The 71,005-nt window shown below is 48.8% G+C and overlaps 4 protein-coding genes across 4 annotated transcripts; 2 read left to right on the forward strand and 2 right to left on the reverse strand.

Annotated features, from left to right (window-relative positions):
* Window positions 1-14,242: 14,242 nt before the first annotated feature.
* Window positions 14,243-27,405, reverse strand: LOC308504167 (uncharacterized protein; the record flags this gene model as incomplete). The annotated part of the gene is made up of 2 exons (XM_081064293.1): window positions 14,243-14,834; window positions 26,969-27,405. The coding sequence occupies 2 exons, from the start codon at window positions 27,403-27,405 to the stop codon at window positions 14,243-14,245; spliced, it is 1,029 nt and encodes a 342-aa protein (XP_080920419.1).
* A 1,979-nt stretch (window positions 27,406-29,384) lies between these two features.
* Window positions 29,385-37,121, reverse strand: LOC308503903 (uncharacterized protein; the record flags this gene model as incomplete). The annotated part of the gene is made up of 3 exons (XM_081063697.1): window positions 29,385-29,433; window positions 36,451-36,968; window positions 37,077-37,121. 3 exons carry the CDS (start codon window positions 37,119-37,121, stop codon window positions 29,385-29,387), a joined length of 612 nt encoding a protein of 203 aa, XP_080919823.1.
* A 760-nt stretch (window positions 37,122-37,881) lies between these two features.
* Window positions 37,882-40,128, forward strand: LOC308504168 (uncharacterized protein; the record flags this gene model as incomplete). Its single annotated transcript, XM_081064294.1, has 2 exons — window positions 37,882-37,949; window positions 39,552-40,128. The coding sequence occupies 2 exons, from the start codon at window positions 37,882-37,884 to the stop codon at window positions 40,126-40,128; spliced, it is 645 nt and encodes a 214-aa protein (XP_080920420.1).
* Window positions 40,129-50,536: 10,408 nt separating this feature from the next.
* Window positions 50,537-51,199, forward strand: LOC308504169 (uncharacterized protein; the record flags this gene model as incomplete). The annotated part of the gene is made up of 1 exon (XM_081064295.1): window positions 50,537-51,199. One exon carries the CDS (start codon window positions 50,537-50,539, stop codon window positions 51,197-51,199), a length of 663 nt encoding a protein of 220 aa, XP_080920421.1.
* Between the last annotated feature and the right edge of the window lie 19,806 nt (window positions 51,200-71,005).

Genomic DNA, 71,005 nt, shown 5'->3' on the forward strand with positions numbered 1-71,005 from the left:
CTTTCAATATTTCCTTTATCTTTGGTAAAGAAAGAAGTCATTGGGGGCCAGGTCAGGTGAGTAGGAGGGTGTTCCAATACAGTTATTTGTTTACTGGCTAAAAACTCCCTCACAGACAGTGCCGTGTGAGCTGGTGCATTGTCGTGATGCAAGAGCCATGAATTGTTGGCGAAAGTTCGGGTCGTCTAACTTTTTCATGCAGCCTTTTCAGCACTTCCAAATAATGAACTTGTTGGTACAAATTCATGATGAATAATCCCTTTGGGGGTGGCCGGATGGCTCAGTTGGTTAGAGCACGAGCTCTCAACAAGGTTGCCGGTTCAATTCCCACATGAGATGATGGGCTGCGCCCCCTGCAACTAAGATTGAAAAAGGTGACTGGACTTGGAGCTGAGCTGCGCCCTCCACAACTAGATTGAAGGACAATGACTTGGAGCTGATGGGCCCTGGAGAAACACACTGTTCCCCAATATTCCCCAATAAAATTTAAAAAAAATACACCAATATCTACCTATAAAAAAGTAATCCCTCTGATATCAATAAAGGTTAGCAACATCTTTGCAACAAATTCACGAACTTAATTGTCATATCTTATATGAGTGTCTTTCAATCTTACGTGTGTCTTGTAGGCAGCATATGTAAGGGTTTTGTTTTCTTATCCATTCAGCCACCCTATGTTTTTGAGTGGAGCATTTAATCCATGTACGTTGAAAGTAATTGTTGATACATATGTAGCTATTGCCATTTTATTATTCATATTTTTGATGTTTTTCTTTTTATGTCTTAAAGAAGTCCCTCTAACATTCTTTGTAATACTGGTTTGGTAGTGATGAACTCCTTTAGCTTTTTCTTGTCTGGGAAGCTCTTTATCTGTCCTTTGATTCTAAATGATAGCCTTGCTGGGTAGAGATCCTTGCTTTTCATCACTTTGAATATTTCCTGCAAATCCTTTCCTGCCTGCAGAGTTTCATGTGGAGAAATCAGCTGACAATCTTATGGGGGCTCCCTTATAAGGTACTAGTTGGCTTTCTCTTGCTGCTTTTAGGATTCTCTTTGTCTTTAATCTTTGCCATTTTAATTACGATGTGTCTTGGTGTGGGCCTTTTTGGGTTCATCTTGTTTGGGACTCTGTGTTTCCTGGGTTTGTATGTCTATTTCCTTGACCAGGTTAGGGACGTTTTCAGTCAGTATTTCTTCAAATAGGTTCTCAATCCCTTGCTCCCTCTCTTCTCCTTCTGGTGCCCCTATGATGCAAATGCCGTCAGGCGTGGTGCTGTCCCAGAGGTCGCTTAAACTCTCCGCATTTTGGGGGGAATCTTTTTCCTCCTTGCTGTTTCGATCAGGTGTTGTCTGTTACTTGTCTTCCAAATCGCTGATTCGATCCTCTGCTTCATCTAGTCTGCTGGTGATTCCTTCTAGTGCATTCTTCATTTCTCTTATTGTATTCTTCATGTCTGACTGGTTCTTTCTTATGGTTTCTATGTCATTTTTTCTGCTTGCTATGTCTTTGTTGGAGTTCTCACTGAGTTCCTTGAGCATTCTTATAACTATCGTCCTGAACTCTGTATCTGGCAGGTTGCAGGTTGCTTGCCTCCATTTAGTTTAGTTCTCTTTCTGGAGTTTTCTCCTGTTCTTCCATTTGGGATGTATTTTTGTTTCCTCATTTTGGCTGCCTCTTTGTGTTTGTTTCTATGTATTAGGTAGATCTGTTATGTCTCCCAGTCTTTGCTAGGTGGCTGTCATGCAGGGCGGCCTGCGGGGTCTCTGGTCCCACTCCCCACATAAGAAACACAGGACATGGTGAGGCCAAAAAAGAACACCTACGGAGCCATAGATAGGGGAATCACACCACTATACTCTCACTGGCGGCTGGGTTGGAGACACAGGAAGCAGGAGCCACATGATCCGCAACCTGCCGTCCACTTCTCTGCCAACCAACCCCACTTGCTAGCTGCAATCCACTGTGCCAACTGCAATCCGCGCTTGCTAGCTCAGCCACCATCTTCTTGCTAACCCCCATTCTTTCCTAGCTTAGCCACGCAGTTATATCAGTGGCCAATGGCTCACTGGTTAAAGCTGACGGCCAACCAGCCACAGCTGATGGCCATCCAATCACAGCTGATGGCCATTTACTATCTGAGCCAGCACCTTTCCACGTGAGGCCGAGAGCCTGGAAACTGCACTCTTGGCTCTGTCCCCACTGTGGCCTTATGTAGTAGGTGCCCTGTGGGGGCCAGTGGCACAGTCTCCACGGTCACCTTCTCCAGGTGCTCCAGGAGTGTCTCTTGTGTGGGTGGTGTGTACCCTCCTGTTATATCTGAGACTTGATTGCTATTGATACATCAGTGGGTGGGAATGACCCTCAGGATGACTGGCTGTGGGGTTTGGCCACATCCACAGCTTATGGGGTGCTGTGCGGGGGGCTTACCCCACTGAGTGGGTGTGGGGACAAAACCCCAAAAAACAGTTTCCAGGCTCTCGGCCTCACATAGAAAGGTGCTGGCTCGGGTAGTAAATGGCCATCAACTGTGATCAGATGCCAGCAGCTGTGGCTAGTTGGCCGTCAGCTGTAACCCGTAAGCCATTGGCCACTAATATAACGGCTGTGGCTATGCTAGAAGAAAGGAATGGGGGCTAGCAAGAAGATGGTGGCTGGCAAGCGCGGACTACTGTTAGGCAGATTATGTAGATCCTGCTTCCTGTGTCTCCAGCCTAACCGCCAGCGAGAATATATTGGTTTGACTCCCCTATCTATGGCTCCGTGGGTGTTCCTGTTTGGCCTTACCGTGTCCTGCGTTCTTGGGCGGGGAGTGGGAGCGGAGACCCTGCAGGACAAATGGCGCAGCGAGCAGGGTCCCCTGCGTGACACATGGCGCAGTCGGCAGGATACGGTGCTGGCCAAAGCTTTCCGAAGGGCAGTGGAGCAGTTGGTGCCTATGAAAGCTCAGTCTGAGGAAGACCAGGAGGAGCAGCTTCCGGAGAGCTCGATTCCCGCGGAGGGGTGGAAAGATGTGGACGGTTCCCCAACCAGCAGAGGCCGAAGAAAGCGGAGAAAGCCAAGGTTGTTGCTGCCCTGTGGGCTGGGAACTGCTTGCTGAGGCAGCCCGGATGTAGGACTTTTAGTCCCAGGAGGAAACGCTTGCTGAGTCCTCCGTGGGAGATGAGGGTGAGGTCAAGGTCATCCCTCACCCCCAGGACAGCCCTGGCGAATGACTATGGACTATGGGGAATTGCCTTCCATCCCTAATTTAATGGACGCTTGACTGTTTGGGAACATACCACCATGTAGTGGGACTGGCGAGAATGTTTGCTTTTGTGTCTTGACTGGCCGCCATTGATAATATGTAAGCACCTTGATGTGAGCCGCTGTTGTTCCAGCACAGTACCCCGAGAGGCCCAGAGAGAGAGTGGCAGTGCCCTGAGGCCCTGGCTGTGTCCAGGAAGTCTGGCTGTGTCCAGAGAGTGGCAGTGCCCTGAGAGGCCCTGGCTGTGTCCAGGAAGTCTGGCTGTGTCCAGAGAGAGAGTGGCAGTGCCCTGAGAGCCCTGGCTGTGTCCAGGAAGTCTGGCTGTGTCCAGAGAGTGGCAGTGCCCTGAGAGCCCTGGCTGTGTCCAGGAAGTCTGGCTGTGCCCAGAGAGAGTGGCAGTGCCCTGTGAGCCCTGGCTGTGTCCAGGAAGTCTGGCTGTGTCCAGAGAGAGTGGCAGTGCCCTAAGAAACTCTGGCTGTGCCCGGGGAGACAGGTGGTACCCTAAGAAGCCCAGGAAGTCTGGCTGTGCCCAGAAGTACTGTGGTGGTCCCCTGAGAAAACCTGGCTGTGCCCGGGGAGACAGGTGGTACCCTAAGAAGCCCAGGAAGTCTGGCTGTGCCCAGAAGTACTGTGGTGGTCCCCTGAGAAAACCTGGCTGTGCCCGGGGAGACAGGTGGTACCCTAAGAAGCCCAGGATGTCTGGCTGTGCCCAGAAGTACTGGTGGTGCCCTGAGAAACCCTGGCTGTACTCAGAGAGCCTGGCTGTGTCCAGGATATTGCATTCACCTCCAGGCTCCTTGCACAGGGCCCCTCGCAGAAGACGCTTGTCGCGTAGATTGTGAGGCGAGACCCTGTAGGGGTGGAGTGTGGGGACAAAACCCCAAAAAACAGTTTCCAGGCTCTCGGCCTCACATAGAAAGGTGCTGGCTCGGGTAGTAAATGGCCATCAACTGTGATCAGATGCCAGCAGCTGTGGCTAGTTGGCCGTCAGCTGTAACCCGTAAGCCATTGGCCACTAATATAACGGCTGTGGCTATGCTAGAAGAAAGGAATGGGGGCTAGCAAGAAGATGGTGGCTGGCAAGCGCGGACTACTGTTAGGCAGATTATGTAGATCCTGCTTCCTGTGTCTCCAGCCTAACCGCCAGCGAGAATATATTGGTTTGACTCCCCTATCTATGGCTCCGTGGGTGTTCCTGTTTGGCCTTACCGTGTCCTGCGTTCTTGGGCGGGGAGTGGGAGCGGAGACCCTGCAGGACAAATGGCGCAGCGAGCAGGGTCCCCTGCGTGACAGTGGGATTCGCCCCAGTGGGTTATGGTGCCTGTGGAGACCGCCCTTTGTGTGTGCCATTTGTGGGGCTAATTGGGCAGTACTAGCTGTGATCTGAAGCAATCTCCAAGTATGTTTGTTTTGGGGCCTCTTGGGAGGGGCTGTGGTGCAGGCCCAGGTCAGCCACTGCCTGTGACTGACTGAGGGCTACCTGGTAGAAGCTACAAAGCAATTCATGGTTATTCACTGCCTGTGCTGGAGCTGGAGGCACGTGGGAGGGGCCACACTGTGAACCAAGAACATCTGACACCAGTACCAGGTCTAGGGTAGCTCTGCAAAAAGCCAGGACACCCCTAGGCAGATTGCCACATGCTGGCTCCCTTAGGTTTCAGCCACCTGTAAAACCTCGTGTGGTAAGCAAGTTGGGTGAGACAGCATCTCAGGGAGTCACTAGAGTGGGAAGAATGTGGTCACCAGGTTAATGTAGACTCTTGTTTGGTGCCAGTGCTGAGCCTGGATCTACTCAACAAAAGCCTCAGAGCTTACCAGGGCTAGTCACCACCTGCCTCGGGCCGGTGGACTCTGATAGTTTTCTGAGAAAGAGGGCAATGTGGGCGGGCTGGCTGCTCAGGAGAAAGTGCCTCCAGCATTGGGGGAGTTGGATGGGGCGGGGCCCAGTTAGTCAGCAGGGCAGAGCCCCAGAGCTCATCAGACCAATCAGATTCAGATTTGGCCGTAAGCGTAGGGGGTGGGCTCAACACAAGAAAGAGGGCGCCCATCTGCTGGCTGCCTGGGCAGAGGGCTCCTAACAGGGAAAATGCCAACTGTCCTCTTGCCGTCTTGCCTTGAAGCCCCACACCTCAGTCTGCTCCCCGTATGCCTCCGACGCCCCCTGAGTCACTGTCCCTCCGCGGGAGCTCAAGGTGAGTGCCTGCGAGCGTGTGGGTCTGTGTGCGGTTTTTTTTAAGGGGACGGCTGTTTCCCACAGCCTGCTGTCCCACCCGATGGTTGTATGGTCAGAATCCCCACTGTTTTCATAGCCAGATGTTGTGGTGTCTCCTCTTCTTGGCACCAGTACTTTGGGCTGGGGAGTCTGGTGTGTGGGGCTGGGGTGCCCTCGCTGCTCCGGGGGAAGCTCTGCAGCTGAGATATCTCTCCTGGTTTTCATCCGCTACACACAATTGTGGGGCCCAGTCTGCGTCTCCACCCAGCCTACCAGTCTTGACATGGCTTCTTTATATCCTTAGTTATAGGACTTCTGTTCGGCTAGACTTCAGATGGTTCTCCAGGTTGACTGTTCTATAATTTAGTTGTAATTTTAATGTGTTCACGGGAGGAGGCAAGTGGAGTGGTTATCTACTCCGCCATCTTGGATCCCCTGAGCATCTTTTCATGTCTATTGGCCGTCTGCGTGTCCTCTTTGGAGAAATGTCTCTTCAGGTCCTCTGCCCATTTTTAAATTGGATTTTTCTTTTTTTGGTGTTGGATTGTATGAGTTTCTTTTTTAAATAAATTTTGGATATTAACCCCTTATCAGATATATGATTGGCAAGTATCTTTTCCCATTCAGTAGCATGTCTTTTCATTTTGTTGGTGGTTTCCTTTGCTATGAAAAAAAACTTTTTAATTTGATGTAGTCCCATTTGTTTATTTTTTCTTTTGCTTCCCTTACCCAAGAAGCTATATTAGTAAAAATATTACTAAGGATAATGGCTGAGAGGTTACTGCCTATGTTTTCTTCTAGGAGTTTTATGGTTTTGGGTCTTACTTTTAAGTCTTTAATTCATTTTGAGTTTATTTTTATATATGGCATAAAAAGGTGGTCCAGCTTCACTTTTTTGCATGTGTGTCCAGTATCTCCAGCACCATTTATTGAATAGACTGTCTTTACGCCAATGTAAATTCTTACCTCCTTTGTCATCGATTAAATGACCATATAGGCATGGATTTATTTTATTTCTAGGTTTCCTATTTTGTTCCATTGATCTGTGTGTCTTCTTTTAATGCTAATGCCATGCTGTTTTGATTACTATGGACTTGTAATATATTTTCATGTCAGGTAGCGTGATACCTCCAGTTTTGTTCTTCTTTCTTAGGATTACCGTAGCTATTCAGGGTCTTTTATGATTCTATATGAATTTTAGGATTATTTGTTCTAGTTCTTTGAAAATGCCACTGGTATTTTGATAGGGATTGCATTGCATCTATATATTGCTTTGGGTAGTATGGACATTTTAACTATATTAATTCTTCCTAACCATGAGCATAGTATATGTTTCCATTTATTTGTGTCTTCTTTAATTTTTCTCTTCAATGTCTTATAATTTTCTGAGTACAGGTCTTTACTTCTTTGGTTAAATTTATTCCTAAGTATTTTTTTGATGCATTTTTAAATGGGATTGTTTTCTAAATTTCTCTTTCTGTAATTTGTTATTGGTGTATATAAATGCAACTGATTTCTGAATATTAATTTTTTATCCTGCTACTTTACTGAATTCGTTTATCAGTTCTAATAATTTTTTGGTGGAATCTTTAGAGTTTTTTCTATATAGTATCATGTCATCTACAAATAATGATGGTTTTACTTTTTCCTTTCCAATTTGGATGCTTTTCCTTTCTTTCTCTTTTCTGATTGCTGTGGCTAGGACTTCCAGTACTATGTTGAATAAAGTGGTAAAAGTGGACATCCTTGTCATCTTGTTCATGACCTTAAGGAGAACACGTTTAGCTTTTACGTGTTGAGTATGATGTTAGCTGTGGGTTTGTTATGTATGGCTTTTATTATGTTAAGGTATGTTCCCTCTATTCCAACTTTGTTGAGAGTTTTCTTTTAATCATAAATGATATTGTATTTCGTCAAATGCTTTTTCTGCATCTATTGATATGATCCTATGATTTTTATCTTTAATTTTGTTTGTGTGTTGAATCATGTTAATTGATTTGAACTCTTGCGTCCCAGGAGTAAATCCCATGTGATCGTGGTGTATGATTGTTTTAATGTGTTGCTGAATTCAGTTTGCTAATAATTTGTTGAGGATTTTTGCATCTATGTTGATTAGGGGTATCAGCCTATAGTTTTGTTTTTTTGTAATATGTTTGTCTAGTTTTAGAATCAGGGTAATGGTGGTCTTGTACAATGAGCATAGGAGCCGTCCCTCCTCTTGGATATTTTTTGGAATAGTTTGAGGAGAATAGGTGTTAATTCTTTTTTTAATGTTTTATAAAATTCACCAGTGAAGTCGTTCAGTTCAGGACTTTTGTGTTTTGGGAGCTTGTGGATTACTGATTGAATTTCATTGGTAGTAATCGGTCTGTTCAGATTTTCTGTTTCTTCTTGATTCGGCCTTGGAAGATTGTATGCTTCTAGGAATCTATTGATTTCTTCTAGATTGTCCAATTTGTTGGTGTATGTTTGCTTGTTGTAGTTTCTTATTTTTTTTTTTTTTGTATTTCTGTGGTGTCCATTGTCATATCTCTTTCATTTCTGATTTAATTTGGGTCCTCTCGTTTTTTTCTTGATGAGTTTGGTTAAGAGATTGTCAATTTTGTTTATCTTTCAAAAAAAGAAAAACTCTTGGTTTCATTGATCTTTTGTATTATTTTTTTAATTTGCATTATTTATTTCATTTATCTCTGCCCTGATCTTTATTATTTCCTTCCTTGTACTCACTTTGGGTTTTGTTTGATGTTCTTTTTTCAGTTCCCTTAGGTATAAAGATAGACTGTTGATTTGAGATTTTTCTTGATTCTTTAAGTAGGCCTGCATTGCTATGAATTTCCCCCTTAGGACTGCTTTTGCTGTGTGCCATATAATTTGGGTCATTGTGTTTTCATTTTCATTTGTCTCAAGGTATCTTTTGATTTCTTCCTTGATCTTATTGTTGACCCACTCATTATTTAGTAGTCATGTTATTTATCCTTCACGTGTTTGTGTGTTTTTCAGTTTTTTTCTTGTAATTGATGTCTAGTTTCATACCACTGTGGTCAGAGACAACACTTGACATAATTTCAGTCTTAAATTTATTGAGGCTTGTTTGTGGCCTAACATATGGTCTACTTTGGAAAATGTTACATGTGCACTTGAAAAGAATATATTCTGCTGCTTTGGAGTGAGATGCTCTAAAAATATCAATTAAATCTATCTGGTCTAGTTTGTCATTTAAGGCTGCTGTTTCTATGTTTATTTTATGTCTGGAAGATCTGTCCATTGTTGTCAGTGTGGTGTTAAAGTCCCGTACTATGATTGTGTTACTGTTGATCTCTGCCTTTATATTGGTCAATATTTTTTAAGTATATTTGTATATAATAAAATATATTACATTTTATTATTTTATTTAAATAATTTATTTATATAAAATATATTTTATATATTTAGGTACTCCCATGTTGGGTGCATAAATGTTGACTAGAGTGATGTATTCTTGTTGGGTTGATCCCTTTATTATTATGTAATGTTCTTCTTTGTCTTTTATTATAGTCTTCATTTTAAAGTCTATTTTGCCAGATACAAGTATTGCTACTCCACATTTTTGTTCATTTCCATTTGTGTGAAATATCTTTTTCCATCCCTTTACTTTCAGTCTATGTGTGTCTTTCAATCTGAGGTGGGTCTCTTGTAGACAGCATATGTAAGGGTCTTGTTTTCTTATCCATTCAGCTACCCTTTGTTTTTTGATTGGAGGATTTAATCCATTTACATTTAAAGTGATTATTGATAGGTACATAGTTTTTGCCATTTCATTATTCATATTTTTGATCTTCATTTGTTTGTTTCCTCCTTTCTTTTGCTTAAAGAAGTCCTTCTGACACTTTTTTTTTTGTAATACTGGCTCAGTGCTAATGAATTCCTTTGCTTTTTCTTGTCTGGGAAGCTCTTTATCTCTCCTTCAATGTTAAATGACAGCCTTGTTGACTAGAGTAGTCTTGGTTGTTGGCCCTTGTTTTCCATCATTTTGAATATTTCCTGCTACTCCCTTCTGGCCTGCAAAGTCTCTGTTGAGAAATCACCTGACAGTCTTATGGGAGCTCCCTTATAAGTAACTAGTTGTCTTTGTTTGCTGATTTTGGGATTCTCTCTTTGTCTTTAACCTTTGCATTTTACCAATGAGGTGTCTTGGTGTGGGACTGTTGGGTTTATCTTGTTTGGGACTCTCTGCACTTCCTGGACTTGTATGTCTATTTCCTTCACCAGGTTAGGGAAGTTTTCAGACATTATTTATTTCTTCAAATATGTTCTTGATTCCTTGCTCCTTTTCTTCTTCTGGTACAACCTATAACCTGTTATGCTTGATGTTGCCCCACGTGTCCCTTAAACTATCTTCATTGTTTTTTATTCTTTTTTTCTTCTTGTTGTTCTGATTGCATGTTTTCTGCTACCTTGTTTTCTGAATCACCGATTTGATCCTCTATTCACCTAATCTACTGTTGGTTCCTTCTAGTGTATTCTTCATTTCAGTTATTGTGTTGTTTATTTCTGACTGGTTCTTTTTCATGGTTCCTATGTCCTTCTTTATGCTTACTATCTCTTTGTTGAAGTTCTCACTAAGTTCCTTGAGCATTCTTATAACCAGTGTTTTATAAACTCTGTCTCTGGTAGGTTGGTTGCCTCCATTTCATTTAGTTCCATTTCTGGAGGTTTCTCTTGTTCTTTTATTTGGGCCATGTTTCTTTGTTTCCTCATTCTGGCTGCCTCTGTGTGTGTGCTTCTATGCATTAGATGGATCTCCTATATCCCTCAGTCTTTGCCCTGTGGCTCTGTGTAGTATGTGTCCTGTGTGGTCCAATGGTGCATTCTCCCTGATCTCCTGTGCATGTGTTCCAGGAGTGTCCCTTGTGTGTTGTGCATGTTCTCCTGTGTGGTTGAGCCTTGATTGCTTTTGGTGCATCAGTAGGTGGGTCTGACTCCCAGGCTGACTATGAGGATTGGCTATACCCACAGTGTATGAGCTGCTGTGTGGGGCTGACCCCTCAGAGGAGGCTTTGCCTCCTCAGGCTCTTGTGCTTGTTGAGCCCCCCTCCCCCCCCCCCACTTTGGGTGTGTTGCTTGTGGGGCTAACCAGGTAGTGCTCTGGTGTAGTCTGAAGTAACCTCTGGGTGTGTTGTTTCTGGTATCTCTTGGGCAGGGCTCCCGTGCAGGCCAATTTCAGCTTTGCCTGTTACCAGCACATGGCTACCAGGTAGGAGCCACAAAGCTATATGTAGTTGGTTGCTGCCTGTGCTGGACCTAGAGACATGTGAGAGTGGCCTCGCTGTGAACTGAAGCTTGTTGCCACCAGTATTGGCCTTGGGGCAGCTTAGCAAAGGGCCCAGGACTCCCTAGGCTTATTGCCACCTGCTGGCTGCCCATAAGGCTCAGCTATTGGCTGAGTTGACCTGGTCTTGAAAGTGCCTTCGGCAATGAAGCACTATCTGGGTGGGGTGGGGTTTCAGGGAGTCTCGGGGTGTGGCTGGTGATTTTAGCAAGGTTAATGCAGATTCAGTTCTTGTGCCAGTGCCTGGCCTGATGACTTCGCAAAAACCCTGAGAACACCACAGCCAATGACTGTCTGCCTGAGGCTCATCGGTCCCTGAGAACTACCCAAGAACAGCTTTGGTGCAGGTTGTGGCTCACTGCCCACCACCAATAGTTCTTTGGACAGCCGTGGGCCATCCACTGCTGTTAAGGCTTCTGTAACCTGTGGGGCTGGGCTGGTGAGAGAGTCCCAGTGGTTAATGCAGTATGAGCTGTGTGGGACAGGGACCCAGCATATCATTGGGGTGGTGCTCATGCGTGGATTTCACCAGACAAATGCGATCTCAGATTTGGTTCTTTGGGGGAGGGGGTTCAACATAGAAAAGATGATGCCCTCCGGTAGGCTACATGTGAGGTGGGCTCCACATAAAGATAATGACTGCTGTCCTTCCAGCCCTTGGCCTGCAGCCACACAATTCAGTCTTTGCTCGTATGTCTCTGGTGCCTCTCGAGTTGCCTCCCCTCCACTGGAAACCAGATGAGTGTTTGCAAGTGGGTGAGTCTGTTTGTGGGCCCTTTAAGAGGGCGTCTGGATTTCCAGCCACCTTCATGGAGGACCTCCACCACCGAGGTGTCTCTCCTGGTGTTCAAGCACTGTCTAGGTTTGAGGTCACCCTGTTTTGCCACTCCGTCCCTCCTATCAGTCTCGATATAGCCTCTTCTTTATATCCTTAGTTGTAAGGGTTCTATTCAGCTAGTCTTCAGATAGTCCTTGAGGTTGACTGTTCTGTATTTTATTTGTAATTTTGGTGTGATTCTGGCAGGCAGCAGGCATAGCATTTACCTAATTCACCACCGTGGGCCCAAATCTCCAAGTTATCTATTTTTTCTTTTGTTGCTTGTGCTTTTGGTGCTTTTCTGTGAATATACATATGGTATTTGCCTATTTCAAAGTGGATTCACCACTAAATCAAGAAAGCCACTGCATTATCTGAGAGGTTTTTGCATTTGGGGGAGAGAGCTATCTTATGAGGCCCAAGGGAGTGATTTCCAGGGTTCTGAATTTCATGGAGGTAAAAATTAAAAAAAAAAAAAAAGGTAGTATGGATTGTCTTGTTGATAGATTTTGATTTTGCCAATAAGGACAAGAAAAAGCATCTCTCACTGACATCAGTGTAATTTAAGGAGATTTTAGCATCCACGATTAGCAAAGGTAGACTCTCAGTGTAAATGTTAGCCCTTTACAGTAAACATATTGAACTTCATGAACTCATACTTTCGTCCTCATTTTTCTGTGGGTGGGAGAATTTTGTCATGAACTGGAACCTGTGTGCTGGTGGCCTCGGGAAGCAGCCTTACTCTGGACTAGGGTGGAGCAGGAGCACCGTCCTACCTGCTGCCCCAGATGCCGAGGTGTCTTTTCTACCTGGCATATGGCATGGTGGGTGGCATGGGGACATGCCCAGGGCCATGCATCCACATCTGTCCAGCTGTCTGTCCCGGTTCCTCAGCTGCATCTCAGAGCTCTCCATCGCCCAGCAGTGGTCAGGTGTTTCCTTTCTCCTTTCCCTTCTGGAAGAGCAGGACCTCGAGAGCAGGTCCTTCATGCTGTTTGCTTCTGTGTCCTCAGGACTAGAGCAGGCCTGGTACCCAGCAGCTGCTCAATAACTGCTCTTGGAGTCCGTGGAAAATTGCAGCCATTTCGCAGGGGCCAGGAGTGCTGATGTCTAGGATGTCTTCCACTAGGAATTATTTAGAAGATCTGGTTCATTTTGTCACCAGAGGCTCATGGGATGTCCAAAGGAAGACTCCACCCCAAGCAGCAGTGACCAAGTTCTTGTCTCTGCACAAGAAAGAATTCCAGAGTGAGACAGATGCAGGAAAGTGAAAGTGATTTATTAAAAATGAAAGTACATACTTGAGAGGAAAGCGAGGGCGAACTCAGAGAGTGAGTCGTGATGAGGAAGTCCTGATCAGGGGTTTTTACTCCTCCGGGGGGCGAGAATTGGTGATGTCTCATTGATGGGGTTCATTCCTCTCCTCCCCTTGGGCAGGACCTCTGTGTCCCGCCTTTTCTTTTTTATTTGGTTCCGTGGGAACTGTCATGGCACCAGGTGCATGATGGGAGTCATAGTAACCACAATGCAAATGAGATTATAATGACATTAAAAGTAGCTAAAAGTCAGGTCCCAGTCATAGGGATCAGCGGGAAGAAACTGGCTTTTGCTTTTCTCCAGCGGCAGGTGCTGGACACAGTCACTTCTCACTGGTGTAACCAGTGAGGCACTGATCCTTGTGTCACAGTGGGATGGGCCCAGGGGGAGCCTCCAGCTGAGCACGTCGCAGAAATGCAGCTCAGGTCTGCAGCAGGAGAAGCCAAGTGCACACTGTGTCCCGACCCCACCCTTCCTAATGACAGACTCATCTTGTGACGATGACCACGGAGAGTCTGCTCCCTGCCTGGCTTCCAGGCTGTGGACAGAAAACCTTCGCACATCACCACATCACACCGGCTGTACCTCCAGGCAGCTCCTGAGATCTCGTCCCATAAGGATGATCTGACAAACAGCCTGACCCACGTGATTGTTGGAATAAGCAGGATCGCTCCCTAAGACACATTCTGAGGAAATACGTCTCGAAAAGACAATATAAGTTAAACATGGGTAAATACCGTGAACTTCCCTGGCTCTCACTCCCACCATGGTTTGGCACTTTCTTCATCCACAAAGTAGTTAAGACAAGATCACCCAGAGCCAAAGGCTTGTGGTTAGAGAACATGTTTATTTAGGGGCTGCTCAGGGTCTGCAGGAGACCTTGGAAGACAAGGCCAGTGAGCAGGTGTTGGGGGGAAGGGCAGGGAAGAGGGACAGCCCCAGGGCTCAGAGTGTCAGCGCCTCCTGGGGTCCTGTAATGGCCACAGTTCAGGTGTTCCAGGTGGAGGGGAAGGGAGGTGATAGGAGTGGGAGGCAGGAAGCCTCTGGCAGGAACAGCACTGACCTAGTCCTCGGAGATCAGTAGGGAACTGGAGGGTGTCTTTAGGCTCAGACCCTCCTGAGCCGGGATACAAGAAGAGAGCAGAAAAAGAGCTTCGGGAATATGAGTGGGGGGCTCCAAGATGTCTGAAAACACGGTCTGGTGAGCTGGGAGCCAGGGCCCCAAGTCTCAGGTGAGGTTTTTCCCGATGATGGATAAGGATCTGCCTTCAGGGGTATGGGTATGTCACTGGTTATGGCCAGGGAGCTCAGCTTAGAGCCATGCGGGGTCTACGGCCAGAACCTCAGATCTTGCACTGGCAGCAAATGGGGGCACAGCAGCTGGACTGGGAACAGCAGGGTTTGCAGCAGCTGGAATGGCAATAAATGGGGACACAGCAGCTGGACTGGCAGCCGCCACAGGAACCACAGGAGCCACAGCCCCCCTTGCAGCCCCCACATGACCCACAGCCCCCTTTGCCACAGCTAGAGCAGGGGCAGGCTGGCACACAGCACACGGGTAGACAGCAGCTGGAGCCACAACCCCCCTTACAACCCCCACATGAGCCACAGCCCCCCTTGCAGCCCCCACTGGAGCCACAGCCCCCCTTGCAGCCCCCACATGACCCACAGCCCCCTTTGCCACAGCTAGAGCAGGGACAGGCTGGCACACAGCACACAGGCACACAGCAGCTGGAGCCACAACCCCCCTTGCAGCCCCCACTGGAGCCACAGCCCCCCTTGCAAACCCCACACGACCCACAGCCTCCTTTGCAGCCCCCACAGGAGCCACAGCCCCCTTTGGAACAGCTGGAGCAGGGACAGACTGGCACACAGCACACGGGCACACAGCAGCTGGAGCCACAGCCCCCGGAACAGCCACAGCAGCTCATGGTTCTGGTGGGTGAGGGTGGAGCAGGTCAGAGGAGCAGGTCAGAGGAGCAGGTAGAGAGGGAGGAGCTCAGGTGTGGTGGCTCCTGGGACTGGGGCCTTTATAGCCCTGCCTGGTCAGGTGAGACGCTGGGCGCATGGTCCTTCCTGGTTCCTGTTTGTGCCACTTTCCCTGGGCACATGGGTGTGGGTGTTTCTGTGTACTTCTGGTCCCTGGTCTCCCATTGGCTCTGTCTACCATCCTCTTTCTCATGTTTCTAAATTTAACCTCTTCCCTGTTTGATTTGTTATTATTGGAAAGTAACTTCTGGGACTCTTAGCGTCTTGGGGATTTCCCAGGAATGGGCTACCTGCAGTTCTTAGGTGTGTGCTGAGCTTTGCGCAGGGCCCCAGGTGAAGGCCAGGCCCTCCCTCACCTGCAGGAGCTCCTTGCACCTGCGCCCAAGCCCTCTGCCTCCCGGACACTCACACCAGCTCTCCTGTTCCGAACCTCGTGTGGATGGCGCTATGTGGCACATACTCCTTTGAATTCTTCTCCTTTCGTTCCCCTCACAGTTGTGAAGTCATCATGCTTCTGTCTGGAGTGTGACTTCGTTCATTCTCATTTGGTACCGTCTTTCCTCAGGATTCATTCGAAGTTCCACTGTTTTACTTTTTTAAGATTTTATTGGGGAACAGTGTGTTTCTCCAGGGCCCATCAGCTCCAGGTAGTTGTCCTTCAATCTAGTTGTGGAGGGCGCCGCTCAGCTCCAAGTCCAGTTGCCGTTTTCAATCTTAGTTGCAGGAGTTCAGCCACCATCCCATGTGGGAATTGAACTGGCAACCTTGTTGAGAGCTTGCGCTCTAACCACCTGAGCCATCCGGCCGCCCCTCCGGAAGCTCAGTGGCAGGTTGTTGTCTGAAATCTAGTCGTGCAGGGCGCACTTCACAGTGGCCCATGTGGGAATCAAAGTAGCAGCCCTGTTGCTCGGAGATGGCGCTCTAACCAACAGCCATTCGGCCGCCCCAGCAGTTCCACTTTTGGTGAATGTTTGCATGGTTTCCCCGTTTCAGTGGGAAGCTGTGCCATCCCCTGCTTGTCCCGGTCTGCCAGTCACATTCGCATACCCTCTGTATACACCCAGGAGTGGCATGCAAGGTGTGGGGGAGGTATGCTTACGTGTCGTGGACACGGGTGTCTGTGAACACGCTCACGCTCCACTGAGAGCTCCTGCTGCACATACACTGGGCCCTGTCAATTCTTTTTTACGTCAGCCATTTTCGTATGTTTCTACCCATACGTAACTGCGGTTTTAATGAGCATTTCCCTGGTGGTTAAGGAGCCTTCTCGTATGTTCCACTGCTCGGTACCTGCCTTGAGAGGCACTGTTTAAATCTCTTGTCCTTTTTCTCTTTGCTGTCTTTACTTCCTGATTCATATGCAGGAGGTCTTTATTCTTTTGGACACGAGCACGTGTCTTGTTGCTCGTACTTTCTTCTAAATCTGTCCTGGTTCTCTGTTTTTTAATTTTTAATTAGTTGATTGATGAATTAATTTCTATTCCACTGTATTGGACTTTCTCTTACCTGTTGGTTTATCCTCTCCTTGAAAAAATTGCTTTTATTTATTTGTTTGTTCGTTTCTATTCCACCATCTTGGACCTTCTCTTACCTGTTGGTTTATTCTCTTAACAGCATCTTTGGATGAATAAAATTTTTAATTTCCATGTCGTCTAATTTATCAGTCTTTTATCTCATGGTTAGTGCTTTCTATGTGCTGATTAAAGAAGTCTTTCTCTGTGGACAATTTGTGAAGATGTTCTCCAGTGCTGTCTTCCAGGAGACTGTTTCACGCTCACACTTAGATCGGCAATCTATTGGTAAATGTTTTTATGTCTGAGTGAAGTAGGTGTCAAGTTTCATGTTTTCCACTGAAGCAGCATCATCATCAAAAGATTGTTTCTCAGTGTCATCTGTGCTATTAGTCATGTCTCCATGTGTGCGTGGGTCTGTCCCTGGGATGGCCCTCAGTTACACTGGTGTATTTGTTCATCTGTGGATGTCACTCTTTCCTATGAGTGTTAAATTCACCTGGAATATGTAGAAAAATTTGCAATACTTGACCTTTTTCAATATTGAATTTCAGTCCATGAATATTGTATGTCCTGCAATTTCTAACTGTTTCCTTAAGTTCTCTCACTGACATTTTAAAGGTTTCTGTGTGGAAATTTGTACATCCTATCCTAAATTTGCTACTAAAGATTTGATTTGGGGGAATTATTGCATTCTTCTGTAAAATTTATTTTCTAATTGTTCATTGCTGGCATACAAAAACAAAACTGTGCTGTATATTTATCCTGTATCCATCAATTTTCTTAATTATGCTAAGGAATATTTTCTTAAATTAATAAACTTTATTTTTTAGAGCAGCTTCAGGTTTACAGAAAAACTGAATGGAAAGTCCAGAGAATTCCCAAATAAGCCCGTCTCCCACACACCCACCTCCCCACTATTCCACCATGTTGGACCTTCTACGAGAGCGCACACTTGTGTCAATCAATGAGCTGACATGTCACCATCACGCAGCGTCCATAGTTGACATCAGGACTCATTCCTCTGCTTCACATTTTGTGTGTTTGGATAAATGTGTGATGACATGCAGTAAATGAACAAACTAATCACAAACAGCCTCAGAGATATGGAGGAAAAACTGAGGGTTGCTAGATGAGAGGCGGGTGGGGATGAGGGAGAAAGTGAGGTGACCAGAGAGCACAATCAGTAACCACAAGATTTCCATGGAGATACGAAAGTCAAGCTGGGGAATATAATCAATAATGTTATAAAGATTTGTAGGGTATCCGATGGACACTTGTCTCATTAGGGAGACCACCGCAAGGATGATGTAGGTGCCTGACCACTGCACTGCACACCTGAAGTTGAAGCTGAATAATACTGAATGTCAACTACAATTTTATATATGTATGGTCACAAGAAGTGGGGTGCAGCATTAGGAATAAAGACAGTGGAAATGTAACAGCTGTAAGCGATGTCAGAGGGGTAGTAGATTGGGAGAGGGGGGTTATCACGTTGTGAGGGATATAAATGATAAATGTCTAACTACTACATTGTTTTGTACACCTGAAACTAATAAAGAAAAAGAATATACAAGTTGCAACTGTAAGAAATATGCTGGTGAGGAAGATATATGTTTTAAAAATTTACAATCTGCCCCCCTGAAAAAAGTCTTTGAACAATAATTGAAAGGGATTTATTTATATGAGTCTATACATGCAAGTTGATGAGGAGTTTTGCTTTTTAAAAGAAATCTAATTGTTTAGAAATAATGAATTAATTTTTATTAAAGCATATATTATGTTTCCCGGAGTTTAATTTTGTCAATAAAAAAGTACCTTTGCATTTTAAAAAGTGTGTAATGCCATGTATCCACCATTATGACGTCGCACGGAGCAGTCCCAACACCCTAAGAACCTCTCTGCTCCGTCTGTTCACCCCGCCCCCAACCTCTGACAACCGCTGATCTTTTCACTGTCCCCATAGTTTTGCCTTTTCCAGAATGTCATAGAGTTGGGATCATAGAGTGTAGCCTTCTCAGACTGGCTTCTTTCACTCAGGAATATGCATTTAAGTTTCCTCCATGTCTTTTGTGGCTTGGTAGCTCTTTTCTTTTTCTTTTTTTTCAGTGCTATAATGTTCCATTATCTGGATGTCCCACAGTTTATTCATCCATCACTTACTGAAGGACGTCTTGATTGCTTTCAAGTCTTGGCAGCTTGAATAAAGCTGCTATAAGCATTCATACGCAGGTTTTTGTGTGGACATAAGTTTTCAATTCATTTGTATAAATACGAAGAGTGTGATTGCTGTGTCCCAGGGTAAGAGTATGTTAAGTTTTGTAAGAAACCACACCCTGTCCTCCAAAGTGGCTGTGATGTCTGCACCGTACACCCCCCTCTCCCCCCCACCCCGGCCGTGGGTGGGAGTTCCCGTGGCTCCGTGTCCTCCCAGCACTTGGTGTCTTCTGTGTTCCAGATTTTGGCCATTCTCATAGTGTACAGTGGTATCTCACTGCCGTTTCAATTTGCATTTACATAATGGCATATGGTGTTGAACATCTTTTCATATGCTTTTTTGACGTCTGCATCTCTTCTTTTTTTTGTTAACTTTTTTTTATTAGTGTCAGATGTACAAAACAATGTAATAGTTAAACATTTATCATTTATATCCCTCACACCGCGATAACCCCCATCCCCCCATCTACTACCCTTCTGACATTGCCTACAGCCATCACATTTCCACTATATTCCTAATGCTGTACTCCACTTTTTGTGACGATATATATGTAAAATTATAGTTGACATTCATTGTTGTTCAGCTTCAGCTTCAGGTATGCAGTGCAGTGATCAGGCATCTACATCATCCCTGAGGTGGTCTCCCAATGAGACAAGTGTCCATCGGATACCCTACAAAATCTTGACAACATTTTTGATTACGTTCCCCAAATTGACTTTCGGATCCCCATGACAACCTTGTAGTTACCGATTGTGCTTTCTAAGCCCATCACCTTCCCCCTTATCCCCACTCCCCTCCCATCTAGCAACCCTCAGTTTTTCCTCTATGTCTCCAAGACTGTTTCTGATTAGTTCATTCCCTTATTCTTTTATTTAGATTCCATGCATAAGTGAGATCATATGGTATTTGTCTTTCTCTGTCTGACTTATTTCACTTAACATAATGTTCTCTAGATCCATCCATGTTGTTGCAAATGATAAGATTTATTTCTTCTTTATGGCTGCGTAATACTCCATTGTATAAATGTACCACAAGTTTCTTAATCCAGTCATCTGCCGATGGGCATTTCGGTTGTTTCCATGTCTTGCCTATTATGTATAGTGCTGCAATAAACATAGAGGTGCATAAATTTTTTCGAATTAGAGTTTTGGATTTCTCCAGATAGATACCTAGGAGTGGAATTGCTGGATCATAGGGTAGTTCCATTTTCAGATTTTTGAAATACCTCCATACTGTTTTCCATAGTGGCTGCACTAATCTGCAATCCCACCAACAGTGCACAAGCGTTCCCTTTTCTCCACATCCGCGCCAGCACTTGCTGTTTGTTGATTTATTGATGACAGCCATTTTGGCTGGGGTGAGGTGGTATCTCATTGTGGTTTTTATTTGCATTTCTCTGATGGTTAGTGAGGTTGAGCATTTTTTTCATATGCCTGTTTGCCATCTGTTTGTCCTCTTTAGAAAAATGTCTCTTCAGGTCGTCTGCCCATTTTTTAAATCAGGTTGTTTTTTTTTTGGAGTTGAGTTGAATGAGTTTTTTTTTTTTATAGATTTGGGATATTAACCCCTTATCAGATATATCATTGGTAAATATCTTTTCCCATTCAGTAGGATCCATTTGTTTTATTAATGGTTTCCTTTGCTGTGAAAAAAACTTTTTAGTTTGATGTAATCCCACACGTTTATTTGTTCTCTTACTTCCCTTGCCTGAGGGGATATATCAGTAAAAATCTTACTCCAAGTAATGTCTGTAAAGTTTCTCCCTATATTTTCTTCTAGGAGTTTTATGGTTTCAGATCTTACATTTAAGTATTTAATCCTGCATCTCTTGTTTTAGTGAGGTGTCTGTTCAAGTCTTTTGCTCATCATTAAGTTGGGTTGTTTATTTTCTTATTGTTCAGTTTTAGATGTTTTTATATTTTGAATATTAGTTCTTTATCACATGTGTCTTTTGCAAATATGTCTCCCAGTCTGTGGCTTATTTTCTCATTCTCTTGACATTGCTTTTGCAGAGGAGAAGTTTTTAACTTTAATGAAGTCCAGCTGCTCGATTATTTCTTTCATGGATCGTGCCTTTGGTGTTTATATAAAAAGTCATTGCCATCCCCAAGGATACGTAGGTCTCCTCACATGTCGGCTTGTAGGAGTCTCATAGTTTTGTGTTTCATGTAGGCCTACGCTTCGTTTAGAGTTAACTTTCATGATGGATATAAGCCTGCACGTAGGTTATCCCACGTGGAGGTCATTCGGCCCCGTCTGTTGAAGAGACTACTTTACTGCATTGTACTGATTTCGCTCCTTTGTCAAAGGTCAGTCTATATTTGTGTGGGTCTATTTCTGGGCTCTCCATTCTATTCCACTGACCTGTTTGTCTGTTCTCTCACCAATACCACACTGTGTCAATTCCTGCAGTTTTATAGTCGGCCTTGAATTTGGGTAGTGGTTCTGTCAGTCCTCCAACTTTATTCTTTCTTTTTTCAATATTGTGTCAGCTGTCCTGGGTCTCTTGCGTCCATAAAACTCCAGAAGAAGTTGATCAATATCCACAAAATAATGTGCTGGGATCTGGTTGAGATCACGCTGAATCTGTGGGTCAAGTTGAGAAATCTGACATCTTGACAATTTGTGTCTTCTTATTCATGAACATGCGATATCTCTCTGTATTTTTTTCTTTTATGTCTTTCCTCACATTTTGTAATATTCCTCATATAGATTTTGTATTTTTTTGTTAGGTTTATACCTAACTATTTCACTTTTGGGGGTGCTAATGAAAGTGATATTGTGTTTTTAATTTCAAATTCCACTATTTCATTGCAGGTATATAGAAAAGTGATTGACTTTCCTGTATTAACCTTGTATCCTGCAGCCTCTCCGTGATCACTTATAAGTTCCACGATTTTTTTTCTTGTTGATTCTTTAGATTTTTTTTACACAGAGGACCATGCCTTCTATGAACAAAGACAGTTTTATTCCTTCCTTCCCAATCTGTATATCTTTTTATTTCCTTTTCTTGTCTTATCACATTAGCTAGAACTTCTGGTGCAATGTTGGAAATAGGTGAGCGTGGACATCTTTACCTTGGTTCTGATCTTAGTGAGAAAGCTCTGAGTTTCTCACCAGTAAGTATGATGTTAGTGCTAAGTTTCTTTGTAGACGTTCTTTATCAGGTTGAGGAACTTCCTCCCTACTCCTTGTTTATCATGATTGGGTGTTGGATTTTGTCGAGTGCTTTTTCTACATCTATTGATATGATCATGTCATTCCTCTTCTTTAGTCACTTGGTGGGATGTATTACATTAGTTCATTTTGTGTATTGAACGAGCCTTGCGATAAACCCCATGTGGTCAAGTGTATAATTCTTTTTATACATTTTGGGATTGGATTTACTAATATTTTGTGAAAAATTTACATCTACATTTGTGAGAGAGATTAGTCTGTAGTTTTATTTTCCAGCATGATTTTGGTTTTGGTATTAAGGCAATGTTGGTCTCATAGAATGACTTAAGATGTGTTCCCTCTGCTTCTATCTTCTGGAAGAGATTGTAGATAATTGGTATAAATTCTTCCTTAAATGTTTGGTAGAATTCACCAGTGTACCCATCTGGGCCTCATGCTTTCTATTTTGGAAGGTTATTAATTATTGATTCACTCTCTTTAATAGATCTAGGCCCATTCAAATTGCCTATTATCAGTAATAATTTTAATTTAATAATAAATTTAATAGTGTATCTGCTGCTTCTTTAGGTTTCTACGTGTACAGTCACGTTTTGATTAAAGTGAAAACTTTAATTTTTAAATCATTTATTGCATCGGCTCCTTCAGAACAATGAGAAATAGCAACAGTGATAGTGAAAATTATTGTTCACAAACACAAGGGCAAATACTCCACTGCTAAGTATGATGTTTGACGAATGTCTTTTTTGTTGTTTTTTTTATTTAGCCCCGTCTGACTCAGTAAGTCCTCATTTACCCCTATTGCAAATTGTTTCTTTTTAAAATCATGAATGCGCGTTAAAGATTTTAAGTGCTTTATCTGTAGTCATTTAAATAATCCTAGAATATTTCTCCTGTCTTTTGTTATTGTGATGAATTACGTAGTTGATTTTCGAGTGTTTATACCTTGCTTAGTTAAAAAATCTTGTTATGAATAATTTTTTATATTCCTAGATTTACCTTGCTAAAGCTATTTTTAAAACTCCGCACTTAAAGGGTACAATTCAATTGTTTTGTATGTTTACAACCATCATCATATTTTAATTTTAGAATATTTCATCATCCGCCAATCATCAGTCACTCATTTACTTCTGCTTTCTTTCTACCCAAGGACTAGGCATTCATCAATTCACTGTCTGTCTCTATGGATTTGCCTATGGACATTTTGCATAAATGGAGTTATATAATATGTGGCTTATTGTGACTGGTCTCTTTCACTTAGGTTAATGTTTTGAAGTTGTACCATGTATTAGTAATTTGATTCCTTTTTATTGCTGAACAATATTCCATTGTAAGGATATATCATACTTTATTTATGCATTTCTCAATTTATGGACATTTGGGTTGTTTTCACTCTTTGGTTGATATGAATAATGCTGCTATGAGCATACATGTAAAGCTTTTGTGTGGACATGTTTTCAATTCTCTTGGGTAGATATCTAGGAGTAGATTGCTGGGTCATACGGTAACTGTATGTTTAATGTTTTCAGGAACTGCCAGGCTACTTTTCCTGGTGGCTACACAGTATTACATTCCCACCAGCAACACACAAGGGCTCCAGTTTCTCCACATCCTCACCGACCCTTGTTATTGTCCATTTTTTTTGCATAGTAGTGTCAAATGACAAAAATTATACAACGTAATACTGAGTTTGACGTCCTTTATTCAAAGGAAACCAACCTGTGGGTTGGGGAGTGCAGTGCCTCACAAGCAGTGGGACATTGTCCCGAAGGGATTTGGGGCAAGGGTGAATTTACAGGAAGCTAGAAGAGGCACCACAGACGCGGGCGCTGGCGAGGAGGTGGGACGTCCTTAGGAGGCAGCAGGTCCGTTCTCTAGGGAGAGGTGAGCTGGGCCTGACTGGCGTGTTCAGTGGCCTTGGCAGGTGTTTCCCGCACGTGCAGGCTGACTCGGGTTTAGGTCTGTGAGGTGGGCGGGGCCCCGGGCGCCTCCATCTGGTGGGTCCCATCATACAAACGAACTTTATCAATAGATCAATAGCCACCCTCAGAGCTATGCAGTGGTACCTCGGGGTTTTGATGTGCATTTCCTTAATGACGAATGGTGATGGGCACCTTTTCATGTTCTTATTAGCCATTTACATAACTTCAGAGACATGTCTATTCAAATCCTTCCCCATGTTTTAAAACTGGGTTATTTCTCTTTTTACTATTGAGCGCAAGGATTTTTATACATTCTCGATGCAAATCAATTGTCAGACATGATTTGCAAACATTGTCTCCCAAGCTGTGTTGTGTTTTCACTTTCGTAGTGGTAGTCTTTGAAGCACAAAATTTTGAATTTTGATGGAGTCCAATTTATCTATTTTTCTTCTGATGTTTGTGCTTTTGGTGTCATATCTAAGAATGCTTCGCATAACCTATACAAGGTTATGAAGATTTACACTATGTTTCTTTCAAAAAATTTCCTTGTTTTAGCTCTTAAATTTAGATCTTTGGTCTATTTTGAGTCAATTTTTGTATAAGGTGTGAAGTAAGGGTCCAACTTCATTCTTTGGCTTGTGGGTGTGCAGTTGTCCCAGTGCCATTTGTTGCAAAGACTTTACTTTCCCCATTAGATGGTGCTTGCACACTTGTCAAAATGAGTTGAGCATACCGACATGTACATGAAAAGGTTCTCAATGTCACTAATCATCGGGGAAATGCAAATCAAAACCACAGGGAGATACCCCCTCACTGCTGTTAGGATGGCTGTTACCAAAGACAAGGGATAACCAGTGTGGTGAGGCCATGGAAAGGGGACATGTGCAGTGCTGGCGGGCGTGTAAACGGTGCAGCCGCCTTGGGGAGCAGTGTGGAGCTGCCTCAGGAAAATAAAAGTGGAGCCCCCGCACATCAATTCCACTTGCGGTTACGGAGTTGGGTGCTGGTGCTGGGCACAGGTACGTTGAAATCCTCTCCCCTCCTACCACAGGAGCTCGTCCTGTGTCCCACATGTGCTATTGATGAAGCATTCACTGGCCGCTGAGAACTCTGTGTACTTTCCAAAGTTCCAATACAGGTAGATTCTGACAGCTTTCGCCCATTCCTTGGTGGTTCTGTGGAAGAATGGGCCCTCAGAGTTCCCTTCGTCCCCATTTTCACTGGTACCAACTCTGGTGTCCCTTTACGTGTTCACCTCAGAACACTTTCCGTCACGTTCCATTCCTGGTCAGCTTTTGGCTCACAAGCCCTCACCGTGGAGGTGTCAGAGCTGGAGGAGGAAGGAGCCTCCTATTCCGCCGGTGGTGGCTTGGGGCCTACGGCTCCCCTACCAACCATGCCCACCCACTTCTCAGCTGGCTGAGTGGGTGCCCCCGAGTGATGCCAGGTCAGTGTTGCTGGTGCAGAGGGGCCCCAGGCTCGCCCCAGGACCACAGCCGTCCTGCCCGCACAGCCCCAACACTGCAGCCCCACGGGGATCGGCTGTGCAGATACCCGAGATCCTGCCAGGCTTCCAGGCCAGCGCCACCATGGTCCCTCCAAACATTCTCCTGACTTTGAGCTTGTGGAAAAGTGTTTAGCGTCCTCAGGAAAAGCACCCCAGCTTTCCTTTGGTGTTGCCAATGCTGACAGGACATGGAGGGCCAGTGTCATGGGGAATGTAACCGGAGAGGCTCCTTCGCTGAGGACCACAGCGCCGGCTTGTCACGGTCCCATATCTGATAAACCAGACAAGCAACTTTCCCTGCGATGTCCAACGTGGGGTCTGACGCGACGAATTCTTCACGTCTGACTCAAGAGTATCCGCATGATTTACTTTCATATTTGTGTTTTGCTTTGGATTTGAGGTGGGAAAGCGTGCCGGCCTCAAAAGTTTACAGCTCACTGAGTCTTTGTACCTGTGTTCCTACCACCCACTTCACAATAAAGGATGCTCACAGGGCTCCACATTTGCATATTTTTAAAAACTTTCTAATTAAAAAAGAAAGTATTGGGGAATTTTAGGGAACAGTGTGTTTTTCCAGGACCCATCAGCTCCAAGTCAAGTCGTTGTTTTCAATCTAGTGGTGGTGGGCGCAGCTCATTGCTCCATGTGGGAATCAAACCAGAGACCTTGGTGTTATGAGCACTGAGCTCCAACCACTGAGCCAACCAGCCACCCAAAAGCTTTTATTTTTAAAATGAAAAATAAAACAAAAATGTTAAACAAACCCTGCCTCATCCGTCTTTGGGGCACACGTGGTTGTGATGACGTTTTCTGTAACATTTCGTGTCCTGATTTCCCCCCTGGGACGTAAGAACAAAATCACAGGTTATGCAGGACCCACAGCATGTGTGCTGGCCGTGTGCAGGTCGTGCAAAGAATATCTCACACGCCATTCCCTTTAGGTTGTTGCTAATTGTGTCTTCTTAGACGTAATTTTGTGTTAACTAAGCTTGTGCACAAAATTTGTGAGCATGCAGTGGGGAAGTACTTTCCTCTGGGTAAGTACCGAGATGTCAGGCCCAGAGTACAAGACCTGATGTCCTACATTCTAGCAAATGCCACCAGCACGGCCTGGTCTCAATCCCACTGATGGCGCACGGAATCAGGAAGGTTGAAAGCCCCGCCTTCTGAGAACGGCTGACAGAAAAGAACCACAGGGAGACAAGGCTTGTCTGGGAGAATTTGTTTATTCAGAGGCTCCCAGAGTCCAGAGTGGAATTTGCTAGACCAAGGATCAGAGTGCGCTGGTGTGAGGGGGGATGTCAGGTGTGGGGAGGGGTGTTTAGTGGGTCTGGGCCCCGGGTCTGGAGGGTCAGTGCCAGCTTGGGGTTATGTGGAAATGAGCACTGAGCAGGAAGGGGGTGGGCAGGGGAAGATGGCTGGGACAGCTCTGTGCCTCATCCATCGCACGAGAGGTGGGTTTTCTGGGGCTTAGCCCCCGAAGAGCCTGCAGACAGCAGAGTCCAGCGGGCAAGGGCGAAGATATTCTGGGTTGTGAGTGTGGTTGTGAACCCCTGATGGCTCAGAGAGCACGAGGGGGACCCCCGTCTCCCTCAGGGACTGGAGGACTGCACCGCTGGTCCTCAGGACTCGGGCTGCACCTTTCCTGGAGAGGATGGACACCGAACTGTGCGTGGGGTCAACGGGGTGTGGCACTCTTATGGCCAGGGAACACCTGCCGTCTGTGGGCAGCATCTCAGATCTTGCACTGACAGCACACGGGGGCACAGCAGGGTTTGCAGCAGCTGGACTGGCAGCAAATGGGGGCACAGCAGCTGGACTGGCAGCCGCCACAGGAACCACACGACCCACAGCCCCCTTTGCCACAGCTGGAGCAGGGACAGGCTGGCACACAGCACACGGGCACACAACAGCTGGAGCCACAGCCTCCCTGGCAGCCCCCACAGGAACCACAACCCCCTTTGCAACAGCTGGAGCAGGGGCAGGCTGGCACACAGCACACGGGCACACAACAGCTGGAGCCACAGCCCCCCTTGCAGCCGCCACATGACCCACAGCCCCCCTTGCAGCCCCCACAGGAGCCACAACCCCCTTTGCCACAGCTGGAGCAGGGACAGGCTGGCACACAGCACACGGGCACACAGCAGCTGGAGCCACAGCCCCCGGAACAGCCACAGCAGCTCATGGTTCTGGTGGGTGAGGGTGGAGCAGGTCAGAGGAGCAGGTAGAGAGGGAGGAGCTCAGGTGTGGCGGCTCCTGGGCCCGGGGCCTTTATAGCCCTGCCTGGTCAGGTGAGACGCTGGGCGCATGGTCCTTCCTGGTTCCTCCTTGTGACAATTCTTCTGTGCATGTGGTTTTCCCCGTGTCACATCCTCTTCCTGGCTCAGGGAGGACCACTTTCTTAGGTCTATATTCGGTGTCTTCCGCCTGTGCTGGTCCGTGTAATTAGGAATTCAGCTTCTGGTTGTTTAACCTTCCCTGGCATCAATCGGACGGGTCACCTGCCTTCCTTGTTCGTTGCATGTGACCTGGGATAGGATGGGCCAGGCCTGCAGACAACAGAGTCCCAGGAACATCATCAGGTGTCTTACTTCCTGGCAGCTGCTTTGCCAGGAGCGGCACGTGGCCCAATGTGAGCGAGCCTCATTTCGTCTCAGTGCGCAGAGGCCAGTTCCTTTAGGCTTATTTAGAAGGCTGTTTGTTCATTTCCAATTCATCCTCATACTTATTTTATTATTTAGTATTTAAAAATCAATTTGAACCATTTATAAAAGTGAAGCACATAGCGTTAAAATTCTTTAATATTCTCATAACAGAAAGTGGTGTTCTAGATTATATAAACTAGATTATAAAACTAGATTATATTGGAGAATCCAGTATGGTCTTCTTACATAATGTCAGCTGATCAGCACTGTTAAGTCCACCTACAACCTGAATTCCCTTTGTCATGCAACCAAACAGAGCCACGGGCTCTGGGGACTAAGACACGCTATCTTTGGGGAGGCATCCTTCTGCTTCCTCACGATTTTAACCACAATGGAGTTTAATATAGAGAGCTAGGTGGTTTCAGAGTCACTGAAAGGACCAGAGAAGCTGATCCCCAGAGGTGACACCTCAGGTCCTGCACCTTGACAAGCGTGATGCCCATGGCTGGACAATGGAATGTTGCTGATGTCACTGCACAAGGTCCAAGATGCCCCCAGTTCTCTGCCTTATTTGGTTACCAAGTATCAGGAGAAGGCAAATGCAGAATGACTGAGCCTAATTGCATCTGGAACCATAGCTGCAAGGGAGTCAGGAAAATGCTTTCCCACCTCTGTGATTTGAGAGGGAAGGAGGACAGAGGTGCTGGCCCCAACACACCAAGTTCACTGCCCCGAAAGGTAAAGTCCCACTGCTGGACAGTCCCAGATGCAGGACTCAAGTCCCACACCCTGATGGGGGCCCAGGGCTCTGTACCCTCTTCACCATGCCCTTGCCTATTCCCTTGCCAAACCGTTGGTGGAGGACGTGCATGGCTGAGGAAATGGGGCAGTGGATGTATTTGGAGGCAGTGCCTGGCTAACTGGACTAGGCTCCCCAGGAACCCATTGACGATGAGGTTCCTTTTCATCAGCGTGTGGTAGAGAGACCGCAGTGAAAGTATTACACTGAATGAAATTGATTTACAATAACAGAAACAACTTTATGGGGAAGGAAAGTTGTTGTATTTGAAAAGACAATTATAGAAACCATTGGAGATGAGGGAGGCCTGCAGGACCGCGCTTTGTTGGAAGAAGGAAGCGCCTTGCGGGTGGGGGCAGTGCTTCCCTTCCTGAGGAGCCAGGCGGTCGGCACCCTTCGCCACCAGCAGTTCCTTAACATGGGGTCAGTGCCTGGAAGTGGCACATAGGGCCCTCAGAGGAGTTGGAAAGGTCTGTCTGTGCTTCTTCGAGGAGTATTGGGGAGCATTAGAAGACGCCTGTCCTCCAAGTAAGGCTATGTCAGAGGAACAGGGAGAGAGCCATGGCCATTCACGCGAATGGAGTTTCAAGTGCTGGATACAGGGAAATGCAGGACAGGGCTCCACAGGAGCAAGGAGTGTTTGGTGGAAATGATTAGACCAGAGGTCTCACGTATGTAGCAATTGGAAGAACTTAGGTGAATACTGGACTGGCCATTACATCAGATTTTGCACTGGCAGCAAATGGGGACACAGCAGCTGGACTGGCAGCTGCCACAGGAACCACACGACCCACAGCCCCCCTTGCAGCCCCCACAGGAGCCACAGCCCCCTTTGCAACAGCTGGAGCAGGAACAGGCTGGCACACAGCAGCTGGAGCCACAGCCCCCGGAACAGCCACAGCAGCTCATGGTTCTGGTGGGTGAGGGTAGAGCAGGTCAGAGGAGCAGGTAGAGAGGGAGGAGTTCAGGTGTGGCGGCTCCTGGGCCTGGGGCCTTTATAGCCCTGCCCGGTCAGGAGAGACGCTGGGTGCATGGTCCTTCCTGGTTTCTGTTTGTGCCACTTACTAGCAGAAACACTCTAAGTACTGTGAAGAGTTTATAGTGTTTATAAGAAACCATGTTCTGTTTGCATTTTTACCCAGCACACGGCTTCCATCTCCTGATAGGGCTTGTGGTCAGGTTTTTCGGGAGACGGAAGCAGTGTCCTCGGGCCCTACTGGTGGCCACTCTGACACAGTTCTGACCCTCCTGGGCCCTAAACAGTCTTGACAGCTTCACAAAGTACACGTGGGAGGTGGATCAGGGCCGGAGGTAGCGGGAAGCAGAAAGCCACGGGGGAGGGGATGAGTAGGGAAGCATCCCTCCCGTTCATCTCAGCGGAAAGCTGCTTATGGGTATTCAGAGCAGGTGGCACCGTGACTCTTGGCTGGGAACCTGGTGGCCAAGCCTGGGCTAGTTGTGTCCTGCTTGAATTGGGTTGTAGGTCGTCTCTGGGCACGATGGAGCTGAGATTCGCCGAAGGGACGTGCTGTGTTCCAGGTATATTCTTACCGTGTGTGGAGCAGACCGCAGCTCTCTTCTGTCATCGGATCTGTCACCGCAGTCGGTACAAACCCCTGCTTGGCTTGGCGATTCTAAGGCACGAGGAACCCACAGTAGCCGGTGGCAGCTGTCAGCTCCCACTGCATGGGTGGCTATTGTGTCCCCTGCTGAAGCCTTCCTTCCTTTGGAACCGAGACCTCAGGTCCAGCAGAGCAAGGCTGTGGGGACTGGAGAGGAACATTCTGCTGCTGGGTCCGGAGTCGCCACGCCGGCATCGCCTGCGTCCCCAAACGTGGCCTCCATGTCTGCCGTGAGCTTGCTCTGGTTTACCATTTTCATCGGGAGAGGCAGTTCTGGTAATTTCCAGGTGGCATTTCCACCATGACAGCCCTCAGCCGTGGATCAGGGAACCAGCGTGTGAGGACGTGTTTGCTGCCCCAAAGGGTTTGATTGCTTGAGGTTTTGAAATTAATGTTCAATTTGTTAGTATCACAATGAAAAAACTTACTCTTTAAAGCCTTATCGGGACAACTTGCACCTACGTAGAATAAATATACTTTACAGAAGTTGATGTTCATATTTCATAAAATAGAGACGTGATAAGCTTAACAGCCAAAGGGACCGGTGGTTAAGGTTTCGTGAACTCGAGTTGAAGGGGCCTGAACGCGCTTGGGCTGCCTTCTCCCCCTCGGATGAGTGAGGCTATGCCTGCAGGACTCTCCCACAGTCCTGCACAGTGTCTGTCCTCCCCGCTTTTCCCTTCAGGTGGACGTTAGCCTTCACCTCCCTCCACGTCCCCTGATTGTCCCGTCGCCGTGCCCCGTGTTCTCACGAGCCCGTTACCATGTTCTTGACCTCCGGCATTTCTTTGATTCTTTCTTAGGATCGTCGTCTCTCCACCTCCATTATCCAGGTGTCCGTGCACGTTTTCTTAGCAGCCTTAGCATATTATGCGCAGTTCTTTTAAATTCTTAGGCTGTTCTTTGCAACATCCCTGCTGGGTCCGAGTGTGGTTGTGCTGCTGCTTGGTGTCCACAGGCTGTTGCCCTGTAGTGCGCCTTGTCACTGCTGAGAGCTGGACATGATGTGCCGGGTGACAGGAACTATGGTCACAGGCCTTTAGTGACGTGTTTGTAAGGCGTGGTCACGGGAGGCTCATGGGATGTCGGCGAGAGGACTCAGCCCCGAGCAGGTGACCGGGTTCTTGTCTCCATGCAAGAAAGAATTCAGGAGCGAGGCAGAGGCAGGAAAGCACTGGGAGTTTCTTGAAACGGAAGGACACACTTGAGAGGAAAGCGCGTTGCCCCAAAGGGCTCACTCCAGGGCTGTTTATCTCTCCTGGGCTGGAATTGGTGGGGTTCCATCGACGTGGTTCATTCCTCTCCTCCCCTTGGGCAGGACCTGTTTCCCACTTTTTGTTCCTTGTTTGGTTCCGTGGGAACTGCCATGGCACCAGGTGCATGATGGGAGTCGTTGTAACCACAATGCAAATGAGATTATAATGACATTAAAAGTAGCTAAAGTCAGGTCCTGTCATAGGGATCAGCTGGAAGAAACTGCCCTCCAGCGGCAGGTGCTGGACACAGTCACTTGTCACCGGTGTAACCAGTGAGGCACCTCCCCCGTCCCTTGGAGGGGCCTGTCAGTTTCCTAGGTCACATGTCCCGCCTCAGTGGCGGGGGAGGGGCGGTGTCCCATAGTCCTGGGAATAAGCCTCAGTCTTCAGTGACCTGGGCTGTGACCTCTGCAAGTGCCCTTAGCGTCTCCCCCCTTAGCTGGGTCAGGATGTCCAGAGGGGTGGGGTAGGGCCTGTCCATTCCGTTCTGCAGGTCAGCAGGTCGGGCTCTGGTTGGCTAGCTGCTGCTGAGGGCGGGCCTTGTCAAGACCAAGTGTTCTGGGGTAGTTGAGATGTCGCCAGAAGCACCAGGGTACTTTTGTCCTGTCTCCACTGTGGGAACCTGGTGGGGATCCTGGAGGTTAAACTAACACACGTGTGCGCCCCCCAGGACCGGTCCGCCTGGGGTTTTGAACGCCAGGCTGTGCACACCGACGCCCAGCAATCTGTGGTTAGAGGAGTGGGCTCCTGGTTCCCACAGGTGCGTCTGCTCCCGGGCCTTGTTCTCTGTACCTGTCCAGCTGTCTCCAACTGGGGGGCAGTGGTTTGCCCTGCGACCTCAGATCTTTGATGGATCTAAGACGACTGGTTGCTTTTTCAGTTTGCTGGTTGCTTTCAGCTTTTTCTTACTGTGTGGGCAGGGGTGCCACATCCAAGCTGGACTGGAGTGGTTTAGCTTTTTAACACAGTTTAAAAGCCCTAACAATGAAAACCTCCTCTAGTACTTAATGTTTGTAGACCAGGGAAGCGGAGCCTCTGAAATAACGAATACCACATTATCCTAAATACTTCAGTGCTGCCTTTAAATTTAGTTGGGGTTCTTTATAATCTTTACCTTGAAATGCAAGTCTGAAATGAAGGACTCAACTACGCATTGTTCTGTGACGATCTCTAGGTCACATCGTAAGATTATTTCATATTGAAAAGTATCTTAAACATAGGCAGATTATTCCTAAAACAAAATCACATCTACTTTTTGCCTTTATGTATTCAGCATTTTTGGATATTTCATACAAATAGAATTATGTGATATGTGTCCCTTGATAACTATCTTTTTTCACTCAGCATAATGTTTTTGAAGTTTGTTCACATTGTAGCATGCATCAGAACTTCATTCCTTTCTAGGACTGAATAACATTCCATTGTATGGACACGCCACAGTTTGTTTATGCATCAGCTGATGGACATTGGGATATTTCCGTTTTTTGGCAATTATGAATAATGCTACTATGAATCTTATCGCACAGATTTGTGTGTGACATGTTTTTACTTCTCCCGGGTATATACCTAGCAGAGGAATTTCTGGGTCATAGGGTAACTGTGTTTAACATTTGAGGAACTGTCAACTGTTTTTCAAAGTAGTTGCACCATTTTTTATTCCCATATGCCTAAGCCATGCACGAGGGCTCCAATTTCTCCACATCCTCACCATTGGTGTTGCCTGTCCTTTGGATCCAGCCATCATGGGGCATGTGAAGTGGTATCTCGTGGTTTTCACTTGCGTTTACTGGATACCTAATCCTGGAGAGCTTCTTCTCACGTGCTTGGTGGCCATTTGCATGTCTTCTTTGGGGAAACACCAAATCCTTTGCAAATTTTTTTAAAAAGATTTTTTATTGGGGAAGGGGAACAGGACTATTATTGGGGAACAGTGTGCACTTCCAGGACTTTTTCCAAGCCAAGTTGTTGTTCTTTCAATCTTAGTTGTGGAAGCGCAGCTCAGCTCCAGGTCCAGTTGCAGGAGGCACAGCCCACCATCCCTTGTGGGACTCAAGGAATCAAACCAGCAACCTTGTGGTTGAGAGCCCACTGGCCCATGTGGGAATCGAACCGGCAGCCTCGGAGTTAGGAGCACGGAGCTCTAACCACCTGAGCCATCTGGCCAGCCTACTTTGCTAAGTTTTTAATTGGGTTATTTGTCTTTTTATTTTTGAGTAGTAATAGTTCTTTATACATTCTGGATACAAGTCAGTTGTCAAATACCTGATTTGCAAAAATTTTCCCCCATGCTGTAGCTAATCTTTTCATTTTTTTTCCAAGTCAAGTTGTTGTCCTTTCAATCTTAGTTGTGGAGGGTGCAGCTCAGCTCCAGGTTCAGTTGCTGTTGTTAGTTGCAGGGGGCACAGCCCACCATCCCTTGCAGGAGTAGAACCGGCAACCTTGTGGTTGAGAGGACGCGCTCCAACCAACTGAGCCATCTGGGAGCTCAGCTGCAGCTCAGCTCAAGGTGCTGTGTTCAATCTTAGTTGCAGGGGGCGGAGCCCACCATCCCTTGTGGGACTGGAGGAATTGAACTGGCAACCTTCAGAGTTAGGAGCATGGAGCTCTAACTGCCTGAGCCACCGGGCCGGTCCTCTTTTCATTTTTTTGGTAGTGTCCTTTGAAGCACAAAAGTTTTAAATTTTGATGGAGGTCAATTTATCTGATTTTTCTTTTTCTTGTTTTTCCTTTTGGCTTGTGCTTTTGGTGCCATAGCTAAGTGCCATTGCCTAATCTAAGGTTACAAAGGTTTAACCTATGTTATCTTCTAAGGCTTTTCTAGCTTTGACTTTTATGATTAGATCATTAATCCGTTTAGAGGGTTTTCTTTTTTTTATGATGTGAGGTAGCGGTCTAACTTCATTCTCTTGCATGTGGATAGCTAGTTGTCCCAACACCATTCACTGGGAAGACCCTTCCCATTGAGTTGCTTTGGCCCTTGTTGACAATCACCTGGTTATAATTTAATGGGGTTCATCTTTAAATTTCTAGAACAGAACCTAGAAGCTCCTGATTCTGTCTCATTGGTCTGTATGTCTATCCTTCTGCCTTGGTTGCTGTAGCTTTCTAGTACATTTTGAAATGAGGAGCTGTGAATCCTCCAACTTCATTTTTCTTTTTCCAGACTGTGTAGCTCCCTGGGGCTCCTTGAATCTCCGTATGAATGTTAAAATCAGCTTGTCAATTTCTGCAACAGGAACCTGGAATTTTGAGATGGATTGCAGCAAAACTGCAGATCAATTTGTGCAGTATTGGCAATCGTAAGCCTTTTGATACACGAACATTGGGTGTCTGTCCGTTCATTTTGGGCTTTTTCACTTCTTTTAAGGATGTTTTGTAGTTTTCAGTGTGCATGTCTTGCACTTTTAAGTTTATTCTTGAGTATTTTGATTTTTTTGATGAAATTGTTTTCTTAATTTAAATTTGATTGCTCAATGTTAGCATGTAGAAATAAAAGTGATTTTTCTATAGAGGGCGCCAAAAAATGTATACATATTTTCAGAAAGGAAAAAAACTGTATCAAAATTGTAATACTCAATATATACCGATAACAAAAGTCACGTTTGACTTCTGCAATTACAAGAGGTGCTCAAAGTGGTTCCCATCAGCGTAATTTTCTTAAAATGTGTATACATTTTTTTGGCACACTCTGTATGTTGATGTATCCTACAAACGTGTGTGTGTGTTCCTTAGGATTTCCTATATACAAAATAATGTCTTCTGTGAATAGAGATGGTTTTACTTCTTCCTGTCCAACCTGGCACCCTTTATTTTTTTTCCTTGCCTTATTACCCTGGCTAGAACTTCAGTGCAATATTGAATGGTGTGGTGACTATGGACACCTTTTCTTATTTCTGATCTTAGAGGAATGTCAGGCTTTCACTATTAAGTGTGATGTCAGCTGTGGGTTTTGGTAGATGCCTTTTATCAGGTTGAGGGAGTTCCCTTCTGTTCCACCCTGTGTAGAACTAAAGCATCTGCGAGTGGCTGATTTCCAGTAACTCTGAGCCCAGAGATGGAGAGAGAGCTGCTCACTGTTCAGAGCTGCCCTGTCCCTGGCCCCTGAACCAGCACAATTTCTATTTTTGTCCTACAGAGTATCTCAGATCACAGCTCATTTTAGACTCACTTCTCTGTCTCTGGAGTTGACTCCTGCTCTGGGGCCTGGATGGGCACGGAGACCACCCATCAGATCCCTTCCTAGGCACTGAGGGCAAAGAGCTCCTCCTCCAAGCAGGTCGTCTCGTGGGGAAGGGGGAGCGTCCACTGTTCCAACAAAGACAAGCTCTGTGAATCCCATGTGGACTCAGCTGAAACCCCTCTATACTCATTCATTCATTCTTCACATCCATACACACATTTATTGATTCCTTTATTCATTACTTTAACAGATGTTTGTGGAATGACCACTGAGCCCAGCACTGCCATCCCAGCAGTGAGCAGTGGGGCACAATGATCTGTGAGGCAGGGAGACGAGGGAGACACCTTCGGTTCTGCTAATGAGACACAGGCTGGCAGGAAAGAGTGACCGTGAGAGCAAGGCTATAGTCAAGAATTTATTTAGAGGTTCACTGGCCTCTAAAGTGGGCCACTTCCAGGTGGACTCGGTTTCAGGCATTGGGCATGGGGGTGGGGGAGGCATGTGGAGGAGGGGAGCCCCTCTGTGGAACAGGCATGGGAGGGGCCCACTGCTTTCCCTCAGCAGCTGGGGTGTGTGTGTATGTGTCCTGAAGCAGGAGAGTCCAGCTGTCCAGCACGTAGAGAGGAAGCTCAAGGGTCAGACATGGCCATGGTCACTTGATGGGAAGCACAGGTCTTCAGGTGCTGCTGAGGGCTGTGCCAGAGCCTCAGATCTTACACTGGCAGCACACGGGGGCACAGCAGCTGGACTGGCAGCAACCACAGGACCCACAGCGTCCTTTGCCACAGCTGGAGCAGGGACAGGCTGGCACACAGCACACGGGCACACAGCAGCTGGAACCACAGCCCCCCTTGCAGCCCCCACAGGAGCCACAGCCCCCTTTGGAACAGCTGGAGCAGGGACAGGCTGGTACACAGCACACGGGCACACAGCAGCTGGAGCCACAGCCCCCCTTGCAGCCGCCACAGGACCCACAGCCCCCTTTGGAACAGCTGGAGCAGGGACAGGCTGGCACACAGCACACGGGCACACAGCAGCTGGAACCACAGCCCCCCTTGCAGCCCCCACAGGAGCCACAGCCCCCCTTGCAGCCCCCACAGGAGCCACAGCCCCCCTTGCAGCCCCCACACGACCCACAGCCCCCTTTGCAGCCGCCACAGGACCCACAGCCCCCTTTGGAACAGCTGGAGCAGGGACAGGCTGGCACACAGCACACGGGCACACAGCAGCTGGAGCCACAGCCTCCCTGGCAGCCCCCACATGACCCACAGCCCCCCTTGCAGCCCCCACAGGACCCACAGCCTCCTTTGGAACAGCTGGAGCAGGGACAGGCTGGCACACAGCACACGGGCACACAGCAGCTGGAGCCACAGCCCCCGGAACAGCCACAGCAGCTCATGGTTCTGGTGGGTGAGGGTGGAGCAGGTCAGAGGAGCAGGTAGAGAGGGAGGAGTTCAGGTGTGGTGGCTCCTGGGCGCGGGGCCTTTATAGCCCTGCCTGGTCAGGTGAGACGCTGGGCACATGGTCACTTCCTGTTTTGGTTCCTGTTTGTGCCGTGTCCCTGGGAATCTTTTCTGCACTAACACCCCGTCCTGTGCTTTTCTCTGCGGCCGTCAGCTGCACTGGGGAGTGTCTTTCTCAGAGAGCATCAGCTTCCAGCATGTGGCCCCCTTGTCATCGCGCCGCATGCGGAAGCACAGACGCTCAGAGGCTTGGTCTTGGGAACTGATTTGAGCCCGGGGCCCTGACCACTGCTGTGTGATGCCATCTTTACAGCCCCTTCTCCTGCCCTGGAGCAGCCCGGCCTCGCCTCAAGCGCCGGGGCTGCTTCTTCTGGAGGGGCTGGGGTCTGGGGCTTCGGGGCTGGTCGTCAGGTTCCTTCCCGCGCAAGACTCCGTGGGAGAGTCTGAGAACTGACTGAGTTAATGGTGTCAGGTGCTCACCCCAGGATTTTGCCGCGTGCCCTTCGTTTCGAGTGCTCCTGTCATAACAAAGACATTGCTTGTACCCCTTGCAGACCTCTCTACGTGGTCCATCATCCAGGTGGCAGAGTTGACAGATAAAATTCAGGATGCCCGTGAAACCCGGATCTCAGATAGACAACAAATGCTTTTTAAGCAGAAGTAGGTCCCAAATGTGACAGTGTAAATACTCATATGATGTCGGTGCTGTTCTTACTGCGGCCACGTGGTGTCGCCCATGAGTCCTCCCAGCAGCTGGACCTCAGGTAGGGACCCAGGCGGGGCTGTGCTGGGCGCAGGTGAGCGGCTTTGTCTCTTCCTCTCTGTTTCTGCGAGCCTCCGCCTGTCCACCTCCCATAAGTTCTGTGAATTAACTAAAATCAACCACCTGCCTTACATTGCAAGCCACACAAGACATTCATTTTTAAACCATCTAAATGTGTGGTCCAGGCAGGGAAGAAGAAAAGGCCATTAAGAAAAAGTGAGAATGGCTTTTAAAAACACCGTAAACTTGGCTCTGATGTAAACACTCATGCCAGACAAACTCCATTGTTTGGGGACGAGGAAGTTACTTCCTCAACCTATAATTTGGTAAAGCAAGAAAGAACATTCAAAGAACGTACAATTTATGGAAAAGTAAAAAAAAAAATGTCACCTTCACTAAGAAGAAATGAAAGCATCAATGAGACACCCCTTTCCATCTGTGAAATTCACACAGATTTCAGAACAAAAGGGCCCGCTCACCGCTGTGAGGCTTCGTGTGACACAGCCAGAACTGGGAGCAATCTGGAGTTCTGAGAAGCCAAACGGCGGAACTGAGCAGGGCTGGTGTGTGCTAAGGGAGGTGAGGCCAGAAAATCCCTTTTCTCAGTTAAGCCTCTAACGACATGGATAAAAAGTCAGCAAAATCGCTATGTGGACAAAATTGAAAAGGAAATATATATATGTAGGTGGAGAAGTAAGATGGAAGAAACAATCTGAAAATTGCCGTTGTGAGCTGATGTCAGGCAGGGCGTCATGCAGGGTCTCTGGTCCCGCTCCCCACACCAGAACGCAGGATATGGGGAGGCCAAAAAGGAACACCCACGGAGCCATAGACAGGGGAGTCACACCACTATATTCTCGCTGGCGGCTGGGCTGGAGACACAGGAAGCAGGAGCCACACGATCTGCAACCCACCATACGCTTCTCTGCCAACCGACCTCATTGCTAACTGCAATCCACCTCTCTGCAATCCACAATCCACAATCCACGCTTGCTAGCTCAGCCACGGCAGTTATATCAGTGGCTAAAGGCTCACTGGTTACAGCTGACGGCCAACTAGCCACAGCTGACGGCCATCTACTACCTGAACCAGCACCTTTCAACGTGAGGTCGAGAGCCTGGAAACTGTTCTCTGGGACTCTTACCCCATAGCTGAGATTACTGGTTATTCTACCTCCCCTACATTTCTGAGTTTCTTGTTTAGTACAGCCATCTTGTATTTTAAGGGTCGGAAGTAACATAAAAATGTGTGTGTTATTAACCATGTTGGAGAGACTGTGGCCCGATTGGGGGTGTATTGATTGGGGGGGGGTGGTCTTGGAGAAAACCCGTCCTCTCCATGTCACCTGAGGAAAATGGAGAAGGCAGGTAATCAGTGTAATTACAGAGTCCCACTCAACAAGGAAGTATTGGCCAGGCCCATGAGAACCGCCATCCAGCAACCCACTAAGCACGTGCCAGGAAATACTGTACACAGCTGATGTGGGACCAGCTGCTCAGACACGTTCTGGCGGGGCTATAAAGGCCCCGGGCCCAGGAGCCACCACACCTGAGCTCCTCCCTTTCTACCTGCTCCTCTGACCTGCTCCACTCTCACCCACCAGAACCATGAGCTGCTGTGGCTGTTCCGGGGGCTGTGGCTCCAGCTGCTGTGTGCCCGTGTGCTGTGTGCCAGCCTGTCCCTGCTCCAGCTGTGGCAAAGGGGGCTGTGTGTCCTGTGGGGGCAGCAAGGGGGGCCTTGGGTCCTGTGGGGGCTGCAAGGGGGCCTGTGGCTCCTGTGGGGGCTGCAAGGGGGGCTGTGGGTCCTGTGGGGGCTGCAAGGGGGGTTGTGGGTCCTGTGGGGGCTGCAAGGGGGGCTGTGGGTCATGTGGCGGCTGCAAGGGGGGCTGTGGCTCCAGCTGCTGTGTGCCCGTGTGCTGTGTGCCAGCCTGTCCCATCTCCAGCTGTTGCAAAGGGGGTTGTGGTTCCTGTGGGGGCTGCCAGGGAGGCTGTGGCTCCAGCTGCTGTGTGCCCGTGTGCTGCTGTGTGCCAGCCTGTCCCTCCTCCAGCTGTGGCAAAGGGGGCTGTGGGTCGTGTGGTTCCTGTGGCGGCTGCCAGTCCAGCTGCTGTGCCCCCATTTGCTGCCAGTCCAGCTGCTGCAAACCCTGCTGTGCCCCCGTGTGCTGTCAGTGCAAGATCTGAGATGCTGCCCACAGACGGCAGGTGCTTCCTGGCCATAAGTAGTGCCACACCCCGTTGACCCCACGCACAGTTCTGTGTCCATCCTCTCCAGGAAAGGTGCAGCCCGAGTCCTGAGGACCAGCGGTGCAGTCCTCCAGTTCCTGAGGGAGACGGGGGTCCCCCTCGTGCTCTCTGAGCCATCAGGGGTTCACAACCACACTCACAACCCAGAATATCTTCGCCCTTGCCCGCTGGACTCTGCTGTCTGCAGGCTCTTCGGGGGCTAAGCCCCAGAAAACCCACCTGTCGTGCGTTGGATGAGGCACAGAGCTGTCCCAGCCATCTTCCCCTGCCCACCCTCTTCCTGCTCAGTGCTCATTTCCACATAACCCCAAGCTGGCACTGACCCTCCAGACCCGGGGCCCAGACCCACTAAACACCCCTCCCCACACCTGACATCCCCCCTCACACCAGCGCACTCTGATCCTTGGTCTAGTAAATTCCACTCTGGACTCTGGGAGCCTCTGAATAAACAAATTCTCCCAGACAAGCCTTGTCTCCCTATGGTTCTTTTCTGTCAGCCGTTCTCAGAAGGCGGGGCTTTCAACCTTCCTGATTCCGTGCGCCATCAGTGGGATTGAGACCAGGCCGTGCTGGTGGCATTTGCTAGAATGTAGGACATCAGGTCTTGTACTCTGGGCCTGACATCTCGGTACTTACCCAGAGGAAAGTACTTCCCCACTGCATGCTCACAAATTTTGTGCACAAGCTTAGTTAACACAAAATTACGTCTAAGAAGACACAATTAGCGACCACCTAAGGGAATGGCGTGTGAGATATTCTTTGCACGACCTGCACACGGCCAGCACACATGCTGTGGGTCCTGCATAACCTGTGATTTTGTTCTTACGTCCCGGGGGGAAATCAGGACACGAAATGTTACAGAAAACGTCATCACAACCACGTGTGCCCCAAAGACGGACGAGGCAGGGTTTGTTTAACATTTTTGTTTTATTTTTCATTTTAAAAATAAAAGCTTTTGGGTGGCTGGTTGGCTCAGTGGTTGGAGCTCAGTGCTCATAACACCAAGGTTGCTGGTTCGATTCCCACATGGAGCAATGAGCTGCGCCCACCACCACTAGATTGAAAACAACGACTTGACTTGGAGCTGATGGGTCCTGGAAAAACACACTGTTCCCTAAAATTCCCCAATACTTTCTTTTTTAATTAGAAAGTTTTTAAAAATATGCAAATGTGGAGCCCTGTGAGCATCCTTTATTGTGAAGTGGGTGGTAGGAACACAGGTACAAAGACTCAGTGAGCTGTAAACTTTTGAGGCCGGCACGCTTTCCCACCTCAAATCCAAAGCAAAACACAAATATGAAAGTAAATCATGCGGATACTCTTAAGTCAGACGTGAAGAATTCGTCGCGTCAGACCCCACGTTGGACATCGCAGGGAAAGTTGCTTGTCTGGTTTATCAGATATGGGACCGTGACAAGCCGGCGCTGTGGTCCTCAGCGAAGGAGCCCCTCGGTTACATTCCCCATGACACTGGCCCTCCATGTCCTGTCAGCATTGGCAACACCAAAGAAAAGCTGGGGTGCTTTTCCTGAGGACGCTAAACGCTTTTCCACAAGCTCAAAGTCAGGAGAATGTTTGGAGGGACCATGGTGGCGCTGGCCAGGAAGCCTGGCAGGATCTCGGGTATCTGCACAGCCGATCCCCGTGGGGCTGCAGTGTTGGGGCTGTGCGGGCAGGACGGCTGTGGTCCTGGGGCGAGCCTGGGGGCCCTCTGCACCAGCAACACTGACCTGGCATCACTCGGGGGCACCCACTCAGCCAGCTGAGAAGTGGGTGGGCATGGTTGGTAGGGGAGCTGTAGGCCCCGAGCCACCACCGGCGGAATAGGAGGCTCCTTCCTCCTCCAGCTCTGACACCTCCATGGTGAGGGCTTGTGAGCCAAAAGCTGACCAGGAATGGAACGTGACGGAAAGCGTTCTGAGGTGAACACGTAAAGGGACACCAGAGTTGGTACCAGTGAAAATGGGGACGAAGGGAACTCTGAGGGCCCATACTTCCACAGAACCACCAAGAAATGGGCGAAAGCTGTCAGAATCTACCTGTATTGGAACTTTGGAAAGTACACAGAGTTCTCAGCGGCCAGTGAATGCTTCATCAATAGCACGTGTGGGACACAGGACGAGCTCCTGTGGTAGGAGGGGAGAGGATTTCAACGTACCTGTGCCCAGCACCAGCACCCAGCTCCGTAACCGCAAGTGGAATTGATATGCGGGGGCTCCACTTTTATTTTCCTGAGGCAGCTCCACACTGCTCCCCAAGGTGGCTGCACCGTTTACACGCCCGCCAGCACTGCACATGTCCCCTTTCCACGGCCTTGCCACACTGGTTATCCCTTGTCTTTGGTAACAGCCATCCTAACAGCAATGAGGGGGTATCTCCCTGTGGTTTTGATTTGCATTTCCCCGATGATTAGTGACATTGAGAACCTTTTCATGCACCTGTCGGTATACTCAACTCATTTTGACAAGTGTGCAAGAACCATCTAATGAGGAAAGAAAAGTCTTTGCAACAAATAGCACTGGGACAACTGCACACCCACAAGCCAAAGAATGAATTGGACCCTTACTTCACACCTTATACAAAAATTGACTCAAAATAGACCAAGGATCTAAATTTAAGAGCTAAAACAAGGAAATTTTTTGAAAGAAACATAGTGTAAATCTTCATAACCTTGTATAGGTTATGCGAAGCATTCTTAGATATGACACCAAAAGCACAAACATCAGAAGAAAAATAGATAAATTGGACTCCATCAAAATTCAAAATTTTGTGCTTGAAAGACTACCACTACGAAAGTGAAAACACAACACAGCTTGGGAGACAATGTTTGCAAATCATGTCTGACAATTGATTTGCATCGAGAATGTATAAAAATCCTTGCACTCAATAGTAAAAAGAGAAATAACCCAGTTTTAAAACATGGGGAAGGATTTGAATAGACATGTCTCTGAAGTTATGTAAATGGCTAATAAGAACATGAAAAGGTGCCCATCACCATTCGTCATTAAGGAAATGCACATCAAAACCCCGAGGTACCACTGCATAGCTCTGAGGGTGGCTATTGATCTATTGATAAAGTTCGTTTGTATGATGGGACCCACCAGATGGAGGCGCCCGGGGCCCCGCCCACCTCACAGACCTAAACCCGAGTCAGCCTGCACGTGCGGGAAACACCTGCCAAGGCCACTGAACACGCCAGTCAGGCCCAGCTCACCTCTCCCTAGAGAACGGACCTGCTGCCTCCTAAGGACGTCCCACCTCCTCGCCAGCGCCCGCGTCTGTGGTGCCTCTTCTAGCTTCCTGTAAATTCACCCTTGCCCCAAATCCCTTCGGGACAATGTCCCACTGCTTGTGAGACACTGCACTCCCCAACCCACAGGTTGGTTTCCTTTGAATAAAGGACGTCAAACTCAGTATTACGTTGTATAATTTTTGTCATTTGACGCTACTATGCAAAAAAAATGGACAATAACAAGGGTCGGTGAGGATGTGGAGAAACTGGAGCCCTTGTGTGTTGCTGGTGGGAATGTAATACTGTGTAGCCACCAGGAAAAGTAGCCTGGCAGTTCCTGAAAACATTAAACATACAGTTACCGTATGACCCAGCAATTCTACTCCTGGATATCTACCCAAGAGAATTGAAAACATGTCCACACAAAAGCTTTACATGTATGCTCATAGCAGCATTATTCACATCAACCAAAGAGTGAAAACAACCCAAATGTCCATAAATTGAGAAATGCATAAATAAAGTATGATATATCCTTACAATGGAATATTGTTCAGCAATAAAAAAGAATCAAAGTACTAATACATGGTACAACTTCAAAACATTAACCTAAGTGAAAGAGACCAGTCACAATAGGCCACATATTATATAACTCCATTTATGCAAAATGTCCATAAGCAAATCCATAGAGACAGACAGTGAATTGATGAATGCCTAGTCCTTGGGTAGAAAGAAAGCAGAAGTAAATGAGTGACTGATGATGATTACAAGTTTCCTTTGGCGGATGATGAAATATTCTAAAATTAAAATGTGATAATGGTTGTAAACATACAAAATCATTGAATTGTACCCTTTAAATGGGGAGTTTTAAAAATAACTTTAGAGGGCTGGCCCGGTGGTTCATGGTTAGAGCTCCATGCTCCTAACTCTGAAGGCTGCCGGTTCGATTCCCACATGGGCCAGTGGGCTCTCAACCACAAGGTTGCCAGTTCAATTCCTCGAGTCCCGCAAGGGATTGTGGACTCCGCCCCCTGCAACTAAGATTGAACACAGCACCTTGAGCTGAGATGCCGCTTTGCTCCCGGATGGCTCAGTTGGTTGGAGCGCATCCTCTCAACAACAAGGTTGCCGGTTTGACTCCCGCAAGCTATTGTGGGCTCTGCCCCCTGCAACTAGCAACGGGCAACTGGACCTGGAGCTGAGCTGCGCCCTCCACAACTAAGACTGAAAGGAGAACAACTTGACTTGGAAAAAAGTCCTGGAAGTATACACTGTTCTCCAATAAAGTCCTGTTCTCCTTCCCCAATAAACAATCTTTAAAAAAATAAATAACTGTAGCAAGGTAAATCTAGGAATATAAAAATTAATCATACATCAAGAAGAAGATTTTTTAAGCAGGCAAGGTATAAACACTTGAAAATCAACTATGTAATTCATCACAATAACAAAAGACAGGAGAAATATTCTATGATTATTTAAATGAATACAGAAAAAGCACTGAAAATCTTCAATCTTCAACACTCATTCCTGATTTTAAAAAGAAACAAATTGCAATATGGGGATAAATGAGGACTTACTGAGTCAGACGGGGCTAGCTAAAAATACAACAAAAAAGACATTTGTCAAACATCATACTTAGTAGTGGAATATTTGCCCTTGTGTTTGTGAACAATAATTTTCACTATCACTGTTGCTATTTCTCATTGTTCTGAAGGAGCCGATGCAATAAATGATTTAAAAATTAAAGTTTTGAGAGTTAAGAAAGACGAAATAAAATAGGTACATGACTGTGCACATAGAAACCCAAAGAAGCAGCAGATACACCATTAAATTTATTATTAAATTAAAATTATTACTGATAATAGGCAATTTGAATGGGCCTAAATCTTTTAAAGAGAGTGAATCAATAATTAATAACCTTCCAAAATAGAAAGCATCAGGCCCAGATGGGTATACTGGTGAATTCTACCAAACATTTAAGGAAGAATTTATACCAATTATCTACAATCTCTTCCAGAAGATAGAAGCAGAGGGAACACATCTTAAGTCATTCTATGAGACCAACATTGCCTTAATACCAAAACCAAAATCATGCTAGAAAATAAAACTACAAACCAATCTCTCTCACAAATATAGACGTAAATTGTTAAAAAAATATATTAGTAAATCAAATCCCAAAATGTATAAAAAGAATTGCACACTATGACCACATGGGGTTTATCGCAAGGCTCGTTCAATACACAAAAAGAACTAATGTAATACATCCCACCAAGTGACTAAAGAAGAGGAATGACATGATCATATCAATAGATGTAGAAAAAGCACTCGACAAAATCCAACACCCAATCATGATAAACAAGGAGTAGGGAGGAAGTTCCTCAAGCTGATAAAGAACGTCTACAAAGAAACTTAGCACTAACATCATACTTACTGGTGAGAAACTCAGAGCTTTCTCACTAAGATCAGAACCAAGGTAAAGATGTCCACGCTCACCTATTTCCAACATTGCACCGGAAGTTCTAGCTAATGTGATAAGACAAGAAAAGGAAATAAAAAGATGTACAGATTGGGAAGGAAGGAAAAAAACTGTCTTTGTTCATAGATGACATGATCCTATGTGTAAAAAATTCTAAAGAATCAACAAGAAAAAAAATCGTGGAACTTATAAGTGATCACGGAGAGGCTGCAGGATACAAGGTTAATACAGGAAAGTCAATCACTTTTCTACATACTTGCAATGAAATAGTGGAATTTGAAATTAAAAACACAATATCACTTTCATTAGCACCCCCAAAAGTGAAATAATTAGGTATAAACCTAACAAAAAATACAAAATCTATATGAGGAATATTACAAAATGTGAGGAAAGACATAAAAGAAAAAATTATAGAGATATCGCACATTCATGAATAAGAAGACACAAATTGTCACGATATCAGATTTCTCAACTTGACCCACAGATTCAGCGTGAACTCAACCAGATCCCAGCACATTATTTTGTGGATATTGATCAACTTCTTCTGGAGTTTTATGGACGCAAAAGACCCAGGACAGCTGACACAATATTGAAAAAAGAAAGAATAAAGTTGGAGGACTGACAGAACCACTACCCAAATTCAAGGCCGACTATAAAACTGCAGGAATTGACACAGTGTGGTATTGGTGAGAGAACAGACAAACAGGTCAGTGGAATAGAATGGAGAGCCCAGAAATAGACCCACACAAATATAGACTGACCTTTGACAAAGGAGCGAAATCAGTACAATGCAGTAAAGTAGTCTCTTCAACAGACGGGGCCGAACGACCTCCACGTGGGATAACCTACGTGCAGGCTTATATCCTTCATGAAAGTTAACTCTAAACGAAGCGTAGGCCTACATGAAACACAAAACTATGAGACTCCTACAAGCCGACATGTGAGGAAACCTACGTATCCTTGGGGATGGCAATGACTTTTTACATAAACACCAAAGGCACGATCCATGAAAGAAATAATCGAGCAGCTGGACTTCATTAAAGTTAAAAACTTCTCCTCTGCAAAAGCAATGTCAAGAGAATGAGAAAATAAGCCACAGACTGGGAAACATATTTGCAAAAGACACATGTGATAAAGAACTACTATTCAAAATATAAAAACATGTAAAACTGAACAATAAGAAAATAAACAACCCAACTTAATGACGAGCAAAAGACTTGAACAGACACCTCACTAAGAGATGCAGATGGCAAAAAAGCATATGAAAAGATGTTCAACACCATATGCCATTATGTAAATGCAAATTGAAACAACACTGAGATACCACTGTACACTATGAGAATGGCCGAAATCTGGAACACAGAAGACACCAAGTGCTGGGAGGACATGGAGCCGCGGGAACTCCCACCCATGGCCGGGTGGAGGGCAGTAAGGGAGGAGGGGGCGCGGAAGGGCCCGTGGTGCAGACGGCACAGCCACTTTGGAGGACAGGGTGTGGTTTCTTACAAAACTTAACCTACTCTTACCCTGTGATGCAGCAATCACACTCTTCGTATTTATACAAATGTATTGAAATGAATTGAAAACTTATGTCCACACAAAAACCTGTGTATGAATGCTTATAGCAGCTTTATTCAAGCTGCCAAGAGTTGAAAGCAATCAAGATGTCCTTCAGTAAGTGATGGATGAATAAACTGTGGGATGGATAGATGAATTCCATTTAGATAATGGAATATTATTAACACTAAAAAAAAACAAAAAGAGCTACCAAGCCACAAAAGACATGGAGGAAGCTTAAATGCATATTCCTGAGTGAAAGAAGCCAGTCTGAGAAGGCTACACACTGTGTGATCCCAACTCTATGATATTCTGTAAAAGGCAAAACTATGGGGACGGTGAAAAGATCAGTGGTTGTCTGAGGTTGGGGGAGGGGTGACCAGACGGAGCAGACAGGATTCTTAGGGTGTTGGGACTGCTCCGTGCGACGTCATAATGGTGGATACATGGCATTATACATTTATCCAAACACACAAAATGTGCAGCAAAGGAATGAGTCCTGATGTCAACTATGGACGCTGCGTGATGGTGACATGTCAGCTCATTGATTGACACAAGTGTGCGCTCTCGTAGAAGGTCCAACATGGTGGAATAGTGGGGAGGTGGGTGTGTGGGAGACGGGCTTATTTGGGAATTCTCTGGACTTTCCATTCAGTTTTTCTGTAAACCTGAAGCTGCTCTAAAAAATAAAGTTTATTAATTTAAGAAAATATTCCTTAGCATAATTTAAAAAATTGATGGATACAGGATAAATATACAGCACAGTTTTGTTTTTGTATGTCAGCAATGAACAATTAGAAAATAAATTTTACAGAAGAATGCAATAATTCCCCCAAATCAAATCTTTAGTAGCAAATTTAGGATAGGATGGACAAATTTCCACACAGAAACCTTTAAAATGTCAGTGAGAGAACTTAAGGAAACAGTTAGAAATTGCAGGACATACAATATTCATGGACTGAAATTCAATATTGAAAAAGGTCAAGTATTGCAAATTTTTCTACATATTCCAGGTGAATTTAACACTCATAGGAAAGAGTGACATCCACAGATGAACAAATACACCAGTGTAACTGAGGGCCATCCCAGGGACAGACCCACGCACACATGGAGACATGACTAATAGCACAGATGACACTGAGAAACAATCTTTTGATGATGATGCTGGTTCAGTGGAAAACATGAAACTTGACGCCTGCTTCACTCAGACATAAAAACATTTACCAATAGATTGCCGATCTAAGCGTGAGCGTGAAACAGTCTCCTGGAAGACAGCACTGGAGAACATCTTCACAAATTGTCCACAGAGAAAGACTTCTTTAATCAGAACATAGAAAGCACTAACCATGAGATAAAAGACTGATAAATTAGACGACATGGAAATTAAAAATTTTATTCATCCAAAGATGCTGTTAAGAGAATAAACCAACAGGTAAGAGAAGGTCCAAGATGGTGGAATAGAAACGAACAAACAAATAAATAAAAGCAATTTTTTCAAGGAGAGGATAAACCAACAGGTAAGAGAAAGTCCAATACAGTGGAATAGAAATTAATTCATCAATCAACTAATTAAAAATTAAAAAACAGAGAACCAGGACAGATTTAGAAGAAAGTACGAGCAACAAGACACATGCTCGTGTCCAAAAGAATAAAGACCTCCTGCATATGAATCAGGGAGTAAAGACAGAAAAGAGAAAAAGGACAAGAGATTTAAACAGTACCTCTCAAGGCAGGTACCGAGCAGTGGAACATACGAGAAGGCTCCTTAGCCACCAGGGAAATGCTCATTAAAACCGCAGTTACGTATGGGTAGAAACATACGAAAATGGCTGACGTAAAAAAGAATTGACAGGGCCCAGTGTATGTGCAGCAGGAGCTCTCAGGGGAGCGTGAGCGTGTTCACAGACACCCGTGTCCACGACACGTAAGCACACCTCCCCCACACCTTGCATGCCACTCCTGGGTGTATACAGAGGGTATGCGAATGTGACTGGCACCTGGGACAAGCAGGGGATGGCACAGCTTCCCACCGAAACGGGGAAACCATGCAAACATTCACCAAAAGTGGAACTGCTGGGGCGGCCGAATGGCTGTTGGTTAGAGCGCCATCTCCGAGCAACAGGGCTGCTACTTCGATTCCCACATGGGCCACTGTGAAGTGCGCCCTGCACAACTAGATTTCAGACAACAACCTGCCACTGAGCTTCCGGAGGGGCGGCCGGATGGCTCAGGTGGTTAGAGCGCGAGCTCTCAACAAGGTTGCCAGTTCAATTCCCACATGGGATGGTGGCTGAACTCCTGCAACTAAGATTGAAAACGGCAACTGGACTTGGAGCTGAGCGGCGCCCTCCACAACTAGATTGAAGGACAACTACCTGGAGCTGATGGGCCCTGGAGAAACACACTGTTCCCCAATAAAATCTTTAAAAAGTAAAACAGTGGAACTTCGAATGACTCCTGAGGAAAGACGGTACCAAATGAGAATGAACGAAGTCACACTCCAGACAGAAGCATGATGACTTCACAACTGTGAGGGGAACGAAAGGAGAACAATTCAAAGGAGTATGTGCCACATAGCGCCATCCACACGAGGTTCGGAACAGGAGAGCTGGTGTGAGTGTCCGGGAGGCAGAGGGCTTGGGCGCAGGTGCAAGGAGCTCCTGCAGGTGAGGGAGGGCCTGGCCTTCACCTGGGGCCCTGCGCAAAGCGCAGCACACACCTAAGAACTGCAGGTAGCCCATTCCTGGGAAATCCCCAAGACGCTAAGAGTCCCAGAAGTTACTTTCCAATAATAACAGCAAATCAAACAGGGAAGAGGTTAAATTTAGAAACATGAGAAAGAGGATGGTAGACAGAGCCAATGGGAGACCAGGGACCAGAAGTACACAGAAACACCCACACCCATGTGCCCAGGGAAAGTGGCACAAACAGGAACCAGGAAGGACCATGCGCCCAGCGTCTCACCTGACCAGGCAGGGCTATAAAGGCCCCAGTCCCAGGAGCCACCACACCTGAGCTCCTCCCTCTCTACCTGCTCCTCTGACCTGCTCCTCTGACCTGCTCCACCCTCACCCACCAGAACCATGAGCTGCTGTGGCTGTTCCGGGGGCTGTGGCTCCAGCTGCTGTGTGCCCGTGTGCTGTGTGCCAGCCTGTCCCTGCTCCAGCTGTTCCAAAGGGGGCTGTGGGTCCTGTGGGGGCTGCAAGGGGGTCTGTGGGTCCTGTGGGGGCTGCAAGGGGGGCTGTGGCTCCAGCTGCTGTGTGCCTGTGTGCTGTGTGCCAGCCTGTCCCTGCTCCAGCTGTTCCAAAGGGGGCTGTGGCTCCTGTGGGGGCTGCAAGGGGGGTTGTGGCTCCTGTGGGGGCTGCAAGGGGGGCTGTGGGTCCTGTGGGGGCTGCAAGGGGGGCTGTGGGTCCTGTGGGGGCTGCAAGGGGGGCTGTGGCTCCAGCTGCTGTGTGCCCGTGTGCTGTGTGCCAGCCTGCCCCTGCTCTAGCTGTGGCAAAGGGGGCTGTGGGTCATGTGGGGGCTGCAAGGGGGGCTGTGGGTCCTGTGGGGGCTGCAAGGGAGGCTGTGGCTCCAGCTGCTATGTGCCTGTGTGCTGCTGTGTGCCAGCCTGTCCCTGCTCCAGCTGTGGCAAAGGGGGCTGTGGGTCCTGTGGGGGCTGTAGGGGGGGCTGTGGCTCCTGTGGGTCCTGTGGCGGCTGCCAGTCCAGCTGCTGTGCCCCCATTTGCTGCCAGTGCAAGATCTGAGGGCTTGGCACAGGCCTCTGGTGGCCTGTGTGTATGCGTGGGCCTAGGCTGCCCAACCCTGTGCTCTGGGCTCTTTGGCTTCACCCGTCCATGACGTCACTTGCTGACTTCATCATCTTAATGCGTGAGCTTCTGAACAAGTCACTGGATAGAGAGAACCCCGGACCACCTTGGACCGCCTGGGACTTCTCTGGCTCATCACCGCCTTTTGTCCTGGACTGACCCTCTATGCCCCCAACCTCATCTAACACCACGCCTAGCCCACAGAGGCCGTGGGGCAGCTCACAGCCTGAGGCCCTGAGCACTGCCCCTCGTCTCAGGGGTTCGACCAACCCTCAGATTTCTCTGTGTATCAAGACCTCATCCTGGGTCCCTGAAATAAAGTCCAAAAGTACAATCCCCTCTGTCCCTGGCGTCTTTCATGCTATAAAATCATGTGTGTGGTGTTCTGCTCGTGTCAGGCTCTGAGGACCAAGAGCAGAATGAAGCCAGGCTGGCCATCTAGAGCACGGGTTGGGGGAGGTGGCGCAGAGGGACATGTGGTGACTGATGTAGTGGGAGGTGGTGGCCGCTGGCGAGGCCGTCTGCGGGAGGGCGCATTTCCGAGGCTGCTACTCTTCAGATGAAGGATGACAGGCCCGGGACGTTGAGGATCGATCAGGGTGGCATTTCAGGCAGGAAAGAAGCTTCTGAGAAACCTGGAGCCGTTGGAGCCTGTGTGGATTGTTAAGGGCTGGGGTTTCATTCTGAAGGTAACGGGGCAGCTGAGAAAGACCCGTGGTGTTCGACATGACTTCTCTAAGTCCTGACTGAGTGATGAAGGCAGCGCTAGGGGTTGTGTCCCCCCGTTCCTGTGTTGAAGCCCTCACCCCCAGCACCTCTGAGTGCAGCCTGACTTGGAAAGAGGGTCATGGCAGATCATGAGGGGACACTGGAGCAGGGCGGGCCCTGATCCATGTGACTCTGTCCTATGAGTGGGGAGCGGTGGACCCGGACTCACACGCAGGGGCAACGCCTTGCGAACACAAGCCCAGGAGCCGCGGATCGCCGGGGACCCCCAGGGGCAGGGGACGGGCTGGGACCAGATGCCCCTCCGGCCTCGGAAAGGACCAGCCCAACTGACACCTGGGGCTCAGACTACCGGCCCCCAGGACTGGGGACAGCAGACCACCTGGTCTGTGGTGCTTTGTTACCACCGCCCCAGAAATGGACACAGCCCAGTATTATGAAGTGAAAGACATTTAAAGTCGAAATTAGGAACGTAGGTAATAAATGGCAGATCTGGAGGCCAGACCTCCTGGGAGGACTCCCGGAAGCCCAAAGGGCTGCCCCCCAGGACTGGCCTTGGAGGCCGTGCGGGATCCTGAGTTCTCAAGTGCCCATTGTGACCTTGGTCCAGAGACCGGGAGCCACCGGCGGCTGTTGGTCTGGCCAGCTCATCCCCAGCCACTTCTCGACACCCATAGGTTGGTGACAGCACTGGGGGGACGGTCCACCTTCCTCTCACCCAGGACATGGGGAATGGACGCAGGCAAGCTGTTACAGACCCTGTACCCAGCCGGTGGGAGGAGCTCTATGCCGGTGGGAGGAGCCTCCAGACTGCTGGGGGCTGGGGAGAGTGATGTGGGCGGAGCAGGGGCAGGAACTAATGCGCCTGTGGCCTAGAATTGGTGTTAGCTTCTGGCTCTGCTGTGCAAGAAGGCAGCAAGAAGAGGGGGCGTGGACACCCTGTGAGCCCCCCTGAAAGCAGGGTACCCCCCATCCCTGCCTCTCTTCCTACTTGGCTGCAGGGTCCCCCAGAAGTCTGCCCTTCACCCCAGACCGCTTTGTGGGTATATGGCCTCTGCAGAGACTCGACCGCACCTTCCGTGGGCTCCGTGCCATCGACGCCCTGCTGGTTCCAACCCCCACCTGCGCCCGCCTGAGAGCCTCCTGCCCACGCAGCTGCCCTTCCCCCCCTCCCCGCCTTCCCCGCAGCTTCCCTCACTCCTCCACCTCTCTGGACACCTCTGCACCCCACATCTGCCCAGCCCAGCGTCGGATCCCCTCCAACCCACACCGGCGTTGCCACGTGTCCCCGCGTCATACCATGACACCTCCTCCATCCATCCACGTAGAAGTCTCTAGGACACGTGCACAGGACAAGTGGTGGGTTGTAGCTACCACTTGAACTGGAAACAGAGGTTTAACAGGAAACAGAGAGAGGGGCCCGCATCGGTGGGAACAGGTGCAGCTTCAGGGAACAGAAGGAAATGACAGGGACTGAACAGTGACGAGCCGTTCTCCTGCGGAAAAGCAGTGTAGGCGAGGCCGGCCAGGTGAGGACGAAACAGCACAGGAAATGCTAGGAGACCCGAGGCTGGGGGTGTGGGCCAAAGCAGGGCCGGTGAACCAAGAGGGGGCTTCGTTGCTTTGAAAAATAAAGTCCACCAACCAGACAGACAGTGGAGGAAACAGTGCCAACAGTAAGAGGAAAATGTGGAATTACACTCAAGTAATCTTAAAAAATTAACGTGCTTATTTTGGGGCAAGTGAAAAAAAATTAATAACATGGCTAAAAAGGAAGACTTTCCTAAGAATGCATTTACTGCCATTGCAGTAGGTGAACGCGGAGAAGGGAATATCTAACAGCAACAACCGCAGAAGCACCTGGATGGGGGTCGAGCGTCCCACAGAAGGGAGGCGGCGGGGCTGGGTCCCACCAGTCCCTTCGCGACCAAACACGCGTGGATCAACGTCACAGCGCAAAGACAGCAGCGCTCCCAGGGGCCAAAGGCACCGGATGCGGGAACCTGACGGAAGTGGGACAACACACTAACAGCCTGTCTCACCCCGCGTGACAGCGCCCACGTGCTGAATAAAAATACTGGCAAAGCGGGCCCAGCGTCGCATTTGCACAGTAACGAATCGTGGCAATAAAAAGGATTCGTGCCACGAACGCAAATGGGCCTCATGTTGATAAAAACGTGAAAACGCTTCGCCACTGATGGGGGGGGACAGAGTCATCTGATTACCTCCACGTTCCCGAAGAGACGTTGATAAAAGTCACCCATACTCCATAAGCAGCAATAAAAGAGCAATCGTCGGAGCGTCCTGAAGAGGGCGTAAACATGCACACGAGCGTGTTGGCGTTTTCCGTGAACACGCAGGTCCGAATCTACAGGAGCGCCTCTGGAAGAGAATGGCTTATGATTAGGACTTCGGGTCACTGCTGTCAGAGCTCAGGGGCCAGAGCGGGCGAGTTGGGGAAGGGGGGGCCCTCGGCGGCTGATGCTTCCCGCCCCTCAGAGCCCCCCTGGGGCCCCCCTCCTTGGAGCCCCGCCCCCTCCTTGGAGCCCCGCCCCCTCCTTGGAGCCCCGCCCCCTCCTTGGAGCCCCGCCCCCTCCTTGGAGCCCCGCCCCCCGCTCCTAGGAGCCCCGCCCCTCGCCGAGCTCCTCTCCAATGAAACAGGCCCACGTGCGCCCCTTCCTGTCTCCCTCCCCCGCTGAGAAGACGGATCAGTAAATCTTGGGCAGAAAGAAGGAATATAAGTAGTTGTCTTGCACGTCGAGTGTGTGGCTGTCCTAGTGCATGCGGGTGGGACCTCGTGTTCCCTCTATCGGGAAGGCGCTACACACAGATTCTCTGGGTGTCCGTCTCACAGTTCTTTTTATAAGAAACATTTATAAGAATGTAAAGGAGAGCTGGCCACTGAAGCCACCTTGGGTTCCTTGTTGGTGCAAAGCTGTCATCAGCTTTCCTCCTCCCCGTAAGGTGTTGCTCCGGTGAAGCCGAGGTCGCAGGTGTGAGCGACAGGCCCTGCGCAGCGCCGTCGGCGTGAACGCCTGCCTGCTTCACTCTGCCCTCTCCCCACGCAAGTGCCAACACGCTCCCCCACGCCTGTGTGCAAATGCAGCTCCTGCCCCTCCGTCACCTTGTTCCCGCCTTCGTCCATCATCCATCACCTCTCCGCTGCCCGGAAGGCCGAGCCCCAGAACAGTCTCTGTCGTTTTGGCCACTGCTCTGTTCTGCATCCACAAGAGAGCCGGCGCACGGTACTCGTTCAGTCCGGGCTCCGGGCGGGCGCGAGGGCGCGCAGAACCGAACAGCTCCGCACAGGGCGCCTGAGCTGCGGGCTGGACCGCGGGCGCGGCGCGGAGCACCGCCAGGGGGCGCTGCTGCCCGTGCACCGCGGTGGCAACTGCTGACAGCGGAGGGAGCCCGATGCTGGTCCCCTGAGTTCCAGCCCTAAGCGGAGGTGACACAGCTGCTGGCACGCGGAGGGTCAGAAGGTTGAGGGGCTGGGCTGTCAGTGGCTCTAAGGTAAGAATGAGACTGTCCTCAAGGAAATAGCTGAACTGGGCGTTACTTGCATTCGGTTTGTTTGTTGTTTTGGTGTGTTTGTTTGTTTGTTTGTTTTAATATTTAGTGGTACCGATTATGTTCCACTTTCTTTGGGTGGGAATATTGGGGAACAGCGTGTTTCTCCAGGGCCCATCAGCTCCAAGTTAAGTCGTTGTCCTTCAATCTAGCTGTGGAGGGCGCAGCTCAGCTCCAAGTCCAGTCGCTGTTTTCAATCTTAGTTGCTGGGGGAACAGCCCACCATTCCATAGGAATTGAACCCGCAACCTTGTTGTTGAGAGCTGATGCTCTAACCACCTGAGCCATCCTGCGGTCCCTCCGGCAGGCCCCAGCAGCTCGTTGTCTTCAATCGAGTTGTGGAGGCCGCAGCTCACTGGCCCATGTGGGAATCCAACCAGCAACCCTGCTATTCAGAGCCCGCACTCTAACCACCTGAGCCATCCAGCCAACCCTGCATTGGTTTTCACATTTGCATTATAGAGCCAGGTGCACAGCCAGTGCAAAGGTCCTGAGGTTCAAACAAGCCAGAGTGTGGTGTGCTTGAGTGGAGGTGCAAGGGAGTTACAGGCACGGCGGTGCTCGCCTCCCCGCAGGGAGGGGCTCGTCTGCACTCTTTCCTGCTGGTCGCCTGTGCCCCTGGCCAGCCTACCAGCGCCTGCAGGTCCAGGCGGGAAGAGGGACTCAGGCTGAGTCTCCCAGGCCCAAGCCTCCTGTGCTGTGCTGGCAGGGTGTGTGGTTAGCGTGTGAAGATCTAAGACGCATCCCACCTTCAGGGTCCCGGTGACAAGGGAGGGATCGTGAAGCCAGAGAGCCAAGAGAAAGCATAAATAGTGGACAGCAGACTTCCTGCTAGTTTTAACATTTAAGGAACCCGCAGAACCTCCGGTGGTGATAGAAAGAGAGGAAATGCCGTCGGCGTGGAGCGCGTTGATAACAACGGCACAGGTGAGACCTGATGTGTATCCCGCCTGTGCTCGCTCCCGGGTCCTCACAAAAAGTAGCCCCTGAACAGTTCCCGCAGGCCCCCTAGTGCGCCCATCACCGAAGACACTCCCTCTTTCTGGTTTTGCCAGCAGAGAACCCGTAGTTCACGGAAACTGCCCAGGTCACAAAGTTAAAAAATTGTAGAGCCACCATTGGCCCCTGGGTTTGTCCGCTGTGGGTCAGGCAGAGGCATGACCATGGCGCTCGATGAACGTGTGTTGGGGGAATGATTGACAGGTAGTTGATTGAATGATGGGAGCATTTGCAAGCCCCACACTCCTTCTAGCCCTCACGGCACCAAGGGCGGGCAGGGCAGCACGGGGGAGGCTGCATCTCGCACTCTCCCAGGCCACCTGCTACCGCAGCCATTGGCTCCTGTCCCAAGTGGACTTTTCATTGTTGTTTCCTAGCGTGTAAGTGTACCCGTCACAGTCTCTGGAGAAGCAGAACCAATGGGGGGTGTACATGCTACTGGTTCTCTCTCCCTTTTAAGGAATTAGTTCACAAGACTGTGGGGATGAATCTGAAACCTTCAGGGCAGGTGGGCACATAGGAAACTCAGGCAGGGTCTCTGTGTCGCCGTCTTGAGGTTGGATTCCTCCTCAGAAGATCTCAGTCTTTGCTCTTAAGGCCGTCAACTGATTGGACAAGGCCCACCATGTTAGAGAGGGCAAGCTGCTCACATGTAAAAATTACCCTCAAAGCACCACCTGGGCTGCTGTTTGACCAAACACATGGGCATCATGGCCTGGCCTAGTGGGCACACAAAATTCGCCATCATAACATGTGTACAACACGCCATTGAAATCGCCTGCTGTCTTCTCCTAAGCATTGGAGACCTGCCTGTCTTCATTGTTCCAGCAACAGTGATATCGTAAGAACCCCTGTAATGAAGAGGGCAGGTGGTTGCTAGCAGTGGTTTGCAACTCTCACTGTAAACTGGTCTGCTGTTTCAGAGTGGGGAATGGTCAGAAGGTGCCAAAGCAGACTTCTGTGGGCAGCACCGCGTGGTCTGGGCGCGTGTGCCAAGGTGAAGTCCACCCCCCACCACGACGGCCTAGGCAAGGCTGACAGGATGATGGGCCCAGGGCCACCATGATCCGACCACCTGCCCATAGGCCCCTGACCTGGGATGCGGCTCACTTGAGATGCCTCTGTGTCCCCCCGCCCTCCAAAGTCCCCCAGCCTTGCTCTCTGGCTCATTTAAAAGCATGTCCTGAACCGGCCTTTTCCCCATGTTTTCCACCTTTTGGTTTCCTCTCTGGGGATGAGAGAGAGCGCCTAGGCATGGCCACACCTCTGAGCACCCTCTGTGAAGCCCCCTGAGGGTACAGACTCCCCAGCTGAGCCCAGGCCACACAGAGTGACTGGCTCCCTGGCCGCAAGCCCCTCTGCCTCTGTGGGAAATTGTGAGATTGAGGGAGATGGAACTGGCATCTCCTAGCAGCAATCCGGGGTATTCTGAGCCGCCTCCCTGCCCCAGGGCATATCCTGGGCTTGGAGAGTAAGAGTCTGTGCGTCACAGGTGTGTCATACGTCTCCACCGAACCTTGGCGAGTCATTGCCCGACACCCAGACTCCACTGGCTGTTTAAAAACTTGTACACATGTAAGACATTCTAAAGAAAAAACATGGAGACCGTCTTAGACCTAAGTGGACTGGAGTTCTCTGCGGGTCTCCACTCGTGCAGAGCTGTCCTTGGTGTGTGCCTCTCCCCTCAAACGTTGAGCTGGCATGTTTTTGCGTGAACATAGGCACGCCCCAGCTGTTTTCGAAACAGTGCTTTTAGGGAGTTGAACGCTTTGCAGCTGAGGTCAATGTAGGCACTTGAGTTTGGCTCAGTGATTAAAAGAAAACCCACTTTGGACGGGGGTCCTGTGTTCTGAAACCACGGAAGGGTGAGCTGGCCGGGCGGTGCAGAGCTGGCCACCAGGTGGCAGTGTTGCATGGGAAAAGAGAGTGGAGTGAATGGCCTGGAGGAGCCCTTCGGAGGGCAGTGACCACACCGAGTGCCCGCGGCTGGCAGAGCAGGTGCCCGTCTGTGGGACCAGGAGCTCTCGCCCTGACCTGGAGAGAGAGCTGCAGGTGACCGAGCCAGCGTGCTTGGCGTCTTTCCTTAAGGGGTACAAAAAGCTTCCCTGGGCTGCATGTCCAAGTGCTCCTTAAAGGGGTGGTGGTGGTGGGGGGGGGGCCCAGATCTTCCTGCACATTCATCGTTCACACTTTACATGCAGGACGTGGCAGCCCCCTCCGAGAAGCTTCTCACCCAGACGTCCCTGCTCCCGAGACACATGCCTGGTATGAGCTGCAGGCAGCCTGGGAATCAGTGTATTTCATTAACTGTCCCTTTCCACCTCCTCTACTTGCCCCCAGGAACTGATGGTCAGCGAGCGATCATCGCCATGCACTTGTCCTCTGAGCCCCGCATTGGCTGCCCTGGGCACAGTGGCAGGGCAAGCCCGAGTGTGGACACAGTGGTCAGTGGGCTTGCACTGGATAATCTGAACAGAGTCAGGCACTTTTAAGGATTCCTGGGGCTCTGCGTCACACAGCTTGAATTTGGGCTTTCATTCTGTTAGAAGAATTAAACAAGCTCAGGTCTTTTGTCTTTTCCTGTGACATTGGAAAGAAGTTAGTCACGGCAGTAAAAAAGGGGCTCCTTCTCTGTGCCTGCATCACATGTCCGGACTGATGCAGCCCTCGCCTGGGCCAACCCCACAACTCCCAGTGGCTGTGTGTTCGAGGGTCCCTGGAACCCAGGTGGCCAGGTGAGGGTTTTAGCTTCTGGCCGAACAGGGCCACCCAGTCCCTCCTGGGGGACCTTCCCTTGCGACCGAACCACTAACTGGCGTGGACCAAACTCACAGGAAGGGGACCTTGTGATTGTCACGAAAGTGAGCCAGAGCCACCCCTGGGGACAGCATGCTGCTCACTTCTTCACTTCTGGCTGCTGACCCCCCTTAGCTCAGAAGCCCACGGGCAGCAAACTCAAGTTTTTATACATTCAGTTATTGTAAAAATAGAGCAGCCAGCAGATTTTTAGCCATTTAGACCCAGACTGCTTTACATGGCTGTACATATTCTGTGAGACTTCAGCTTAGAGCTGTCACCTGCTCAGGGTCTCCTTCCCGTCTCCCACGCTGTGTGTACTGTCTGTCCCTCCGTTTCTGTCTGTACGTCCATCTCTCTGTGTGTCTGCCTCTCTGTCTCTTCCTGTCTCTGTCTCTCTCTCCTACATGAATGGAAGTGAAAATCTCCCAAATGGCCAGGACGCATGGAGGAAGGGCCGAGTTCCCTGAGCCTCTGCTTCCTAACCGCCACCAACCTGTGCCACGAGTAAGCAGGAGGTCGCAGGTGCTATCTGTTCCCACCCACTGCTTTGGCCCAGCATGGGGCCCTATAGTGTGGCACCAGTGGGTCCCTGCAGACCAGCGGCAGGGCCGGGGTTCCCCGTGTCAGTGGTGTTCATGTAGACCCACTCCAACGTTTGGTGTGGGTGACGAGACACATGCTGGCCAGAGCTCGGCTCCTGAGGGTGCTGAGGCGGAAGTGACGTGCTGCTGCCTGCGTCATCACACTGTGAATGCAGCGGGGGTGGTAACCGCCGGCTCGGGAAGGAGTCATTGCTTCCCACAGTTTCTCGGGGGGTATCCACACCAGGCACCCATCGGTCCTTCTCTTGTGGGTGGTCCAGCGGCCAAAATGCATGCTCGGCGGCCCTGAGGTCGGAATTCCATGATGCATCTGTTTCCCATACACTCTGGCTCTGACCGGTTTAATATTTTCTACTTGATAAGACTCAACAGCTATTTATAACAAAACCCACGTCAAACAAAGATAGAAACTGCTTGCACAGGAAAAAAAGTGTTTTTCAAGAGGCCATGGGAACATAATTTTAAACTATGAAACCCCAAACCATTGTCACTCATATGCGTTCTAAGGTGGGGGGGTTCCCCCATCACCACAGTCATGCTTGCCTGGAGAAGGAGGCGGGGCTAAGCCGTGCACACCAAGGTCGGTGGCCCATCAGGGTTGGCAGGTGTGAGAGGTATGTGCTGGCAGACAGCGGGTCTGCTGGTGACCAGCTACTGAATGAGACTTGAAGTCACTGCAAGCACGTGGCCTGCTCAGGGTCTGAGGGCCTTCTTGGGATGTGGGACTTCCAGTGTGAAAACTGGAGAAGTTCTGGGCACACTGGGACCACCGGTTGCCCCCCAACCCAGGACAGGTGACCTCATTTGCATTCTCCTTGGTACGTGTATGACTGACTGCTCCTGGATTTTCATATGTGCACTGCTGTTAAAGTTTCCTCTTCTATGATTCCATTTACATCATTTGCCCATTTCTCTACTAGTCTTTCTGTTTTCATCTTTTTAATTTGAATTGCAAATATCCTTTGGCTTGTCAGGCCCATTTGGATCTCAGTCTTAACTGGAACGTGTCAGCATAGAGATATTCATAAACAAGGGTGTCTGCTCCTGTGTCATGTGTCATGGAAACAGCAAAACAACACAAAACAAATGGTCTGGAAGTGACATGATTTTCCACCCACAAGAGCGATTGTTTAATACAATTGATGATGGTGAAACTATGCTATGGAGTATTGCACAACTACAGAACAGAACGAGTTACATTGACATATGTGACGTGAAAATATTCCTGTGTTAGAAATGACAAAGGTGGCTGCATTCCTGTCCCATTAGCACAGGACACTGGGCAGAGTGTGGACCGCGGCGAGCGTGCTGAACTGTTAGAGCAGGGACCAGGCACCAGCAGCAAGGGCAGGTTTTCACCTTTACTCTACTGGCCACCATGCTGCTCGCACAGGGACAGCGGTCAGGGATTCCTCTTACAATTAAAGGCACCAACAGATTCAAGACACCCAGTATGGACGTCGGACGTGTGCATACTGTGACCTTTTTGTTTCATTAAAAACAATTTGTACAGGAATTAGAGACAAAGTTTCTAACTTCATAGATTTTAAAAAAGAAAGCGAAAGAAGTGAATGGATGACCATAAAAGCCTGAATTCGAGAAATAGAAAAGAAAGAGAGAACCAGAAAATGTGAGGGGACTGAGCCCTGCTGTTCCGTCTTTGACAAGATCTTGGCAGGTCCGATCAAGGAAGAAAAGGAGCACTGTGTGCAGGGCGGACGCCAGGGCATGAGCCTGGAATGCAGCTCTCTTCCATCTGGGTGCAGACATTGCTTAGACGTGGAGTGGCAGCCAGGACAAGGTAAACACACAAAAACCCCAACGCACAGCTTCCCTTGACGTTACCAATGACACAAGTGGCGAAGGCACAGCATAACCAGAAAGAAATTAAACAAAAATGGTTTAGATCCACAGGCCACAAACTATAAAATTGAATTAACTAACTTGATTTGATAATAAAATCTATGATAGGATGGAGAGACCCACCATAAATCTGTCTGGGGAGACGTGACGTCATGGAAAGCCCGTCACCCCACACTCATGGGCGTGTATTCACACGGTCCCCAGGAGAAGACCCATCGTACACCGTCAGCCCCACACTCTGCACAGGCTTTTAGCTTTTATTCTAAATACAGCAGGAAGCCGTGGATGCTTTGAACAGGGGAGTGCTAGGGGATGATTTGTGTGTTTTAGAGACCACTGCCACTTCTCTGTGATGACGGCTTCTCGAGGGGAGAGAAGAATGGAAGGGACTGGCCCAGTGACGAGAGTAAAGCCTTGGACACGTAACAAATGATGGCAGCTACGACTGGGGCTGAGGGCGCGCCAGCCACGACTTTGAGGCACGGATGGCTCTGAAGCACGCTTCAGACTGGAAATGACAGGACCTGTTGATGGAGGGACGTGCCTTTGGAGGAAAAGCAAGTCCCCAGCGAGACTCAGCTTCCTCACTAGGGGCCACCGCTTGCCCCACCAGCTGGGGAAGATGGTGGCTGGGGTGGTTCTTGCCTTCCACAGACGTGCTGATGTGCAGGCGCCCGGGAGGCAGCCGAGAGGCGTCCTGTACAGTCACTTACGGGAGCGTGCTTTCGGGGGCATGGCTGCTGCTGGGGTCACATTCGGAATTGCTTGCATACAGATGTCCTGTGTAGAGAGAGGGAGAGAAGGAGGGAGACAGAGAGAGCAGGAAGGAGGAGGAGAGAAGACAGGAAGCTAGCAGGAACCTGCGTCTCAGAGACAGAGAAGCCGCTGCACAGAGCCAGCAGGGAGGCGTGACCTTGGCGGGGGTGTGGGGTCTGTTAGAAGGGGGAGGGGAGCTGTGAGGCCGGCTGTGGGCCCCGGGAGGATGGGAACGGAAGTGTCCTAGTGGTTAGGAAGGTGGGTGAGAGCTCGCCCTGCCTTCGAAGCTAACAGATCAGCCTGTGAATGTGTCACGGATGAAAATGACACACACCACCCCTGCCTCTTCTGGCTGCAAGTGTCACTGAGGCCGCTCTGCTTCCCCCCAGAAGACCTGGCTGCAGCCAGGGCTCCGTGCATGCCACGTCGGGCTCAGAAGCAAAGGCCCTCATCAGTGCCCGGCGGGTACGTGAACGTCACACTGGCATGGTTCCCTACCCCAAGTACCCAGCACAAGCATGCAGGGACAGCAGGCCCAGATGACGCGAGCACAGCCAGCAGTCGTTTGCAAGTCACAAACATGGGAGTGAACAGCAAACACTATAGCTGCTGGGCAGCCCCGGAAGTGAGCAGCAGGTACACTCCTCCCCCACGGGGACTCGGGCAGCTGCAGGTGGTGACACTCTGGTCACCTTTGGCCACTGAGGTGCCTGTGTGACCAGCTGCAGGAAGGGCGCGTGCCAGGGGTGGTGGAGCTGTGTCTGGTGTGCACTGCAGGCACGTGAGGTGCCCGGGGCCCAGCTGACGCCTCTGCCACCCTCACCTGTGCTGCCACACACGTTGTTGGCATTCTGGTTGCAGGCATCTGTGACTGCGTTTGGGGAAGGCCCGCAGGAGGCAGGTGTGGGCTCTGGGGGGGGGGGCTGAGACTCACCTGCTTTAGTGAGTGGCTTGGGGGGAGGGGCAGGAGCACAGAGAGAGGGAGATGGGCTCCCAGCCTGGGCCGCGCCCTCTTCTCCAGTATCTGGGATCAGACCCATTTCACCTTCCCAAGGCTTAACTTTCATTCTAAAACCTTCATGTGGGATGAAGCTTTGGCACCGATGGCCTAGGTCTTACCAATAGCCGTGGGAACAGGTCACTCCCCCCTTGTTCTATTACCAGCCATTCTGTGTTGGCAGAAGGAAAATGCTCCACGAGCAAAGTTCTTTCTGTACCGGGCAGGGCTTCCTTTCCCAGCCGGGACAGGACAGAGGGGTAATGACAGAGTTGGCACCGCGTGGATATGCACGCTCTTATCTTTCCATCAGCGTCCGTGACCAAGGGTGCACTGTTCCCCGTCCACACTTCTCATGAGCAGACACTGAACTTCCACGGCTCACTTTCCACCCGGACGGACAGACTCCCTGTAGGTGTGTGTTACCCTGAGCGCCTGGCCTCTGTCATTAAAAAAAACAGAAGCAGGCATTTCAAAACAACCCGGCTGAACTTCATGGCCAAACAACTGCAAAGTGTGGGGAGACACCTGCTAACCATCACGACCAAGCTCGTTACCATTACTTTCTAGAGGACTCAGAAATTAATAGCACACCAAAACCGAAATTAAACGGGCAACACAAAATGTTCACCGCACGCTGCAAAATGTGGAACCACACACTTAAAAAGAAAGGAACAAAAGCAAAGAAATGCAGGGAAAGACGAGCTGCCTCATCTGCCCGGCAGCCCGCCGGTGGGAGGACGTGACCAGGTCAGCACAGCCTGGGTGCAGAGTGCTGAGCCCGGGGGCGGGGACGTGAGGAGGGTCCTGCCCGCAGCCTGCAGACCCCCCGGAGCCCTCAGCTGCCCCGCCAGCTGAGGCAACAGCCACGGCCTGCTGCCCTGATTCTGCAGCAGCGCCCACACCCACTCAGAGAAGTGCTGCCACTCCAGGTTTCTGACATTGGAGCAGAAAAGGCACAGCCTGGCTGGCGGTGTCACGGCGCCACTGAAATCCTGGATGCAATAGGATCACGGTCCCCTTTACCCACAGTTCGACTACAATATAAACGTACCCTAATGTTCCCAATCCAGGGGTGATGTGTCAGGAGGCGGAGCCTAGCAGAGCACCCCAGGAACGGCGGCTTACAGACAGACAGGGCTGTCGTTCTCAGTGACAGTTTCAAGGTGGAGATGTTTGTCCCCAGACGCTGGCGGTGAAGAGGCACCAGCAGACACCCAGGCGTCCAAGCTCCTCTGTCTTTCTGTCCCCACGATCCCGGCCTGGGGCAGAGAAGCTGGCTTTTTTCCTGACTCTTTGGGGAGCAGACGGGACCCCCACCAGGGGAGGCAGATCTGAGTTCACGGGCAGGGGGCTGGGGCCCAGCAAGGCCATTGTGCTGGGGGGGCTGCATGAGGGGCCGAGGAGGGATCAGGGTGGGGTGTCGGAGCCAGAAGGGAGGCGTGGGCCACACGGGCCTGCCTGACGTGCTGTCGCAGACGGGTCTGGGGTGCCCGTCAGGACACGTGATGACCACGGGGTCTCCCCCTGGACGCTCACGTGGGAGCCGAGGCCCTTCGCCAATATGGTGACACGGGCTAGGGTGGACTCGGGTCAACAAGGCCGTGGGTGACGTGGCTGCAGGTACACGTGGTGCCATGGGTGGTGCGCAGAGGGGTTGTGGGTCTGAACAAAGCTGGGATCAGCCCCCCGGGCAAGAGCCCCTGGGCGTGGCCACAGAGTCACGGATGAGACCCAAGGATGTCATGTTGTCCCGGTGGCCTTGGGGGGCTCAGGGGACCGGCAGGAAATATGCAGGGAGGTCAGGAGGGTGTGGGAGAGTGCGACCACAGCCCCCACAGCGGCCCTTGTTCTGGTGGGTGAGGGTGGAGCAGGTCAGAGGGCAGGGAGGGAGGCAGGGGTGCAGGGGCCAGCCCCATGTGCCAGGAGCCCGCTCACCCCTGTGGCCTTGTCACCCCAGGACCCCTGTCGGTGACCCCCACGGGCTCATGCACACTTGGGCCCCTGTGGAGCGGGGCTTCTCGGAGTCGGGACACTCGCAGACCCGGGGCCTCTCTCAGCCTCTGCTCCCACAGCACAGCACAGCACAGCACAGGGTTCCCGCATCCTGTCCGCTGGGCCTGCAACCCCGTGGGGGCTGGGCTAGGCCCCCCGCCCTCCAGCTGCGGTGCCTGCCCCAGGCTGGAGGCGCCTTAGCCCCTCACCCGGGGTCCCCAGCCCCTGCCCGTGTGCGCTGCCAGCCCAGCTCAGGCTGACCACCCGGGTGGCCAGGCCACGAGCTGATGGGACCCCCAGAGGGGGCCGTCCGGAGATGGCATGGCTCGTGTGATGTCGCAGGCCATCCCGGGGGACCTGCGCAAGCCCTGCACAACATCACAGCGACATGAAAAGGAAGGAGAGGGGGAGACAGATGTGGTGTCCTGTAAACACGCTGATTTCTCAATGTAAACCAGATTCCAGGACATCAGATAAACATCTGCGTCGGAGCCCGGGCCCCCCACCTCCGGGAGGCCCCGGGGTCTGCATCGCCTACTCTGGGACCTGTCAGAGTGACCGTTGAAACGTTTCGTAATCAGGCGAGATTGGGCTTGCATTCCTCCCCTAAATCCCCCAGATCTCTGCAATTTTAGGTCTTCTCAAAAATGCAAACATTTGGTAATTAAATGACCGAGGGAAAAAAGCATAGAATGTGCTCTCAACTGGAAAATACCAATTTAGGAAGTCATTCTGGTTTTCCACCCACCTTGGGCTGGGCTGGGAGCTTATCTCTGCTAAGAGGAATCTGCTGAGGCCGGGGCCTGGGGGGCCGAGGGCTGCTCACAGCTTCCTCTGAGAGCATGAGCTGGGCGGCCGCTGCCAGGGCCTGGGGAGGGGGCTGAGCGACCCTGGCTCTGTGACACGGGGATTTGGGGGCGGGAGGCCCCGATATTGCATCCAGCTGTGTGGCAGCACCAAGGACAGTGGCCTTGACTCCAATGTCAGTGATTTGTTTCGCTTCCCTGCCAGCTGGCGGGGTCCCCACCCCAGTCCTGACTCCTGCGTAGACCTCGGCCGTGGTGCAGGGAGCCACAAACATGTATTCACAGAAAATATTCATACATTTCTGCTTTTATTCCCTGTTAGTTTCATTCTCCTTACTGATTTAACTTAATGTTATCTTTTTTGATCATGTGCAACACTGATATGGCTCTAGCAGTTTTAACTTCCTTTCCTTTCTGCCCTGTTTCTCTAGGTGCTGGTTGGTCTTTCTTGTGGTTTTGCTTGCAAGAATGACACGCATATTTTATTATTTATTCTTCTTACACAAAAGGGAGAATCAGATATACGCTCTTTGTTTAAAGCTCAGAATGTTTTTTTTAAAAAAGCTTTAAATGTGAAACAATTATCAATTCACAGAACTTTTTAGAAATAGTTCTGAGGATTCCCATGTACCTGCCACCAGGTGGCCCCGGTGGTTACAGCCAGGAACCTGGCTTTGCTACAAGTGTCTAGTTCTCAGCCACTGTGCCGCTGTGTACAACTGTCCCTCCCCAGAAACAGCTCGCTCAGCGTCCCAGACCCTTCTCCCACCGTCCTTAATTCTTACCTACCGCTAAGCTAAGCTGTCTTCCATGGCTGTAACCTTGTCCTTTTGAAAATGGTGTATAAGTGAAGTCACACAGCGTGTGACCATCTGAGACTGGCTTTTTCTCATGCAGCCAGGTGCCCTGGAGTTTGTGGAAGTTGTGGCTAGGGACCCGTCACTCATGACTTCTTATGTAGCATCTCAGGGTACCCATGTACCACCGTCTGTCTCGCCATTCACCGAGGGAAGTATATTTTAGTTGTTTTATTGCAAACAAAGCTGCCCTAACCAGCCGTGTACGTTTTCTTATTTGGACAGAAGTTTTCACTTTTGTGGGGTGAACGCTCAGGAGTGCCATTGCTGGGCCATCTGGTAAGTGTAGGCTTAACTTTTTAAGAAACTGTCAAACTGTTCCAGACTAGAGGTACATTTTCCATCCCCACCTGCGTGTCTGTGAGCTGCTCTCCGTGTGGCCGGCCCGTGGCACTGCCGTTACTGTGTAAGTTAGCTGTTCTAATCGGTGTGTGGCAGTGTGTCACTATGGTCAGGCTTTGTGTTTCCTGATGGCTCAGGGTAATCTTTTCTCAGGTTCTGGTTAGCCACCCGCACATGCCCTTGTGTGACACGGCTCTCTGTGTCTTTGGCCCCTTTCGTTTGTCGCTTTCCCGTTGACTTTGGAGAGTTCGTCATATATTCTAAATGAGTCCTTTGTCAGATGTGGGCTTTGCAAGTACTGTCTCTCAACCGGCAGCTTATCTTTTCATCCTCTTCACAGGCCTTTCTCAGGGCAAAAGGTTTGAATTTTAATGAACCCTTCTTCATTGATTTTTAAAAACAATTTATGCACTGTGTTTTTGATGTTATGTTTCAGAGGCCCTGAAGAGTTCCTCCTATGTTTTTTTTTAAGTTTTATATTTTATGTTTAAATCTATGATCCAGTTTCAGTTAATTTTTTTAAAAAGTGGTGTGAGGTTTAGGTGTGGGGTCCCCCACCCTCCCCAACAAGGGTATGCAACCAATCTAGCTCTATGTGTTGAAAAGACGACACTTCCTCCACTAAACTGGTTTTGCCCTTTTGCGGGCTTGTGTAGGTCTGTATGTGAACCACGTTCTGCTCCATTTCCCTGTGTGTCTGTCCCCTCCCCGGGGTCATGCTCTTGACCTCCACGGCTTGACAGGAAGTCTGAAAATCAAATGGTCTACTTCCAACTTGATGCCTCTCCTTTTCAAAGTCTAGCTATGCACGTTCTTCTGCCCTTCCCTGTCAATTTTTAAATCAGTTTGTCTATTTCTACAAAAAAATTTTTTCCTGGTGCTCTCGTATGAAGTATGTTAAATCTATGTAGTTCAGTTTGGAAAAAAGTAAAATATGAAAGCAATAATCATAATTCACATGTTTATATATGTATTTAATGATATGTTAATATAGTTCATGAAGAACCAGATGAAATCATTTTGAGAAAGAACTGAGTGAAAGGACTTTTACTTTCCAATCTTCAAACTGACTGCAAACATTCTCAGGATGGTATCGGTACAGACATACAGTTGAGGCAACAGAACTAGGAATCCAGAAACAAACCTTTACATTTGCTGCCCATTAATTTTCGACAAAGGCAACTCAAGACAGGGAAGGAGCTGTCTTTTCAACAATGGTGCAGGGGCATCTGATAATCACACGCCAAAGAACGAATTTGGGCCCCCTCTCATGCCAGGCACAAAAATTAATACACGGTGGACCTAAATATTAACATAAGAGTGAAAAACAGAATCGTTAGAGCAAACACAGGAGAAAACATTTGACACCTCGGCCTCAGCACGATTCCTCAGCTGTGACCCCAAAGGCATGATCCACAGAAGAAAACATTGGACTCCATCAAAATTAAAAATGTTACGGTTCAAAAGACACCATTAAGGAAAAAAAATAGAAAGACAAGCACATCTGAGGAGAAAATATTTGCAAACCACAGAGCTGATAAAGGGTTGTGTTCAGAGTCTAAAAAGAACGGTTGTAATAATAAGGCAAACAACCCAATTAGAAACTAGTGGGGAGGGGCAAAATATTTGAATAGACGTTTTACCAATTTCATAATTTGTGACACATTTATTTAATGCTACACATGTCCCAGCCTAGCCCAGCCCAGTCATTCCGACAGGCACTGTTTTTATTAGCGTCACTTTTAATCATTTTGTATTTCCACATCTGATTACCTTTGGAACCTACAATTTTCAGTTGTGTGCTGCTTGGTTTCCGACATAAGAGTATTGGACCTATCCCTTTGGTGGCCTCGTGCTTGGAGACTATATGAGTGTCTGGTGGCTTCCTACTCACACTGCCACCCCGCTCTCTTTAGGTCTGTGACTGTTTGGCTGGCACAGGTTGTCCTATCCTCTTACTGTCGGCTATGCTGACTGTCTGTGGAAGAGTTTTGTTGGATCTTTGACTTGTAGCGAATCCATAACCTTGTCCTTTCGTTGGAAAATTTGCTCTGTTTGCTCCTCTGAGGATGTCTGCTCCGTCAGTTTCGTTTCTGCCTCCATCGAGGCCCTCTCTTTGCTCCTTACTTTTTGTCACCACACACTATTGACATGCCGAGTCTCCTTGCACTGCCTTAGACGTTTTATGTTCCCTTCTTACTGTGTTGACACTCGTGCCTCCACGACGCCTGTCTTCTTGCACACGGGGCACGCCCTGTTGCACACGCACTTGCCTGTCCTCCCACTCTACCTCATTATTACAGAATCTGCTTCCCCAGTGTGGGGATAGCTTTCCCTTTTTTTTTTTTAACTGTAATCAAAATAACTTATTTATAACGATGAAATAGGCAAAATAAGTTGTTAGCACATGGACTCCTTCAGTATTAAAAGAACAGTGCCCCATGACCGAGAGGCATTCGTTCCAGGACTGCACATTCTTCTTATGTTAGGAATTTGACTGACATAACTCACCATGTCGAAATATCAAAGATGAAAGGCTTGTAATCAATGAGATGTTAGGGCATTTGATGAAATTCAGCAGTGATATCTGATTTTTAAAAATCCTTCGTAAAGTAGGACTACAAAAAGGTTTCCGTGTCATAATTTAAAAATGTATCTAACTTAAAATAATCATAATACATGCTCTCTGTTGGGTATTGTTTATTTTACATGTTTATAGGTAGTAAGTCTTTTAAGCTTCCAAACAATACTGTGGGATACTATGACATAGGTAGTCTTTCCTTTTTATTAAATTTATTGGGGTGACAATAGTTAGTAAAAGGACATAGGTTTCATGTGTACATTTCTATGATCCAGCATCTGTATTCTCACATTGTGTGTTCACCACCCAGAGTCAGTTCTCCTTCCATCGCCATGTATTTGACCCCTTTTCCCTCCTCTACCATCCCCGCTCCCCTCTGGGTTTAACTTTTTTTATTCTGCTCTTGCCTTTTTTTCAAGATCATGATAAGTTCAGCAAAATATTTGATGGCCTTGTTTTATCAGATCGTGTCAAGTCCCTGCTGGATGTGTGTACGTGGTTTTTAAATTGTTTTCATGTTTCCCCAGAAAGTGTTTTCAACGTGCGATTTTGTGGGACATTTTTTCTGAGTCCTTGTTTGCCTGAGAATATTTCTCTTATCCCCTCATATTATTCCCTCCCATGTGAAAGTATTTGGGGCTGGATAAGGAGTTGTCTGTGGAATGTTCTTTCCTTCCATGCGTAAAGCACCGGGCCTGTCTCCCTGCTCTGCTGCGGCTGTGGGAGGCTCGGTACCAGCCCGGGCCTCCCTCTCTGGGGAGCAATCAGCTCTCTCCCTGGAGAATTTTAAACTGTCTGTTTATCATTCCTCCTCTTTCCTTTCACTATGCTATGAATGCATGGGGAGGGG

This window comes from Rhinolophus hipposideros (assembly GCF_964194185.1).
Source record: "Rhinolophus hipposideros genome assembly, chromosome: 10".
In the NCBI taxonomy this organism is placed as follows: Eukaryota; Metazoa; Chordata; class Mammalia; order Chiroptera; family Rhinolophidae; genus Rhinolophus; species Rhinolophus hipposideros.